General features: G+C 41.6%; 1 protein-coding gene, 2 long non-coding RNA genes and 1 other non-coding gene across 4 annotated transcripts; 3 read left to right on the forward strand and 1 right to left on the reverse strand.

The window, feature by feature from the left end:
* The first annotated feature begins 10,275 nt into the window (after nt 1–10,275).
* On the forward strand, nt 10,276–15,089 carry LOC139035020 (uncharacterized). The gene is made up of 3 exons (XR_011487540.1): nt 10,276–10,363; nt 13,638–13,717; nt 15,003–15,089. It is a non-coding gene; the product is annotated as an uncharacterized lncRNA (long non-coding RNA).
* Nucleotides 15,090–17,284: 2,195 nt separating this feature from the next.
* Nucleotides 17,285–34,708, forward strand: LOC139035097 (uncharacterized). Its single transcript, XR_011487603.1, has 2 exons — nt 17,285–17,661; nt 32,629–34,708. It is a non-coding gene; the product is annotated as an uncharacterized lncRNA (long non-coding RNA).
* TRNAQ-CUG (transfer RNA glutamine (anticodon CUG)) lies at nt 20,704–20,775 on the forward strand. Its single transcript has one exon. It is a non-coding gene; the product is annotated as a tRNA-Gln (tRNA).
* An 8,200-nt stretch (nt 34,709–42,908) lies between the features above and the next one.
* On the reverse strand, nt 42,909–59,228 carry PRKAB2 (protein kinase AMP-activated non-catalytic subunit beta 2). Its single transcript, XM_070467200.1, has 8 exons — nt 59,039–59,228; nt 58,590–58,772; nt 54,572–54,738; nt 53,650–53,743; nt 53,313–53,433; nt 50,142–50,275; nt 49,422–49,490; nt 42,909–47,503 (listed from the first exon to the last, which is right to left on the reverse strand). The coding sequence occupies exons 2-8, from the start codon at nt 58,743–58,745 to the stop codon at nt 47,426–47,428; spliced, it is 819 nt and encodes a 272-aa protein (XP_070323301.1). The 5' UTR covers nt 58,746–58,772; nt 59,039–59,228; the 3' UTR covers nt 42,909–47,425.
* Nucleotides 59,229–66,252: the final 7,024 nt, after the last annotated feature.

Here is a 66,252-nt window from a genome sequence, read left to right on the forward strand (position 1 = left end):
AGCCAGGCAGGGCCCTGGCATTTCCCACCCCATGAATGGCTGGAGATTCAGGGGAGCAACCAAGGTTCATTTTGGTTTGAGGTCTTGTAGATTCCATTCATCATTCTGCTAAAGCAGCCAGCATATGATGAGAAAAGCCTGAGTATTACAGTATTCTGCTAGAATGCAGGTGGGCTATTCCCCAGACTCTGTGGGGAAGATGAATGTTTAACTTTTTAGGCAGACTTGAAAGAGGATACTGTGGTGAGAATCTACAAGGTCAGGGAGATCTTGCCTGATGTCTTGGGAAAGCAAACCAAGTAGAGTCTGAGAGACACAACCTGAGACACCTGGAATATCCTTCTAAAATATTCTGTTGTCTCACTGGTGAGATTGTTGTCCCGGTGGTAGTACTGGACACTGCATTATTAATTTACATAGGGGGATCTGCTTAATGTTTCTGGCCCTGTCTGAATTTATCTGTAGAAAATTATGCTTTTCATGAGGAAGAGGAAGGCCAAGACATCATCTGTTCTAGGTAACTATGGAGAAACATGGGTCTGACATCAGTGGTGACATTTGGTCATCTCACATGCAGGGGAATTGGAAAGTGCTGAATATGCCTATTTCTTCTATTCAGACAACCACAAATTGTCCCTGTAACAAGGTTGTCTGTTTTCACTGTGTACTTGTATAGGCCCCTTTATGAATCCCTCTCAATTATAGTAACCTTCAGTCAGTTGATGCCTGGCTGCTAATGAGTCACAGGATTTTTTTGCACTTTCCTGCACTCTCCTTTTTATTAAACCCAGCATGAGATGCATATCTACCTCTGCCTGTTTGGCCTTACCACACTGACAGGTATTTCATAGCAAGGAAAGTAAGTGGAAACAAACAAATTCATGTCACATCTCAGTATTTGAAAAATTGGCCTTGGGACTTCCCTTGTGATCTTGTTGTTAGAATCTGCCTCCCAATGTAGAGGACACAGGTTTGATCCCTGGTCAGGGAACTAAGATCCTATATGCCATGGGACATCCAATCCTGTGGGCCACAACTACTGAGCCATTGTTCTACAGCCTTCATATCACAGCTACTGATGCCTGAGCACCCTAGAAGCCTTGCTCTGCAATAAGGGAAACCAGTGAATGGAGAAGCCTGGCACCACGACTAGAGAGTAGCCCCCGACTCATAGCAAGTAGAGAAAGCCCATGCACAGCAATGAAGAGTCCATGCACTGCACGAAGACCCAGAGAAGCCAAAAATAATAAATAAATATTTTTTAAAAGTTGGTCTTCAAAACACAGAATTTCTAGGAGTCCATTGTGCTGCCAGAGCCTGTGTTTGCTTGGCTGCTACATGTGATTTTCAGCAAAACTTATGCTGTAGTTGAAGCTGCCTTTATGATTTCTGAGGGTATGTGTAACATGACTGTGTCCTAGGGGGTGGTTCAGTCTCCTTCCTCCCGAGTTCATTTCTGCTCAGTGCTCAGAGCACCTCATGCTCACTCTCTCTCACTCTCTCTCCCTTTCCCTTTGCAAACACCTGGTCTGGTCCCAGATTGATGGAGGGATTGTTATATCTCTCTTTAGTGGGACTTCTCATTTGTTTTTTGTGACCAGTCCCTGAACCCTCACATGTATGGATGTGAGAATTGGACTATAAAGAAAGCTGAGCACAGAAGAATTGATGCTTTTGAACTGTGGTGTTGGAGAAGACTCTTGAGAGCCCCTTGGGCTGCAAGGAGATCCAACCAGTCCACCCTAAGGGAGATCCGTCTTGGGTGTTCATTGGTAGGACTGATGTTGAAGCTGAAACTCCAATACTTTGGCCACCTGATGCGAAGAGCTGACTCATTGGAAAAGACCCTGATGCTGGGAAAGATTGAGGGCAGGAGGAGAAGGGGACAACAGAGGATGAGATGGTTGGATGGCATCACCGACTTGATGTACATGGGTTTGGGTGAACTCTGGGAGTTGGTGATGGACAGGGAGGCCTGGCGTGCTGCGGTTCATGGAGTCGCAAAGAGTCAGACACAACTGAGTGACCGAACTGAACCTGAACCCCCCCATCAAAACCAGCTGTGACTCCAGGTTTATTAATCCCTTTTGTTTAACCATCAGCCCTCCCCACCCCACAAGTCTCAGTATGGAGCAGCTGGTGATAGAATAGAATGAAGTCCAGCAGAATTCACTGGAGGAATGTTATCTGGCTGTTTCTATTGGCCATCATCTGTCAGGCTCCTGTAGGCCTCTGAGAAGTGCCTCATAGTGTTAGGCAGGGAGCTAGAGATGAGATGAGAGCCAGGGATGGTGGCGGCAGAGACTCATGGCTGGGAAATGGCCTCAGTAAGTTGAGTCACTCAGTCGTGTCTCAGACTCTTTGAGACCCCATGGACTGCAGCACACCAGGCTTCCCTGTCCATCACCAACTCCAGGAGCTTGCTCAAACTCATGTCCATTGAGTCAGTGACGCCATCCAACCATCTCATCCTCTGTCGTCCCCTTCTCTTCCTATCTTCAATCTTTGCCAGCATCAGGGTCTTTTCCAATGAGTCAGTTCTTCGAATAGATGGCCAAAGTATTGGAGCTTCAGCATCAGTTCTTCCAAGGAATATTCAGGACTGATTTCCTTTACGATTGACTGGTTGGATCTCCTTGCAGTCCAAGGGGCTCTCAAGAGTCTTCTCTAGCACCACAGTTCAAAAGCATCAGTTCTTTGGAGCTCAGCATTGTTTATAGTCCAACTCTCACATCTGTACATGACTATTAGAAAAACCATAGAGGAACTTTTGACTAGACGGACCTTTGTTGGCAAAGTAATGTCTCTGCTTTTTAATATGCTGTCTAGGTTGGACATAGCTTTTCTTTCAAGGAGCAAGCATTTTCTATTTCATGGCTGCAGTCACCATCTACAGTGATTTTGGAGCCCAAGAAAATAAAGTCTGTCACTGTTTTCATTTGTTTCCCCATCTATTTGCCATGAAGTAATGGGACCAGATGCCATGGTCTTAGTTTTTTGAATGTTGAGTTTTAAGCCAGCTTTAAATGGCCTCAGCCCTCCCTAACAGGAAGGGGCTGAGGTACGGATTGTGGTCAGCACATCTTGAAGGGACCGGATGAGCTCTACCAAAGGGGAATTCCACCAAGTGGTGCAGGCACAGTTAAAATTAAGCCATCACCTCTAGCAGAAGATATTAAGAAGAGGTGGCAAGAATACACAGAAGAACTGTACAAAAAAGATCTTCACAACCCAGATAATCATGATGGTGTGATCACTCACCTAGAGCCAGACATCCTGGAATGTGAAGTCAAGTGGGCCTTAAGAAGCATCACTATGAACAAAGCTAGTGGAGGTGATGGAATTCCAGTTGAGCTATTTCAAATCCTAAAAGATGATGCTGTGAAAGTGCTGCACTCAATATGTCAGCAAATTTGGAAAACTCAACATTGGCCACAGGACTGGAAAAGGTCAGTTTTCATTCCAATCCCAAAGAAAGGCAATGCCAAAGAATGCTCAAACTGCCGCACAATTGCACTCATCTCACACGCTAGTAAAGTAATGGTCAAAATTCTCCCAATCAAGCTTCAGCAATACGTGAACCATGAACTTCCAGATGTTCAAGCTGGCTTTAAAAAAGGCAGAGGAACCAGAGATCAGATTGCCAACATCCGCTGGATCATCGAAAAAGCAAGAGTTCCAGAAAAACATCTATTTCTGCTTTAATGACTATGCCAAAGCCTTTGACTGTGTGGATCACAATAAATTGTGGAAAAGTTCTGAAAGAGATGGGAATACCAGACCACCTGACCTGCCTTTGAGAAATCTGTATGCTGGTCAGGAAGCAGCAGTTAGAACTGAACATGGAACAACAGACTGGTTCCAAATAGGAAAAGGAGTACGTCAAGGCTGTATATTGTCACCCTGCTTATTTAATTTATATGCAGAGTACATCACGGGAAACGCTGGGCTGGAAGAAGTACAAGATTGCTGGGAGAAAGATCAGTAACCCCAGATATGCAGATGACACCACCCTTATGGCAGAAAGTGAAGAAGAACTAAAGAGCCTCTTGATGAAAGTGAAAAGGAGAGTGAAAAACTCGGCTTAAAGCTCAACATTCAGAAAACTAAGATCATGGCATCCGGTCCCATCACTTCATGGCAAATAGATGGGAAAATGGTGTAAACAGTGACTGACTGTATTATTTTGGGCTCCAAAATCACTGCAGATGGTGACTGCAGCCATGAAATTAAAAGACGCTTACTGCTTGGAAGAAAAGTTATGACCAACCTGGACAGCATATTAAAAAGCAGAGACATTACTTTGTCAACAAAGTTTTGTCTAGTCAAGGCTATGGTTTTTCCAGTAGTCATGTGTGGATGTGAGAGTTGGACTATAAACAAAGCTGAGTGCCGAAGAATTGATGCTTTTGAACTGTGTTGTTGGAGAAGACTCTTGAGAGGCCCTTGGACTGCAAGGAGATCCAACCAGTCCATCCTAAAGGAGATCAGTCCTGGGTGTGCATTGGAAGGACTGATGTTGAAGCTGAAACTCCAATACTTTGGCCACCTGATGCGAAGAGCTGACTCATTGGAAAAGACCCTGATGCTGGGAAAGATTGAGGGCAGGAGGAGATGGGGACGACAGAGGATGAGATGGTTGGATGGCATCACCGACTTGATGTACATGGGTTTGGGTGAACTCTGGGAGTTGGTGATGGACAGGGAGGCCTGGCATGCTGCGATTCATGGGGTCGCAAAGAGTCGGACACAACTGAGGGACTGAACAGAACTGAATTGAACTGAATGGTTTAGTGGTTTTCCCTACTTTCTTCTATTTAAGTCTGAATGAACAGCTTAGGAGAATATAAGTGACTTGTCCACAATGAATTTGTTTTTTTATTTTTTTTAAATCATCTTGCTTTGTATGTTCTGTTGACATGTAGAATGTAAATTGAGTTTCTTTCCACTGAGGACAAAAGGAGACCTGCAGTTTCACAGGAAAAAAAAATTTTTTTAAATCTAATAGCTTCTAGTGGGATAGGTCTTAAAACTGACTGTTCCAGTTCTGTTTCTCCCAGGTCTTTATGACTTTCTCTCTGATCCTTTCTCATTATCTTTTATTCATTTCTATTCTGTTTGATCTTTCACTTTTTTTAGTTCATTGTCCCTTATAATTTCAGACAAATATGATCCCTTAGGTACCTTGTCATTTAGCCTCTTTTCCAGAGAATTTCATTTTCCTTCAGTTTTTTCTAATTCCTGGCACTTCTCATTTCTTCTTTCTTGTCTGCTTCTATCTTGTGTTGTGTGTTTCTTATTTGAAGTTTTGGGGCTTTTCCCCATGTGTGTGTTGGTGTGCTTCTACAGATGTTTTGTTCAGAAACAATTCAGATACAGATGCTATTTTACATTTATCCTATGTTTTGTGGGTGATTTTGAAGGGAATCTTTTCAAGAACTAAAATTTTGACTCTTTTATATTTTTTTGTCACCTTGGAATCAGTGTCTGCTACATGATTAGTTCTAGGTAGGAACAAACTAGTGCTTTGATTGGCTTAGTTGATTTCTTAGTTCTTGGTCTTTCTTGTTCAATTACTCTAGCAGAGGTAAGGTTGGGGAAAGGTATCATATGTCTCCTGATTCTGGGATTCTGTTTCCTTCAGTGGGAACTTTAAATTCTGCCCGTTGTACCGTTCTTTTTCTTCACCACAAGCATCCAAAGGATGCTCCCTTCTGCTAGGTCTCACACTTGATCCCAGTAATTGGGCCTCTTCAAGACTGCCACCCTCTGGTCCTCTGCACTGTCAAACCCATTCCTGTCAATTCCCTAATCACCAGAGCTATAGTCAGCCAGGTCTCAGACGTCTTAGGAGTTCACCCACATACTCTTTCTGTGAGTGATTTCACCCGAGTTCCCTCCCGAGGACTCCCTCCGTGCTGCCCTCTCCTCTGTGTGCAGAGTCTCTGCTGGTCCTGCTCCTGCTGTGTGGCTCCCAGACCCGGTTGAATACAAACCAATTGGAATCTATAGTGTTCTCTGGCCCCTGGTTGTTTGGGGCAGGGTTTTGAGCGGTGTCCTTGACTCTCTATGTTAGTCCCTAGCCCTCTGAATTTCATGTTGAGAGATTCAGCTACCATTATTCCAGGTAGACCTGTGCTCTCCTATCATTCTTTTTCAAATGCAGAATTTCAATAGTACATACAAGTAGACATTACAGAACAATTATCAACTTATGACTGAACTTGTTTTACTATAGTCCATCCACTCACCTGTTCCTATATCATTTAAAGCAAATCTCAGACATCATATTTCATCTGTGATTATGCCAGTGTGTGCTCAGTCATGTCCAATTGCTTGCGACCCCATGGACTATAGCCCACCAGGCTCCTCTGTCCATGGAATTTTCCAGGCAAGCATACTGGAGTGGGTTGTCATTTCCTTCTCTACATTGAGAGGCAGATTCTTTTTTTTTTTTTTTTTTTTAATTTTTATTCGAGTATAGTGTTCTTGCCTGGAGAATCCCAGGGACGGGGGAGCCTGGTGGGCTGCCGTCTATGGGGTCGCACAGAGTCGGACATGACTGAAGCGACTTAGCAGCAGCATAGTTGCTTAACAATGCTGTATTAGGGTCTGCCGTACAACAGTGAGAATCAGCCATTTGTATACATATATGAGAGGCAGATTCTTTACCGCTGTGCCACCTAGGAAGCCCCAATTACATCAGCATGTTTCTCTAAATGAGAACTATTTTTGAAAGTATTATTCTCATAGCAGTATATTTATTTGTAAGTTAATTAAACATCTTTAATATCATAAAATATTGTTCAAAGTTGTTCCAATTATTGTTTTTAAGTTAGTATCCTTTCATGGTATCCAAATAAAACCCACAAACTGTAATCAGAAGGATATGTGTTTAAGTCTTTACGTATATGTTTACCCTTGGTTTCTTCCTTCTTTCCTTCTTTTCTCTTTCTTGCTCTTACCCTCTCGCTCTAGCTCTCTCTTGGTCTCTTACTCTCCTTTTTTTTTTAAATATCATTTGTTGAAGAATCTGAGTTGTCTGTTCTGTAGCACTACGACGATCTAAATTGTATACTTGAGTGTAATTTAAGAAATTCTTGTCCTCTATGTTTCCTTTTTGGTGGTAAAATCTAGAGCCGTGCTATTAAAAAAAAAAAAAGAAAGAAAGAAAATGCAAGCCACATACATAATGTAAATTTTTCTAGTAGCCCCACTGAAAGCTAAAAAAGTATAAGCAGTATAAGCAAGTGCCTGCATGCTAAGTCATTTTAGCCATGTCTGACTCTTTGCCACACTATGGACTGTAGCCTTCCAGGCTCCTCTGTCCATGGGATTCTCCAGGCAAGAATATTGGAGCGGGTTGCCATGCCCTCCTCCAGCGGATCTTCCCAACCCAGGGATCAAACCCACATCTCCTGCAGCTCCTGCACTCCAGGAGGATTCTTTACTGCTCAGCCACTGGGGAAGCCCCTTTATAAGCACACAATAATACAAATATAATCTTCTATATTGCTAATTAATACTACACAGTAAAGGAAATGTAATTCTACCAGAGTTTTAAAGCTGTGTTAATAGAAAAATATTGTGCATGTCTTCAGTTTTTAACTTTACTTTCATATGAATTATAAATTAAATATAGTTAAAATCTAGTTCCTCAGTCCTACTTGTTGTTCAGTCGCTAAGTCTAGTCCACCTCTTTGTGACACCATGGACTGCAGCATGCCAGGCTTCCCTGTCCTTTAACATCAGTTTCATTTGCTGAAACTCATGTCCATTGAATCAGTGGTGCCATCCAACCACCTCATCCTCTGTTGTCCCCTTCTCCTCCTGCCTTCAATCTTTCCCAGCATCAGAGTATTGGCGCTTCAGCTTCAGCATCAGTCCTTCCAATGAATATTCAGGGTTGATTTCCTTTAGGACTGACTGATTTGATCTCCTTACTGTCCAAGGGACTCTCAAGAGTCTTCTCCAGGACCCCAGTTAGAAAGCATCAGCCTTTTTTATGACTAACTCTCATATCTATACATGACTACTGGAAAAACCATAGCTTTGTCTTTATGGACCTTTGTTGGCAAAGTGATGTCTCTGCTTTTTAATACACTGTCTAGTTTATCATAGCTTTCCTTCTAAGGAGAAACCTCTCTTTTAATTTCATGGCTGCGGTCATCATATACAGTGATTTTGGAGCCCAAGAAATTAAATCTGTTATTGCTTCCACGTTTCCCCCTTCTATTTGTCATAGAGATTGAGGAGATTCATGTTTAATATCTTGGCAAGACTGCTTCAGAAGTGGTGTGTGCTCTCTGATCAGGAGATACATCAAGTCCCGTGTGTTTCTTCAAATAATATTAGCAGTGCTTTGAGTTCAACCTGTATGCCCATTAACTGATTATGTGGAGCAAAATGGTGATATTCTATCATTATGTGTTATTTACTGGAACAACTGTATAAAAAGAAACTTCCCCTAAATACTGCTTACTTACTTAGTGGTACCCTCTGTAAAGAAAACTGCAACTTAATGAGCAATTTCCTAAGCATCCACTGTGGTCACCAATAAGCTTATTTCTTTTATCCCCCCTGTGCTAATATGAATTTGAAGTTTAAAGCACATTAAAGTAATTCCATTCATTGTAATATAGCCCTTACTGATACTTCAATTACCTTCTTTCAGTAGTGAAAGTGACTTTGAGTTGGCTCCTTCATCCTTTGGTAAGTTTCTAATTATCTTTGAGACCTTTCTTGATATCAATATAACAAGGTGCTTCTGTCTCATCTTGACTGTTTTCTGACTTGGAGTCAGTCATTTCTCTAAGAATCTCTGGTTTCTCTTGGTGCAAAACATTATTTCGAAATCAAATTGTTTAACCTAAAGATATCCATTAGAACTTTTATCTCTACATCTTTCCAGTGGGCTGAGGTAGCAAATATATATTCATACTTGTTTGTATTCATATATATTCATAATTTGAATTCAGAACTATAGGTTTTTTTAATTGAATATCTATCTTCCAGCTGAATCTCTTTCCACTAATACCAGTAGTTTTGTTTTTAATGACACTGGAAGTAATAGAAATGTGGTATCTCATAGTCTCCTTTACTTTTCTGTGCATTATAGACAAAATAATAAAGAAATACCAACAACGCCAATAGCAATATGATTGAGGAAAGCAGTTTTATTTTGTCACTGTCCTGGGGGTACATATAAATTATTGTGTTTTATAGTCTCTTGGTATAGTTCTTATCCATATGCTTGTTCCACAGAAGCCTTAAACAGATTAATTTTTACACTATGTTCTCCATGTCTAGAGGTGACACCTTAGAAATTCATTTTATAATGATAACAAAATGAATGTGGCTTCCAACTAACATGTCACCAAACAAGGTATATTCCTTATAGTCTAGCCTTGACTATAAGATCAGCAGGTGTCTCAAAGGCCTGGGTGGAGGTGGGTCAGGGACCCCTGGTCTCCCCAGATGCTGGATCCTTGAACTTTCTCCTCTTTCTGGCTGAACTTGAGAAGAAAGGACGAGACTTCCTGGAGTCAAGCTTCAAATCTTAGCCTAACAGTGGCTTTCCACGTCCAATGAAGACCTAGGAACGAGAAATTCTAAATAAAATCGAACTAAACTGGAATAACATCAATTAAAATTAGGAATAATAGGGCACCTGAAGAAAATACAGTTCTTCCCATTCAGGTCTGGAACCCTCGACCCGAAAGCTGCCATCCTGGCTGATCAGCGACATCGCAGCCCCCTGCAACCCCCGCCACCATTTACTCACAAGGACAGCAGTGCAGTTACAAGACGTGCGGTGCGAAGCCCCCTAGGCGTGCAGGACTCCATGGGCTCTGTCTCTGCCTTTTACCCGCGAGACCCAAGGGACCCGACCGGGGGGTGGCAATGGCTCGGTCGCTGCGCCCCCTGGAGGCAGGACCGGGACTCCCGACAGCCAGAGATGGGCAGAGCCGCCCGGGTCCAGCGGGGACGCCCGGGGTGATCTAACACCTGCCTGCCAAGTCTGCACACCACGCTGCTCGTGGACGCGAGGGCCGGAAAACAGGTCTTATTAGGGGAGTAAAAAGTCTCCTTCTAGTTAAATAGAAAGGTTCCACTGAAACTTGAACATGGATCGCTGGATTCACAGTCCAGAGTGCTCACCACTACACCATGGAATCACGACTGGGTGTGCTATCCCATAGCTGATCCAGGCCGTGCTCAGCCAGGAGGGCCCAGGACCCGCCTCCTGCCCCGCCTCTTGTCACCCGGATCCGAGCCGCTTCCTCCGCGACGCCAGGGGGCCCCGGCCCGCGGGCGTCTCTTCAGGTTTGGACGTCGTGGAAAGAGTTGAAATCCTTTTGGGGTGAGCGACAGGGAGGGGCTTTTAGACCTCCCCTAAATGCACCTGCTCTCTCTGCATTTCTAGTGTTTTCTGCCCTGAGGTAAAATTCCCGCAAGGAAAACAAAAAACAGTCCCTTTCCTCTTTGCAATTGTCCTCTTCCCGCTGCCCTGGGAACTCTGAACGTCCCCAGAAGAACCCTTGGGACTTCGTGGGATGTCCTCTCCCTGGGACCCCAGGGTAGAATGGGAGGGGAGGCGCTGCGCTTCGTTGTAGGGTGGAAACCGAAGCGACCACCATGCCACACTTCACACTATGCGCACCCATGCCCTTCAGACTCTGCTGAATTGTGTAACAGGAGTTTGTGTACTGGAGGCACAGTAAGGCCAAACAAAAGGAAATGCAGGATTCTGGAGCAGAGAAAGGCTTATTGCAGGGCCGGGCAAGGAGAAAGCGGACTCCTGTTCAAAAGGCTCAAAGTTCCTGATAAGTTTTGGGGAAGAGTTTTTATAGGCAGTATTTAGAGGGAGAGCTGCAGGGTATGTGATCTTCCTGGACTGGTGGTGAGGTAACAGGGTCCTGTTCCAGGAATCTCAGTCTTCCGGCTCTGACTAATCTGGGGTTCCGGGGCCTGTGCTCGGCCTGATTTACCGTCCTCCCACCATCCTTCCCACGTGGGTGAGGCCCTAGTTCCTGAAGAAATTAAGAGGTATGTATCAGGTAGTTATGTACGTTCCTTGAGTTGGAACCTGGACCCTGCCCCATGGCTGCATTATTGTTTCTTCCTTTCCAGTTGTGGAAAGAATTGGAGAAGTGAAAGCTCAGGAGGAAAGTTGAAGAGTCAGCAAACCTGTCAATCCAACAGTCCCAGTGCTTCCAGCTACCAAAGTGAAGCTTAGGGAGGTCTGCGGAAAGGTGTGTCTCAGTGTAGCTGTCACCTCTTGGAACCTGCTGCTAAGTATCTGTAGGGCTTTGAGATTTGTGGTGATCTGGTATCTGCTTGATACTGTGAATGACCTTCAGAGAATAACAGCTGCTTCACCTCCATGTCTAAATGTTGCCCATATTTCCCTTTTGGCCAACTTTAACTCAGAACATGTATTATTATTTCTTGACTGCTTTAGTCTCTGCATTCCCTCACTCTAATTAGTAACTGTTTGAATCTGCCCTTTGAAACCCAGTGAAGGTCTCGGAAGCTGAAACTTTTCCCTTACAAATATGAAATGAGGAACATGGAAAGGCTTTTGTAAATAGGAGAGCCCCACAGGGTCCTGTTTCATTTCAGTGCCCCCCTTTTCTTTGATACTCAGTCTTGAGAGGATCAGATGTTGGACAAGAAAAGGAATAATATTTTTGATAGATAATTTAAAAATAAACTCCCAGAGGAACTTGGCCTTCAGAATACTTGGTTTCAAGGTGTGGTTGGGTGTAATCCTGTTATAGGATTTGGGCTTGGTTGGGTGATTTGTGATTGGGGAAAGATTGGAAAAAACGCAGTTTGCTCCATATTGAATACTGTTAGTATGGGCAATTCTATGATTGGAGTAAGGAAGTAGCAGTCATTTCCTTATGAAAAGAAGAAGATGTTTGAGATTTTGTAGGTTGCCCAGTGACCTTCTTTTTTTCTGGGCATAATTATGAGGGTGCCTTCTTTTATTGATTTTATCAAGGTCTCAGAAAAACCTTAAGTTGATATTCTGTATCTGAGATTGTTTATTTCCAACAAGAGAAGAAATCAGTCAGACTGTAAGTGTCAGGTCATCTCAGGGCATCAGAGACTGGTATTTTTCTTTCTCATTGGAAATCTCTATAACGAGAAATCAGAGCACTCTGGTATCTCAAGTTGTAGGTTCAAACTTGACTGAGTTACGGTGTGACTTTGACTAAGTTTCTGGAATATTTTGTGGCTCAATTTGTCGCTTAAAAATGGGACAAATAGGAGTTCTTCCTACATGGGTTTCCCAAGGTTTTAAATAAGTTATGCAGGTAAAGCATTTAGTCCAGTGCCTCAGTTCAGTTCAGTTCAGTTCAGTCGCTCAATCGTGTCCAACTCTCTGCGACCCCATGAATCGCAGCACGCCAATGCCTAGCACGTAGTAAACACTCGATACATGGTAGCTTGTATCAGTCTTTCATTGTCAGCATTCTTATCATCTGTTTTGTTCTTTTAAACAACTACAGACCCAGAATATGAATGGATTATTATAAATAAGTGGTCTCCAATTAATAGACATGAAATTGGCTCTAGTGTTTATATAGGTAATACTTCAGAGGATATCTATATGTAATCCAGTCATATTTCAGTATACTCCTGGGATTGGTTTCAGGACCCCCCACTGATACTAAAATCTGCAGATGCTCAAGTTCACTATATAAAGTGGTATAACATTTGCATATAACCTATTCACATCCTCCTGTACACTTTAAATCATCTCAGGTTACTTAAACACCTAATACAATGTAAATTATATGTAAATATGCCCAACAGATTTAAGTTTTGCTTTTGGAACTTTCTGGGAAATTTTTTCTGAATATTTTAATCTGCAGTTGAATTTTTGGGTGCCTAACCCATGGATATGTTGCAGGAAAGGGGGCCTCTTCCAGGGCCCAAGAGTGGGCTCTTGTCTAACACTTAGAAATGAATTGTCTAAGGAGACACAGAAAGCAAGAGACTTTATTAGGAAGTGGCCCTTGGGCAGAGAGCAGCAGGGTAAGGGAACATGGGAGAATTGCTATGCCATGTGACTCTCAGTCTCGGATTTTATGGTGATGGGGTTAGTTTCCAGGTAATCTCCAGCCAATAACTCTTAGGGTCCTTACTGGTGGCATGCACATCACTCAACCAAGATGGATCCAGCTGGAAGGATTCTTGGAGGTTGGTAGGGCATATGGCCTGGAGTCTCCTTTCTCCTTTTGACCTTTCCCAAATTCTGGCTGGTGGTATTGTTACTGAAAGGTATGCGTGAGGGGTCCAGCTGCTCACCAATCAAAAGCCAATAAGCAGGCCAGGTTGGTGGAAAGGAAAGTTTGTTTTACTTCAGATGCCAGCAACTGGAGGGGAGGGTGGCAGACATCTGTCCAAAGGTCGCCCCCCCCCCCCCCCCACAAGTAGTGGGTGAGAGCTTTTAAAGATGGGGGTGGGGAGATGCGTGGGGGGAAGTAACATGCAGAAACAGCACAGTCATCTCTAACAGTCAACTTCAGTTGGTCATCAGTGGTGTGACCAGCATCATCTTGGTTGTTTTAGGTACAGTTAATCTTCAGTTCCATAGTACACTTGTTCCCCTTTCTTTGCAGTCGATTCTTGAAATTGTGGCAGCTTAAGTCCTGGATATAGTCTGGTCATCATGCAGTTAACTTCTCCACCTGGTGTTTTGGTATCTGTAAGACAGCTCACAGGATATGGCTCAGAATATTATCTATTGAGATATTATCTATTGGGCACTTGAGAAAGAGCTAACGGTCCTTGCCTGTGTTTAATGACTACATTATTATTACTTAACCTCCTTAGACTGTTTTCCTTTGTTTCAGCATTTCTCATTTCTCTGATTAAACTTATTATGTGACTAAATTTTTCCACAGGCAAAAGGCAGGCAGAGGACATGGTTGGTGGGCAAGGACCATATGGTCCTGCTCCATTTCAGTATCTTGTTATTAACAGTCCCACACTGCTTACCAGGACCTCCTGTTTAAGAGAACTCACGCAAGTGGCTATTATGGTGCTGGGGGAGGGTGGGTAGTTCCAGTCAATAGTTCCCCTAACAGATATAGAGGGCCAAGTATTTCTCCATCTTTGTCTGTGTAAGTATTTCTCTAGTATATATTCCTGTAACGGGAATTGCCCAGTTTAGAAGTATATTTGTAGGTGCATATCTAATTTGGCTAATGCCTGCCCTATTTCCTTGAAACAATGCTTTACCAAGTCATATTTCCATCATTTATAAGAATACTCTTTTTCTCCATACTATTGCCACACTGAACAGCTTCTGAACCCACCATTTATCTTTGCCAACAGCTAACCCCTTATTGAGAGATTTCTTTGAGTTCACACTCGTTGACTAAAGTGATGTCCTGGAAAAGCTTAAATCATATGATTTTTCTCTGTTCTCTTCTATTTTTTGACTACTCTGTTTTCTCGGGTAATCTCAGCCAGGTGCAGTGCAGATATATCACTTACTTGCATGGTGGGTGCTGCTGCCTGTTTGGTTCACTCGTTGTTGTGAATTTTGAGGGTAAGGAGCTGACTCACAGAAGAGATTTGAGGTTGGATTGACTTGACTTCCTTTGACAAAGAGCCCAGACTGTACCAAATTGGGAACTCAGTTACCCTGGTCTCCATGACCAGGCATGAGCAGAATAAAAATTGGAGAACAGAGACATTTAATTTTAATTTTCATTCTAAAAATAGATCTTCTATTTATTTCAGTCAAAATAAGGGAAAGATTGCATTCAGAGTACTTTGGGAGAACTTAGTAACAGTAGCTGTTCCTTTGCTCTCCTTGTTCACCCTGTGCTAATAAATGGTTCTTGATATTAAAACCTTGCCTGTTGGGCTCAGAACAAGAAGCTAAAAAAAAAATCTGCCATTGGAAATAGAAATAGATGATGAATTCTTGGATAATGTTATGTGGAATTAAGTACTGTACTCTCTGTATTCTTTAGAGGTTTGGTTCATAACATTAAAAAGACATTCCTCCAACATGCCTTTCCTGGTGTCCTTGACATTACAAGGGCTTGAAAACAGTCACATAAAGGTGAGCACAAGATTTTTACTGTGATTCTTTGATCATTTTGGGGTTCTCTGCTTACATAATTGTTCAGTATGTCCTCCCCACCTTAATAGGGTTGATATTGACCATGTCATTGTTCTGACCATCTCTAATGAGGGGCTGCCCCTTATGGTCTCATGCTCCTCTGGGACACTCTTTATTGACCCCATTTCTGTCAGTCATGATTTCTTTCAGCTCATCTGAAGAAAGGTGACTTAAGAGAAAGCCTAGAACTGTGGAGCCCCAGAACTGACCTCTGCCATCTCATTCTCCAAGAGGAGAATAAAATAACTGAGGTCCTTTTTTTCTTATGTTTCTATATTTACATATTCTAAGATTTTATTTATTTTTGGCTGCACTGGGTCTTTGTTCTGTGCCAGTCTTTCTCTAGTTGTAGCAATTGGGGGCTGCTCTCTAGTTGCAGTGCATAGGCTTCTCATTGTGGTGACTTCTCTTGATGTGGAGCATGGGCTCTAGGCATGGGAGCTTCAGTAGTTGTGGTACATGGGCTTAGTTGCTCAGAGGCATGTGGAATCTTCTCGGACCAGGGATCAAACTGTGTCCCCTGCACTGGCAGGTGGATTCTTAACCACTAGACCACCAGGGAAGTCCCCTTATGTCTCTTCAGAGCAGTGGCCTTCCTGTTCTTCCTCTCCACAGCTTGTGGCCATAGGCACTGCAGACCACTTAACCCACCTGTTCCCATTTGCTTTCCTGCTGGTCTTGGAGGGTCTCCTGGAGCGGTAGAGGTGCTGCAGCTCGCCCTAGGGACACAGAGAGTAGCGGCAGCCATATTTGGGAGCCACAGAAATCTTCATAAAGAAATGACCCATATGAGGGCTGAGATACCCCACCAATGAGAGCAGAGGAGAAAACCTAAAAGACAATGAAGGCACTGAAAGCTCAGACTGGAGAAGCAGGGTCCTCTTTGTGTCCCACCTCAGGTGGGTACCCTTCCTGGAAAAGGAGACAATTTCCCTTGAGAGGCCACCTTGACAAAAGTCTTGCTTTGCTTAATCTGAGTCATTCTTGTTGCCACTAGGGCTTTGGGGATTTCTATTCTATACTGTTTAGAGGTCAAACCTTTTCCTTACATGACAGTCTCCTTGGAAATTTTGTCTGACATGCAGTTTCTTGAACCTTATCTCCAGAGAATTTTAGGAAGCACCCCAGTGACTATGACATAGATATTCTTTACCTGTGTAGCCAGTGCTCAGTAACTGGAGCCTGTCTGCTGCATGATATTACATTTACTCATGCGAAGTTAATGCTGTCTTCTCTATTACATTACGTGTTCCCCTCTGTTGTATATAAGATCAGTCTGCTCAAAGAGGGTAATGAAATCACCATGTAAAGCAGACTTGGTACATGTGTGTTGGTGTTTGCATCTTGTACTGTTTTACTTATGGCTGTGCTTTTATTGCTTCTGCACAGACCTGGGACAGGATCTGACTGGGAATATGATAGGGACTAAAACACCAGTAAAAATTAGTTATTCCTGGTAACTTACTTATCCACTTGGTATTTACTGGATATTCCATCTGGCAGGATTTTTTTTTAATATGGCAGGCTCTTGAGGGGGATTGGGTGAATAAGGCAGGCAGAGCACCTGCTTTCAGGAAGATGATCTTTCAACACAGGAGCCAGACATTTTACAGAGACTCACATAAATATTATTTAATTATGGCTTTGATAAATTTTATTTGTATTCATGTGTTCCTTTGTCCCATTGTTGGCTAGGATTGAAAATTGACTGAGTATAAATAATAGGACTAAGGGACTGTAATAAAAGAATTGTCTCAGAAAAGGTCTTTCAGATAGTTTTGTTTAAACAGTGAGAATACTGATGTTTGATTCAATGTCCATTGAAATTCAGCTGTGCATTCCTAAAGAGTGTATCATGTGCTTTGGACAGAGAAGCTTGTGTCCACGACTTTGTTGTGGCTTTCTTGCCACCAAGGGGTTGGAGATTTGCATGGTTGGAGCTTGGGAAAATCCCCTAATCTATCTGAACCTCAGTTTCATCAGTAAAATAAGCTTGTTATTCAAATTCTCTGAATTCCATCCTGTTCCATTTTCTCAGAGTTGCATGAGGGGCTGAGATGCATGTTAAATGTGCCCTGGGAACTGCAGCCAAGATCTGACCTTGGTCCTTTCTGTGTTTCCTGCGGGAGCCTCAACTGAGCCCACACACTAAAATGAAAGAAAATCAGCAAGTTTGGAAGATGAGAATAACCAAATAAGGCCAAGGAAATGGTGATAACGAAAGGAAGTGACAAGTTGAGTTCAGGAAAATCAAGGGAAACAGAGGACTACATATAGCATCATCCAACTCTTCATGGAGCAGTCTGAGCTGAGCAGGAAGGACTGGGAGAGTAACTTAATCCACAGGGAACTTGTGCACCTGCCGAGGTGATCCACACGCTGGATCAGGGATGGTTTAGACTGCTGGGAGCACCAATTCCAGAAGGAGGAGGATGGGACCTTGAGGCTCTGCCCTAGACCTGCCCTGTCTAGACCTTGGAGCTGCCCTCACAGTAGAAGCCTTCCAAGTAAGTGTGGGCCAAGATGGATAAATGATATTTAGAGAAGAATTGGAGATATCCATCTTTACTTTAAATAGTTCTGCCGTATTTCCAGAAGGGGCCAAGGTAAGGAGGGGACATTTATATCTGAAGCAGAGATATTAATAATATTCTTTTGCATTTAGAGTTTGAAAGGCTTTACACACAATATCTCTTAAATATTTGTTGAGTGCCTTTTTTTTTTAATGCTGTGTTTCCCTGAAAAAATCAAAGCCATGAGAGAAAGAGTAGAGGTGGATATTTTCAACAAAATGTGCTTGCTTTCCTTAGGTAGGCTGTTGTAGCAGCCAAGAGGGCAGGAGGGTAGATCAAGGACATCTCTTCCTAATGACAGTGTGAACCATTGGGGAATCCTGAGAACAGTTGTTATCTTCCTCAGAGTCACATTGATGAGTGTTATATGGCAAGGATAGTGTAGGGCAGACTCCCCTCTAAAGAAGGGGATTTTTTACATAGTGGGAGAAAGAGCATCCCTGACAGTACAATTGGAATGTAGTTGAGATGGTTGGAGATGTTCAAACACTTGTATTCAAACTGTGACTGATAATTGCTGAGAACCTCCTCAGTACTTGACTCAGCACCAGGAGTCATGAACACAGAGATGAATAAAGTATTGTCTCAACTTCTTCCCTGATAGCTCAGTTGGTAAAGAATCTGCCCACAATGCAGGAGACCTGGGTTGGAAAGATCCCTTTGAGAAGGGAAAGGCTACCCACTCCAGTATTCTGGCCTGGAGAATTCCATGGGCTGTATAGTCCATGGGGTAGCGAAGTGTTGGACACAGATGAACAAATTTCACTTCACTTTAGTCCAGTAACCAGGAAGTCATGAAAAATGTAGTGGTGATAGGTTCATCGGAAGAAGTGACAAATGATGCCTACAGTAGTGGTGCTGGTTTTCCTTTTTTATTCCCCCCTAAGCTGTATGGTCTTTCCTGGCTCAGTAATGCTGGTTCTCAGCCAGATTTCAACCTCTGGTGGTGTATTACAAAAAATAAAGAGGGAAAGCCAGGTGACATATCAGAAACATTTGTTCTTCCTCAGCTGGGAGAGGTAGTCACTTGGCCACACAGGTCTTGCTGAGTTCAAAATCTCTGGCATTTCTGCAGTGAAGGAGTAACCTGATCCATTCTAGTCCCAGTGGAATGAGATCCAAAAGGAAGTATACCCAGTTGGTTGATTATGGCCTTAATCCTCATTAAATCTTGCTGGTCCTCAATTCACAGCCTGGCATTTGAAAGGAATGCAGCAGTCTTTTTTCCCAATGACTTAAAAGGGGAGCCGGAAGGTTTATCTTCCAGGAAAACACATCTCAGAAATGTCCTCCAAGAGTTTACCAAAATTCCTGAATATACTGAATTGTCCTGTTATTAACCATTAATTGTCAGGGGAGAGTGAGAATGCGGTTCCTTGCTAACACAAATTATGCAGTCATGTTTCCCACATTGTGGAAATCAGGTCAGCACTACAGAGTGCAGTGGCTAAGCCTCACACTGGGAATACCACCTGCCTGCTCATGGTATTTCTGCTGTCCTGTATTTACTAATACAAAATACTAATAATAGGGGAAATTGTGTGAGGGAGAATAGACCACAAGTGAGAGAACTCTGTACTAGCTGCTCAATTTATCTGTAAACCTAAAGCTGTTCCAAGAAGTAATGTGTATTAATGTTTTTAAAGGATGTAACACCTTCAAATCATAGTTTCCGTGGCATTCTGTAACTGCTAATTATTACTGAGTGTTGGGGGACATCAATCTGGAGTCTGACCAGTTGGTGATTTCCATGCCTGGGCCTTCAGCCTTTGCCAGCCTAGCAGTTCCTCTGGAATCTGGATGTGAAATCATGTAGATCAGGGTGGCCCCAGTGCTCCAGATGGTGCAGAGAGAGAACTAGAATGTGGTGAAGGCTGGAAGAAACCATCGCAGGACAGAACTCTGTGAAGATCCAGGAAGAATGAGATTCTGCAGCTGCCCCACCTGTGCGCACAGAGCAAAAAAGAGTATGGACACGATATGAGAGCTAGAGGATAATGTAGCTGCCTCCTGTGCTGAAAACACAAACAACAGAGTGCTGAGTCTTAACATGCTGACGTCTGGGCACTGACACCAGCAAGTGGCCCTCCACACCCCAAGGGAGGGCGCACGGCCCTGGCCGCCTGATCCTCGCCACCTGGGGAGCCCCTGCCCAGGTGACAGGTGACAATACAGCCTCTTGGGCTGGAGTTGGACATGTGCCCTTCTTTCTTGGGCATTCCCTTCGGCGGGATGGGAGGGTGTGAAAGGCTTTCCAAAGTGGCCGGTTTTCAAATCTTTAAAACTGGCCCTTGAACCATATAAAAGCCTGGAGAGTGAAAACGTCTAGAGAGCAGCCCACGGGCCGCGCTGAACTTCCCTCTGAGGACAGGGAGGAAACAGCCCAGAAGAAACTGCCCACACCCAACCACACCCCGCGGGGCGCCAGCAGCGTGGGGGCCGCGGTCGCTCTGGTTCTGATCGCATTCCCAACACAGAGAACGCTCTGCCCACCCCCTCCAATGAAGCCGGCAGAGCCCCGCGATTAAACCCTCAGACCTGAGGTCCCAGAGGGGACATCCCACGAAGTCCTAAGGGCTCTTCTGGGGATGTTCAGAGCTCCCAGGGCCGCAGGAAGAGGACAACTGCAAACAGGAAAGGGACTTTTTTCCCTGGGGGAACTCTACCTCAGGGCAGAAAACGCGAAATGCCGGTAGAACAGGTGCATTTGGGGGAAGCCTAGTAACCTTTTCCTAATAACTTTCCTAGTAACAGCAAAAAGTTACTCATCCACCCCAAATGGATTTCAACTCTTTCCACAATGTCCAAACCTGAAGAGACACCCGCGGGCCGGCGAGTCAGGCGCCCCTTGGCGTCGCGGAGAAAGCGACTCAGGGCCGGGTGACTAGAGGGACAGGCGGGAAGGCGGGTCCTGGGCCCGCGGTGCTGCGTGCCACCTGGCTCCGCAGTGGAAGAGTGAGCCACCAGATTGGCTGTGGTTCCATGGTGTAATGGTGAGCACTCTGGACTCTGAATCCAGCGATCCGAGTTCGAGTCTCAGTGGGACCTTCCTCTTTAGAAAACAAAACTCTTTTACTTGTGACCCCTACCCTGGTAGGGAAGAGTCCTAACCACTGGACGGCCAGAGAATTCCCTGAGGTAGGGCAGCTTGCTGGGATACAGAAAGAAGGGATATCTTCATGAGGCAGAGGGAAAAATTCCAGCATGAGATAGAGAATCCACCAGGAGAGCCCCCCCAGAGACTGAGCCAGCCTGCCTTTGAGTGTTCGGGTGTCTCCTGCAGAGGTCTGGCTCTGGATGCAGCAGACCTGGGTGTGGCATAAGCCCTCTTCCAGGAGGTCACCATTAACCCCACCATAGAGCCGCCAGAACTTACACACGACTAGGGAAACACGCTCCTGGAGGACACAGACAAAACCTTGGGACCCAGAAGAAAGGAGCAGTGACCCCACAAGAGATTGACCCAGACTTGCCTGTGAGTGTCGAGGAGTCTCCGGCGGAGGCGTGGGTTGGTGATGGCCTGATGCAGGGTCAGGGGCACTGAGTGTGGCAGTGCGTGCATGGGACCTTTTGAAGGAGGTTGCCATTATCTTCATTACCTCCACCATAGTTTGGTCTCAGGTCAAACAACAGAGGGGGAACACAGCCCTGCCCACCAACAGAAAATTGGATTAAAGACTTACTGAGCATGGACCCGCCCATCAAAATAAGACCCAGTTTCCCCCACAGTCAGTCTCTCCCATCAGGAAACTTCCATAAGCCTTTTATCCTTATCCTTCAGAGGGCAGACAGAATGAAACCACAATCACAGCAAACTAATCAAACATCACATGGACCACAGCATTGTATAAAAATGAAACTATGAGCCATGCCGTGTAGGGCCACCCAAGACAGACAGGTCATGGTGGAGAGTTCTGACAAAATGTGCTCCACTGGAGAAGGGAATAGCAAACCACTTCAGCACTCCTGCCTTGAGAACACCATGAACAGTATGAAAAGGCAAAAGAATATGACACTGAAAGATGAACCCCAGGTCGGTAGGTGCCCAATATGCTACTGGAGAAAAGTGCAGAATAAACCCCAGAAAGAATGAAGAGATGGAGCCAAAGCAAAAACAGTGCCTAGTTGTGGATGTGACTGGTGATGGAAGTAAAGTCCGATGCTGTAAAGAACAATATTGCATAGGAACCTGGAATGTTAGGTCCATGAATCAAGGTAATTTGGAAGTGGTCAAACAGTAGATGGCAAAAGCGAACATAAACATTTTAGGAATCAGTGAACTAAAATGGACAGGAATGAGTGTATTTAACGCAGCTGACCATTATATCTACTACTGTGGGCAAGAATCCCTTAGAAGAAATGGAGTAGCTGTCATAGTCAACAAAAGAGTCTGAAATGCAGTACTTGGGTGCAATCTCAAAAACGACAGAATGATCTCTGTTTGTTTCCAAGGCAAACCATTCAATATCACAGTAATCCAAGTCTATGACCCAACCAGTAATGCTGAAGAAGCCAAAATTGAACGGTTTTATGAAGACCTACAAGACCTTCTAGAATACCCAAAAAACGATGTCCTTTTCATTATAGGGGACTGGGATTCAAAAGTAGGAAGTCAAGAAATACCTTAAATAACAGGCAAATTTGGCCTTGGAATACAAAATGAAGCAGGGCAAAGGCTAACAGAGTTTTCCCAAGAGAATGCACTGGTCATAGCAAACACCCTCTTCCAACAACTCAAGAGAAGGCTCTACACATGGACATCACCAGATGGTCAATATCGAAATAAGATTGATTATATTCTTTATGGCCAAAGATGGAGAAGCTCTATACAGTCAGCAAAAACAAGACCAGGAGCTGACTGTGGCTCAATCAAAAACTCCTTATTGCCAAATTCAGACTTAAATTGAAGTAGGGAAAACCACTAGATCATTCAGGTATGACCTAATCAAACCCCTTATGATTATACAGTGGAAGTGACAATAGATTCAAGGGATTAGATCTGACAGAGTGCCAGATGAACTATGGATGGAGGTTCATGACATTGTACAGGAGTCAGTGGTCACGACCATCCTCAAGAAAAAGAAATGCAAAAAGGCAAAATGGCTGTATAAGGAGGGCTTACAAATAGTTGAGAAAAGAAGAAAAACTAAAGGCAAGGGAGAAAAGGAAAGACATACTCATAACTTGCAGAGTTCCACAGAATAGCAAGGAGCCTTCCTCAGTGATCAGTGCAAAGAAATAGAGGAAAACAATAGAATGGGAAAGACTAGAGATCTCTTCAAGAAAATTAGAGACAGCAAGGGAACATTTCATGCAACTTCAATTCAGTTCAGCCACTCTGTCATATCCGACTCTTCACAACCCCAGAGCACACCAGACCTCCCTGTCCATCACCAACTCCCAGAGTTTATTCAAACTCATGTCCATTGAGTCGGTGATGCCATCCAACCATCTCATTGTCTGTCATCCCCTTCTCCTTCCTCCTTCAATCTTTCTCAGCATCAGGGTCTTTTCCAGTGAGTCAGTTCTTCTCATCAGGTGGCTAAAGTATTGGAGTTTCAGCTTCAACATCAGTTCTTCCAATGATTATTCAGGGCTGATTTCCTTTACGGTGGACTGGTTTGATCTCCTTGCAGTCCAAGGGACTCTCAAGAGTCTTCTCCAACACCACAGTTCAAGAAAGCACTCAGCTTTCTTTATCATCCATGTCTCACATCCATACATGACTACTGGAAAAATCATAGCCTTGACTAGACAGACCTTTGTTGGCAAAGTAATGTCTCTGCTTTTTAATATGCTTTCTAGGATGGTCATAACTTTCCTCCCAAGGAGTGAGCGTCTTTTAATTTATGGCTGCAGTCACCATCTGCAGTGATTTTGGGGCCCCCAAAAATAAAGTCTGTCACTGTTTCCACTGTTACCCTATCTATTTGCCATGAAGTAATGGGACCAGATGCCATGATCTCAGTTTTTTTAATGTTGAGCTTCAAACCAACTTTTTCACTCTCCTCTTTCACTTTCATCAAGAGGCTCTTTAGTTTTTCTTCGCTTTCTGCCATAAGGGTGGTGTCATCTGCATAACTAAGGTTATTGATATTTCTCCCGGCAATCTTGATTTCTGCTTGTACTTCTTCCAGCCTAGCATTTCTCATGATGTACTCTGCATATAAATTAAATAAGCAGGGTGACTATATACAGCCTTGACGTATTCCATTCTCTATTTGGAACCAGTCTGTTGTTTCATATCCAGTTCTACCTGTTGCTTCCTGACCTGCATACAGATTTCTCAAAAGGCAGGTCAGGTGGTCTGGCATTCCCATCTCTAAGAATTTTCCACAGTTTGTAGTGATCCACACAGTCAAAGGCTCTGACATAGTTAATAAAGCAGAAATAGATGTTTTTCTGGAACTCTCTTGCTTTTTTGACAATCTAATGGATGTTGGCAATTTGATCTCTGTTTCCTCTGCCTTTTCTAAAACCAGCTTGAACATCTGGAATTTCACAATTTATGTACTTCATGCAAAGATGGGCACAATAAAGGAGAGAAATGGTATGGACCTAACAGAAGCAGTAGATACTAAGAAGAGGTTGCAAGAATACACAGAACAACTGTACAAAAAAGATCTTCATGACCCAGATAACCACAATGGTGTGATCACTCATCTAGAGCCAGGCATCCTGGAGCACAAAGTCAAGTGGGCCTTAGGAAGCATCACTACAAACAAAGCTAGTGGAGGTGATGGAATTCCAGTTGAGCTATTTCAAATCCTAAAAGATGATGCTGTGAAAGTGCTGTACTCAGTATGCCAGCAAATTTGGAAAACTCAGTAATGGCCACAGGACTGGAAAAGGTCAGTTTTCATTCCAATCCCAAAAAAGGCAATACCAAAGAATATTCAAACTACCACATAATTGCACTTATCTCACACACTGGCAAAGTAATGCTCAGAATTCTCCAAGCAAGGCTTCAACAGTATGTGAATTGAGAACTTCCAGATGTTCAAGCTGGATTTAGAAAAGGCAGAGGAACCAGAGATCAAATTGCCAATATCCATTGGATCATCATGCAACATGCAAAAAACTAAGATCATGGTATCCGCTCCCATCACTTCATGGCAAATAGATGGTGAAACAATGGAAACAGTGGCAGACTTTATTTTCTTGGGCCCCAAAATCACTGCAGATGGTAGCCATGAAATTTAAAAACGCTTACTCCTTGGAAGAAAAGCTATATCCAACCAACACAGCATATTACAAAGCAGAGACATTACTTTGCTAACAAAGGTCCATCTAGTCAAAGCTATGGTTTTTCCAGTAGTCATGTATGGATGTTCAAGCTGGACTTAGAAAAGGCAGAGGAACCAGAGATCCAATTGCCAACATCCATTGGATCGTCAGAAAAGCAAGAGAGTTCCAGAGAAACACCTATTTCTGCTTTATTGACTATGCCAAAGCCTTTGACTGTGTGGATTACAACAGACTGTGGAAAATTCTTAAAGAGATGGGAATACCAGACCACCTTACCTGCCTCCTGGGAAATCTATATGCAGGACAAGAAGCAACAGTTAGAACTGGACATGGAACAACAGACTGGTTCCAAATTGGGAAAGGATTATGTCAAAGCTGAGTGCCAAAGAATTGATGCTTTTGAACTGTGGTGTTTGGAGAAGACTCTTGAGAGGCCCTTGGACTGTAAGGAGATCAAACCAGTCAATCCTAAAGGAAATCAGTCCTGAATATTCATTGGAAGGACTGATGCTGAAGCTGAAACTCCAATGCTTTGGCCACCTAATGGGAAGATACTACCCTTGATCTTAGCTAAAAGGCCGAGAACACTTTGGTCACTTGATGGGAAGAGCTGACTCATTGGAAAAGACCCTGATACTGGGACAGATTGAGAGCAGGAGGAGAAGGGGACAACAGAGGATGAGATGGTTGGATGGCATCACCGACTCAATGGACATGGATTTGGGTAGACTCCAGGAGTTGGTGATGGACAAGGAGGCCTGGCGTGCTGCGGTTCATGATGTTGCAAAGAGTCGGACATGACTGAGCAACTGAACTGAACTGAATGGGAAGAACTGACTCCTTGGAAAAGACCCTGATGTTGGGAAAGACTGAAGGCAGGAGAAGAAGGGGACAAGAGAGGATGAGATGTTTGTATGACATCACTGACTCAATGGACATGAGTTTGAGCAAGCTCGGGGAGTTGGTGATCAACAGGAAAGCCTGTTGTGCTGCAGTCCATAGAGTCACAAAGGATCAGACGGGACTGAGCGACTGAACTGAACTGAACTGGACTGATGAGGTAGGGATGTGATGGAGATGCAGGATGCCTACTGTACTGGCAGCTGGAAATGGTTGACAGATATAGATAGGAGAATAGGGCCTATTTAGAACTTGACATTTCATGTAAAAAAGAAATATTAAATAAAGATTAAATGTTCCTCAAGTAGAGGAGGAAGCACCTGAATGAAGAGTTAGGTAAAAATGTGTAGATTGCTGAGGAGAAACCTGCTGATCACCTCCATGAAATTTTCCTTTACACAGTCTACTGAATAGACCTCAAATCCCTGGATGTGCACATTACCGGCCTTGGAATCTCCAGCCTGTAGTCTCTTACTTGTGGTCTCAGGTGTCCTGAACCTCCTCAGGTCCTGCAAGAGAAGAGAAGGGAAAGTGGGGAGGAGAGGGTACCTGCCAGTCAACTTTAAGGAAGCCAACAGGATGCCTAAATTAGCAACCACATACATTACAAAGGATTTACCTTATCTACAGTATCCCCACAAAAAGCAAAAGGAAATGTAGCAAAAACAACAAAAAAAAACCATGGAGTAACTTTCAGACTTTCTGAGCAGAAGACATTCTTGAGTAGATCAATGTTCTTGGTGGTAGAAGACAATTTAACTCGGTGAGAGGGTCCTTGGAAAATCTCAAAGTAAATTCTTCTGTGAATAGAAGGAAAAGGTCATGACCTTCTTTGTCAATGGTGTCTTATTGGAGCAAGTTGAAGTGGGAGCCTAACAGGTCCCGGACTCGGCCCTACCCGGCCCTCAAAGCTTCGGGCTGCTGCAGTAAAAGACACTGGGCGAGGCCTAAAGGTAAAAGCCCCACTGACACTCGAACTCGGTTCGCTGGATTCAAAGTCCAGAGTGCTCACCATTACCCCATAGCCGCCTCGCTCCCCCGAAGCTGAGCCTGGCAACACGCAGCCACGCGGGCCCAGGACCCGCCTCCCTCCCGGGGCTCTCTTCATCCCGTCCCAAGCCGCTTCCTCCGCGACGACCGGGGGCGCCCGCGGCCGTCTCTTCAGGTTTGGGCGTCGTTGAATGAGACGAAATCCATTCTGGGTGAGTGACAGGGAAGGGCTTTTAGGCCTCCTCCAAATGCACCAGCTCTGCCGGCATTTCTAGAGTTTTCTGCCCCGAGGTAAAATTCCAGTGGGGGGGGGGAAAAAAAAGTTCCTTTCCCCTTTGAAGTTGTCCTCTTCTCGCTGCCCTGGGAGCTCTGGACTCCCCCAGAACAGTTCTTGGGACTCCGTGGGATAGCCCCATCCTCCTCCTCCACCCCCCATCCTGTTTTCTACTGCCCCCGTCTCTCCTCTCCGCGTTCCGTGCTGTCTTCCCCCTCCTTCATCCCGCTTCCTTCATCTGCTTCGTTGACTACCACTCGTCCTCAGTTTTCTTGCTCCCGCCCCGGTACAAAGCACAGGCTGTCAAAACATGGAACATGGGGAAGAGCGGCTAGTCTGACAGGAAGGTGAGGAACATCTTCCTCATGGGAGAAGCCCGATTGCTTCTGGGATCAGGATCCTTTGGGGGTCTGTGCTGGAGAGAGTGGCTGAGCGTCCTTAGCCAGTGCTCGAGGCCTGGGCAGCGCGGGTCTTTAGCCTGCCTGGGACCATCCTGGAACTAGAGTGGCTTCAAAATTAAGAACCTTGTGTTCGGCGCAGCTGCTGACTGATTTGTCAAATTCCACGAAAGTGAACAGCCAGCACTCTTGTCATTCATTTAGGGCTTAGATTGAGAAAAATCAGGGGCTCCTCGTTTCTCCCTCTCGTGGCTATGTCTGGTATAGCGCACACTGATGGAGTGCTGTAGATGCCGGAAAATGCAAAGAACTGGGTGCTTCTCAGGACCTTGAAATTGAAAGTCCAACAAACTACCGACTAAAACAGATAGATGCATGGAGGGAAAAAACGTATGCTCCTCCCTTTTGACTACAAGCGGGGGTTGAAAAAGCAACTTTCTAGTTTTAGAATTCAGGCAGAAGAAGGATTAATAGATCATAGAACTTCCAACCTTCCGCAGCCAACCTCATTTTAAAATTTCCAAAGGCTCAGGGACTCTGTCGAAGATCTCCTGCCACCATCTTTGCACAACCCAACATCTGAGCATCTAGATACTCATAAGTCTTGAGTAGAGGCTGGGATCTTACACTTTGTGTGGGAAGGGAGAGAAGAGAAAAAAGGTTTTGCCCCTTCAGTTCAGTTGCTCAGTCCTGTCCTACTCTTTGCGACCCCATGGACTGCAGCCCGCCAGGCTTCCCTGTCTATCACCGACTCCCAGAGCTTGCTCAAACTCATGTCCATGGAGTCGGTGATGCCATGCAACCATCTCATCCTCTGTCGTCCCCTTTTCCTCCCTCCTTCAATCTTTCCCAGCATCAAGGTATTTTCCAATGGGTCAGTTCTTCGCATCAGGTATTCGCAAACTATTGGAGCCCCTTAGACCGAAATATATTAGTCAGATTCAACAGGGAAGTATAAATAAGCCAGAGCTATGGTTTATGTCCTGTTAACAGTGGTTGCTCTTAGGAAAGTTAGTGTGGAGAAGAAGAACTGACTTTTTTCCTTATACATTCTATTATCATGTAACTTACAAAGAGAATATATACACGTGTTGCTATTGTCTAAAAAAGAAAGGAAAATTTAAAAATGAAAGAAAGATGCTTCAGATGCCAGTGCAGAGGCAATTTAATTGGGGAGGAAAGGAGAGCCTCTTTGGGGAGAGAACTCGGAGAAGGTGCCAGAATTCTGAAAGGATCCCTGGGGATGAAGCTGGAGCTTCACTAGGACCAACTGGGGCAGAGGAAGGTTTGGTTAGTGGGCTGAGCAGCAATCTCCTACAGGTGGGTTCTTCTGGAAATCTATCCTCATCCTCATACTATCCTTTAAATGGCTCTCAAAACTACCTTCCCCCTACTCACACTATCTGTGCTTGTGAAATGAGTGTGATCATAAAGGTTGATAATTTCATGATGATTGGTCCCCACTTCCCATATTTAAGAATGACCAATTAATGCATACACACCTGGAGTACTTTGAAGCCATAAATGTGAGGAATATATCTATGAATCAGTACAGAGTTATTTCCAGAATGTGTTTTTATGAGGGAAAAAAGGCAAGGTACAAAAGAGCAGGTACACAGTGTTACTGATCCCAGTCCTTGGACTCTTCAGTCAATAGAAATTGATAAGAGGTCAGATGAGAATTTCAGGCAAAGGTTTACGGGTGCTGGTGCTACAGTACAAGGGAGTGAAAATGAGAAACAGTTTCCCTGGCTTGCTCCCAGAGGGAAGCTGCTTGGGTTGTTAAAAGGATTAACAATGTGAGTGGTCCATGAGTTGGTCTGGGGATCTAGCTTAGAGGTGGTCTTTCCACCCCTTTGGTGGTGTTGTGTGCAGGGGACAAGTGTAGTACCCTACTTTTGCTCCGAAATGGCCGTTGGTTTGTGGTCTTTTTGTATCTTATTGTTCATAATTGCTCCAACTGTGAAGGTGTGCAGTTGTGTTTAGTATGTTATAGTTTCTTTGTATTCTGTTGCTCTAGGAGATGTGTGTCCAGGTGAAAGCACTCCAGTAAAGGGTCCCAGGTCCCAACCTATCAAAACAGGATGCTATTTTTTGTGTAAGGAAAAGGGGAAACAGATGGCTTCCCAGGTAGCTCGACTGGTGAAGAATCCACTTGCAATGCAGAAGACTCCAATTCAATTTCTGGGTCAGGAAGTTCCCCTGGAGAAGGGATAGGCTACCCACTCCAGTGTTCTTGGGCTTTCTTGGTGGCTGAGATGGTAAAGAATCCGCCTGCAATGTGGAAGACCTCGGTTTGATCCCTGGGTTGGGAAGATCCTCTGGAGGAGGGCATGGCAACCCACTCCAGTATTCTTTGTGCTCACTTCAGCAGCGCATGTTTTTATCTAGGAAATGTTTTCATCTAGAGTTACATGGAAATGGAGTCTGAGATATGGAGATGGGTGAGGCTTTTTTCTAAGTGTAATCTTGATACAGTTTTCATTTTTTAACCATGTCACTGTTTTACGTATTCTGAAAGAGGATAAAAAAGCTAATCTTAAAACTAAAAAATAAAAGCAGAATAAGCGAATTTAATTATATATTAAATAATAATATAGCCACATAGAATATACTTAATTCAAGTAAAATTTGAAAGCATGCTTGCCTATAAACTCATAGCAGGGTATATCCTAAGGACATCGTGAACTTTACTTGATACATTTAAGGCTGGTCATCATTGTGGTTGTTCAGTTGCTAAGTTATGTCTGGCTCTTTGGGACCCCATGAAGTGAAGCACAACAAGCTTTCCTGTCCTTCATCATCTCCTGGAGATTGCTGCAGCTCATGTCCATTGAGTCAGTAATGCCAACCAACCATCTCATCCTCTGTCACCCCCTTCTCCTGCCCTCAATCTTTCCCAGCATCAGGGTCTTTTCCAATGAGTCGGCTCTTTGCATCATGTGTCCAAAGTATTGGAGTTTCAGCTTCAGCATCAGTCCTTCCAATGAATATTCAGGACTGATTTCCTTTAGGATTGACTGGTTTGATCTCCTTACAGTCCAAGGGCCTCTCAAGAGTCTTCTCCAACACCACAGTTTAAAAGCATCAATTCTTCAGTGCTCAGCTTTCTTTATAGTCCAACTCTCACATCCACACATGACTACTGGAAAAACCATAGCTTTGACTAGACGGACCTTTGTTGGCAAAGTAATAGCTCTGCTTTATAATATGCTGTTTAGGTTTGTCATAGCTTTTCTTCCAAGGAGTAAGCATTTTTAAATTTCATGGCTGCAGTCATCATCTGCAGTGATTTTGGAGCCCCCAAAAATAAAGTCTGCCACTGTTTCCATTGTTTCCCCATCTATTTCCCATGAAGTGATGGGACCAGATGCCATAATCTTAGTTTTTTGAATGTTGAGTTTTAAGCCAACTTTTTCACTCTCCTCTTTCACTTTTGTCAAGAGACTCTTCTTTAATTCTTCACTTGCTGCCTTAAGGGTGATGTCATCTGTGTATCTGAGGTTATTGATATTTCTCCCAGCAATCTTGATTCCAGCTTGTGCTTCATCCAGCCTGGCATTTCGAATGATGTTTATATTTCTGCATATAAGTTAAATAAGTAGGAGAACAATATACAACCTTGACATACTCCTTTCCCAATTTGGAACCAGTCTGTTCCATGTCCAGTTCTAACTGTTGCTTCTTGACCTGCATACAGATTTCTCAGGAGGCAGGTAAGGTAGTCTGGTATTCCCATCTCTTTAAGAATTTTCCACAGTCCGTTGTGATCCACACTGTCAAAGGCTTTAGTGTAGTCAATGAAGCAGAAGTAGATGTTTTTTTGGAATTCTCTTGCTTTTTCTATGATCCAACAGATATTGGCAATTTGATCTCTGGTTCCTCTGCCTTTTCTAAATCCACTTATACACCTGGAAGTTCTCAATTCATGTACTGTTGAAGCCTAGCTTGAAGGATTTTGAGCACCTTGCTAGCATGTGAAAGGAATGCAATTGTGCGGCAGTTTGATCATTCTTTAGTATCGCCCTTCTTTGGGATTGGAATGAAAACTGAAATTTCTAGTCCTGTAGCCACTGCTGAGTTTTCCAAATTTGCAAATTGAGTGCAGCACTTTCACACATTGTCTTTTAGGATTTGAAATAGCTCAGCTGGGATTCTATCACCTCCACTAACTTTGTTCTTAATAGTGCTTCCTAAGGCCCACTTCACACTCTGGGATGTCTGGCTCTAGGAGAGTGACCACACCATCATGGTTATCTGGGTCATTAAGACCTTTTTTGTATAGTACTTCTGTGTATTCTTGCCACCTCTTCTTAATATCTTCTCCTCTGTTAGGTCCATACCATTTCTGTCCTTTATTGTGCCCATCTTTGCATGAAATGTTCCATTGATATCTCTAATTTTCTTGAAGAGTTCTCTAGTCTTTCCCACTCTATTGTTTTCCTCTATTTATTTGCATTATTGACTTAAGAAGGCTTTCTTATCTCTCCTTGCTATTCTTTGGAACTCTGCATACAGATGGGTATATCTTTCCTTTTCTCCTTTGCCTTTTGCTTCTCTTTTCTCAGCTGTTTGTAAGTCCTCCTTAGACAACCATTTTGCCTTATTGCATCTACTTTGCCCAAAACTCTGTCTCCGAGATTTGATTCGGTACTGATGTACAGAGAAGCTGAGCTTTCAGCTGCTGCTGCTAAGTCACTTCAGTCGTGTCCAGCTCTGTGTGACCCCATAGACAGCAGCCCACCAGGCTCCCCCATCCCTGGGATTCTCCAGGCAAGAATACTGGAGTGGGTTGCCATTTCCTTCTCCAATGCATGAAAGTGAAAAGTGAAAGTGAAGTCGCCCAACTAATAAAAATAATTGGGAAAAAAAAAAGAAAGTGAAGTCGCTCAGTCGTGTCCGACTCTTAGCGACACCATGGATTACAGACTACCAGGCTCCTCCATCCATGGGATTTTCCAGGCAAGAGTACTGGAGTGGGGTGCCATTGCCTTCTCTGGAGCTTTCAGCTTCAGAGCCAATTATGACTCCATGTTGGATGTGTTTCTTTTACTTTAACTTTTGCTTCCCATTGCTTTTGTTCACTTAAAGGATACTGTTTATCCATAATGGACTGCCTCACAGAATGCCACCTCAGCTGCTTGAATATTAAGCCAGCGTGCCTTTGATCAGGACCCTTTTCCACCTTTGGGTGGCTACCGGATGGAAGAAATTAACACATCCCCTCCCTGAGTCTTGCCATTCTAGAAGGTATTTGAAAGATTAGTAGCATTTTTACTTTATTTTCTCACCTCTCCCAACTCTGTGCTCTATAAAAGAGCCTGGCATCCAGACCCCAATAAGATGGTTGTTTTGAGACAATCTGCCATCTTCTCAGTCTGCCAGCTTTCCAAGTGAAGTTGTATTTCTTGCCTGAACACCATGTCTCTTGGATTTATTGCTCTGTCATGCAGTGAACAGAGTGAGCTTGGATTCAGTAACACACATCCATACACACACACACACACACACACACACACACATATCTAAAATCATCTAAAAGATCCATATGTAATGTTATATTCTCTATTTTGTAAAATGGGATAATGAGGCTCAAAAAGATTGCCTACTTAAAGTGGTGGATCTGGTATTCAAATCCAATAAAATCTTTTTAAAATCCATGGTTTTATTTCTTAAATCTAGGCCCAGTAAAGGATTTTGTGAGGAATACACTTGGGCTTCCCAGGTTGTGCTAGTCATAAAGAACCAGCCTGCCAATGCAGGAGACATAAAAGACCCGGGTTTGATCCCTGGGTCAGTAAGATCCCCTGCAGGAGGAAATGGCAGTCCACTCCAGTACTTATGCCTGGAGAATCCTGTGGACAGAGGAGCCTGGTGGGCTACAGTCCATAGGTTTGCAACAAGTTGAACACAACTGAAGCAACTTAGCATACACACTTGGAACGAAGGAATATATTGGTTTTTTATAATGTAATATAAAAATTATCTGTTTATAATGTCTTTTATTCATCCATTCAACAAGTATTTATTGACTATTCTATGTGGCAAGGACCTGTATAGTAAGGAGGCAAAAACAAGGCAGATCTTACTCTCACAAAGATTATCTTCTAATAGTCAAACATTATATAAATAATTACTAAATATATTGCAATTGTGATGAGTGTTAATTATTATTTATGTGTTCCTTTGTCTAATTTCATCAGCTAGGGGTTGAAAGGTGACTGAGCATGAAAAATACACCCATGAAATCCATGAGGATATGTTTTTCCTGGACAGGAATCTTCTGATTTTTTTCATCTTAAACGTGAGAAGTTCAGTTCAGTTCAGTTCAGTCGCTCAGTCGTGTCTGACTCTTTGCGACCCCATGGACTGCAGCACGCCAGGCCTCCCTGTCCATCACCAACTCCCAGAGTTTACCCAAACTTATGTCCATTGAGTCAGTGATGCCATCTCATCCTCTGTCATGAAGATCATGGTTTATTCCACTCTGATATTCCAATATGAGGCTGTGTGGCTAGAGTGCAAAGAGCACTGGCTTGGAAGTCTTAAGGCTCCCAGATTTATAAAGATAGCAATGCCGCCAACAAACTGTGGGAGCTCTAGCATGTTTCTTAATCTTTGTAAGCCTAGTTTCTTCATCTATAAAATTAGGTTGTTATCCTTAATTTTTCCAGTTTTCCAAGTTTCCTGCAGAGGAACACCCCTGCCATGGTGCCCTGGAGACTTTGTATTCACATAGGCCACGCAGGCTTAAATTGCAGCTGATCTGAGCTTTGGCAGAATGCCTTTTTATCCTCTGGAACATGAGAGGACAGGAGGCTTGAAGATCCCACTGGCTTGAAGATCCTGAAGTTGCCTTGAAGATCCCATTTGCCTTTGTGTTTCCCTTCATAGTCTCTCATGAGATAGGTTATCAATGCCTACCAAGTTTTGATGAGAAATGATGCTTTCTGCCTTCTTTTCTCAGGGCATAGCTGAGACGATAAAACAATTTAGTTCCAGTCTAGAACTGGCTCCTCAGCAGTTGATATCCTACAACTCACATGGCAGTCACAGTCCCCTTTTGTTTTGGTGGTGACTTTTTGTGTGCAGGACAATGGCCCAGGGAGCTGGTACATTTGACTACTCTTTTTTCACTGTTTATGTAAGTAATAAACTGCATGTAAAAGTGGCTCATTGTATTTTTGCCAGCTGAGTCAGTCAGGCCTTGGTCTTATCTTGTGTGCTTGACAGTTTCTTTCTGCTCTAGTGTTCTCTTTGAACCGTGATGAACTTTGTGTGTGTTAAATAGCCACTAGGCACTTCAGCCAAAGCCAGGGCATAGTCCTCAGTTTGCTGAATAAGCATTATACTTAGCCTATGCCCTGAGGATATATGACTGAGTAACTAGTTGGAAGAAAGTACTTGCAGGGCTAGAGAGAATTATAAAAGCATATGTTATAGTAGCATGAGCTGATGGCAGTCTCTTGGCAGCCATAGAGGATGAGAATAAGGACAGTCTTCAGTAGGTTAGGAAAGCTTGAGGGGAAAACAAAAATTGCCTACAATATTATCCAGCTCCTTAAGCGGCAGCCCACGTTGAGCAGTGAGGTCTAAGAGAGTACTTATCCCATGGTGAATTGTGCACCTGGCCAAGGACGTCCACAGGATGGACCCAAGGCTTATTTACACTGCTCGGAAGCATCACCTCCAAGGGGAGGAATGTATAATCACAAGACTCTGTTGCACACTCCAAAATTCAACCTCGGGGCTGTCCTTGTAGATGCCTACCAAATAACTTTTGGATTAGCAGGAATGAAAAATGCTTGAATAAGTACAACAAATTTTACCTTAATGGTTCTTCTTCCTAGGATCAGGAGGGGCTACGGAAAAAAGGATCATTGTGTGTAAAGAAATAGTAATAATTATTTTCTTCTGTACTTTCAGTTTACAAAGGATTTTATACACATTATTTCATGAATATTTATTGAGTAATTAATTTTCCTGACACCATGCTAGGCACTGGAGTCACAGAGTCAGTCAACTTCTCCTTGAGAACCTCAAATTTGTAAGACATAAATGCTCAAAACAGGTACTTTTATCAGAAGGTGGCAACTGTCCTAAACTTTGGATATTCTAACAGCCTAGAGGAGGGGCATATAGTACAAGGCAAAAACATGTCTTGCCAATGGGAAGGTGAAACAGTGAGAGTTTTCGAGAATAATCCCATACTCATCAGAGCTCACAGAAGAATGTCACTGGGAATGGATGGTATAAGGCAGAGTCTTCCTAAGAAGGGTCTTTCCTACGTCTTTGGAGAGTGTGGAGAATCTCTCAGAAGATTCTTGGGATAAGAAGGTAGGGAGCTAAAAGCCATCTAATTTGGAAAAGAAGTAAATTATCTCTGTTCACATATGATACGATCTCATCTAAGAAACTGTAAAGATTCCACACACACAAGTTAGAAATAATAAATGAATTCAGCAAAATAGCAGGATATAAAATCAACACACAAAAATCAGTTGTGATTCTGTATCCTAAAAATGAACAGCTGGAAAAGGAAACTAATAAAACAATCCTATTTGCCTTAAAAAGAATAACATACTTGGGAATCAATGAAGGAGATGAAAGACTTATACAATGAAACTATAAAACACTGATGAAAGAAAGAAGACAAAAGTAAATGGAAAAATGGCCAATGTTCATAAATTGGAAGACAATATTGCTAAGATGCCCATACTGCCCCAAATGGTCTACAGATCCAATGCATTCCATATCAAAATTCTAACTTTTTTTTTTCAAAAATAGAAAAGTCCACCTTAAAATTCTTAAATGGAATTTCAAGGACTCCTGAATATCCAAAACAATTTTGAAAATTAAGAACAAAGTTGGAAAGTACATTTCCTGATTTTAAAACCTACTGCAAAGCGACAGTAACCAAAACAATGTGGTACTAGCATAATGACAGACATAGACCAGTGGAGTAGTATAGAACCGAGAAATAAACTCTTACTTATATGGTCAAATGATTTTCAATAAGAGATCCCAAGGCCATTCAGTGAATGAAAGGACAGCCTTTTCAACAAAAAGTTCTGAGGGAAATGGATATCTACCTGCACTAGAACAAAGTTGAACTCTTATTTAACACCATACACATTTGTTGTTGTTCAGTTGTTCAGTCATGTCTGACTCCTTGCAACCCTATGGACTGCAGCATGCCAGGCTTCCCTGTCCTTCACTGTCTCCTAGAGCTTGCTCAAACTCTTGTCCTGAGTCAGTGATACCATCCAACCATCTCATCTTCTGTCATCCTCTCCTCCACCTGCACCAGGGTCTTTTCTAATGAGTCTGCTCTTCCCATCAAAGTATTGATGGCTTCCCATCAATCAAAGTATTTGATGGCTTCCCATCAAAGCCAAAGTATTGTGGCTTCAGCTTCAGCATCAGTCCTTCCAATGAATATTCAGTGTTGATTTCCTTTAGGATTGACTGGTTTGATCTCCTTGCAGTCCAAGGGCCTCTCAAGAGTCTTCTCCAACACCACAAATCAAAAGCATCAATTCTTTGGTGCTCAGCCTTCTTTATGGTCCCACTCTCACACCCATATGTGACTACTGGAAAATTGATCAAAGACCTAAATGTAACAACTAAAACCATAAAACTCTTAGAACAAAACATAGGGGAAAGCTTCATGACATTGAATTTGGGAATGATTTCTTGAATATAACATCAAAGGCACAGGCAACAAAAGAAACAGATAAGTTGGACTTTATCAAAATGAAAAATTTTTGTACGTCAAAGGGCTTCTATCATCAGAGTAAAAAAGAACCCACAGAAAAGGAGAAAATATTTGCAAAGCATGTATCTGACATGGGATTGATATTCAGAAAACATAAAAAAAACTCTTTCAACAACAAAAAGGAAACAATTTAGAAATGAGCAAAGGACTTGAACATTTCTTCAAAGAAGATACACAAATGACCAATAAGCATATGAAAAGATGTTGATGTGAATGATTATTAGTGCAGTGCAAATTAAAATCTCAGTTTTCACTTCACACTCATTAGGATGGCTGTTATTAGTATAAAAATTAGAAAACCTCCAAACAAGGAAACAAAACAATTTCTAATACCAAGGTTGAGAGTGTTTCCAGGAAAATCATGTACTCTATAATATCCCCTCTGTCTTCCTGAGCATGTATATGAAGTTACTTTCTTACCTTCAAATTAAAAATCTTTATATTCTCAAGGACAGGATTTCTTTCTTACCTAGTCTGGCAATCACTGAAGTTTAATGTAATTACTATTATAGCCGGGTATATGTCTACCGCTTTATTACTTGGTTTTTACATTTACCATATTTTTTTAATGGCCTGAAGCCATGATTTGCACACAAGTTGCTGTAACACAATCAAGGTTTAAAAAGGAACCACCAAACCAAATGTTTTATGTTCCACTTTACCCCCTTCTTTGCTTTCTTTTTGATTAGACAAATATTTTATGTTATTACATTTTCTCCTATTAACTTGCTTTATCATTCTTTGAGATTTTACCTTAGAAATATCAACATGCAACATTTATGATTTAGTATATTTTAATACAAATGATTACTTTCACAATACTTCTAGGATTCTTGGAAAACTATAACTCCCTTTACCAAATTTTACTTTTGCTTTACTCTTGAAAAACTATTGTAAATTCCTGAAGTCATTAAATATTTTTGCCCACACATTACCATTTTTATTATTCTTTATTCCATTCTGAATTGCCGTGTTTCTAACTAGGATTATTTTCATTCTTTCATAAAAAGTACTTTTAGTGTATTTGTAATATCCTTTGCTAATGTTGTGTTTCCTCAGCTTTTGTTTTCTGAAAACATATGTATTTCACCATTTTTCACTTCTTAACATTTTTTTTTATTTACTGGGGTATAATTGACATATAATAACTAAACACATTTAAAGTGCACACTTGATCTTTCCATACATATACACACATATGTTTGTATATATATATGTATGGTGGCCTGTCGTTCAATTGCTTTTGACTGTTTGTAACCCTATAGACTGTACCTTGACAGACTTCTCTGTCCATGGGGTTCTTCCAACAAGAGTACTGGAGTGGGTTGCCATTTCCTCCTCCAGTGGATCTTCCTGACCCAGGGTTATATACCTGTGATATATATATATATACCTGTGAAGCCTCACTAGTGAACATAACCAGCATCCCCCATTGTTTCCTCCTGCTCTTTTATAATCTCTTCCTCTCTCCTATCCCTGCTGCTGCTGCTGCTGCTGCTAAGTTGCATCAGTTGTGTCCGACTCTGTGCGACCCCATAGACGGCAGCCCACCAGGCTCCTCCGTCCCTGGGATTCTCCAGGCAAGAATACTGGAGTGGGTTGCCATTTCCTTCTCCAATGCATGAAAGTGAAAAGTGAAAGTGAAGTCGCTCAGTCGTGTCCGACTTTTCGGGATCCCATGGACTGTAGCCCACCAGGCTCCTCCATCCATGGGATTCTCCAGGCAAGAGTAGTGGAGTGGGGTGCCATTGCCTTCTCTGTCTCCTATCCCTACCATTGATAACTCCATCCTTAGATAATCATTGATCTGATTTCTGGATAATTTGGTGTATACTCTTTTCTGTTGGCTTCTCTTGCTCAGCTTAGTGTTTTTGAGATTTAACCACATTATTCTGTTGTGACATTTTATTTTATGTGTCAACATGACTTGTCCAAACAGGATGCTCAAATAAGTAGCAAAACATTATTTCTATGTGTCTATGAGAGTGTTTCTGGAAGAGATTAGCCTTTGATCTATTAAACTCTATCTCTGTGCAGCTTTCTCCTCTGTGGTATTCTACCCTGTGCATTCTGTGGTGTTGGTCTTTGCAGACTTACCAAACTGGAAATTCTCAAAGTATCCAGCCTCAGCAATTCTTAAAGTATTCAGCCTAAATTCATTTCCTGTATTTCAGGGATTAAAGTCCTTTGTTGCTTGGCTTTTAATGTCTAAAAGTCATTATTTAATATATGTTGTCCGAGTCTTTGGTTGTTTTCAATGGGAGGATAAATCTAGTCCCTGTTATTCTATTTTGACCAGAAACAAAAGTCTGGTAATTTTTGATTGGATGTCAAAATTGTGACTATTTACGTGCTGGATATTTTTGTATTCCTATAGGTGTTTTTTTAAAAAAGATTTATTTGTGTGTCTCCGGGTCTTCATTGCTGCACACAGGCTTTCTCTAGTTGTAGTGAGAGGGGCTACTCTTCGTTGTGGTGCACAGGCTTCTCATTGCAGCGGCTTCTCTTGTTGCAGAGCACAGGCTCTCGGTGTGTGGGCTTCAGTAGTTGTGGCACATGGGCTGAGTAGTTGTGGCTCAGAGGCTTAGTTGTTCCATGGCATGTGGAATCTTCCTGGATCCCTGTGTCCCCTACATTGGAATTAGATGCCTAACCACCAGAACACCAGGGAAGCCCTCCTATAGGTATTCTTGAGTTTTGTTTTGGAATGCAGTTATTTGGAAACCACTTGGCCTTTCAAGAATTTTTAGAATAGTTCTTTTGTGTCCTACCCCACATTAATCCAATACTTGACAAATGTCTTGGGACCATGTGCTTCCAACAAGTTCCTTTTCTCTAGCTGGTTTTATTATCACAGAACCAGGAGTTTGGGGAGATTTTGCTCTGCTTTTTATGAGCTCTTATGGTAGCTCTTAAGCCTCCTATGCAGCCCAGACTTCAGAAAGTGTCCTTTAGAGAAAAATAGCTGTGCATTGATGCCCTTCAAGTTTTCAACTCATCCCTCCATCACCACATACCACCAACAGCTTTATTGGTTTCACTTTATCCCCATCAGATACCTTCTGTCTGGGAAAAGCTCAGTCCTCAGTGCATGCCCAGCATCAGCAAACAGCTACAGGGAGTAAGGTGCCTAGTGATCTCAGTTTGCCTTGGACGGTTCTACTTTCCCTCTTGGATGTTAGTTCATTCAGTCCTGGTTGCAGCCACAGTTCCATGTTAATCTAAAAACAAGATGCCACTCTCAGAATCCATTCTGTGTTCAGACTGGCTGTTGATCAGGTATCCCTGGATTCCTTTACTCTCCCCAGATTGCCTAACTCTAGGTCACTCTCCCAGACTACCTCCAGTTGCCAGCTCTGCCAACTGGGAGAGAAAGAGAAATACCATCTTCATGTTTCCATTGTGGATACAACAAAAGACTCCAAACATTCAAAATATCCCCAGTCTGTTCCCTGACCCCCCAGAAATAGTTTCTGAGATCCTGTTGAATGTAACACCCATTCCACTACCCAATCCCAACACCTAACATGTAATCGTGACCCAGAACTTGTAATCGATGACAAATATCCCTGAAAACAAGAACTAAGTTAGGTCTGTAGTCAGAGTTTTGAGGATCAGTCAGCTGGGAGTTAAGATTTTTACCCCCAAGATCCAAGTATACCAGTCTTCAGTAATCTTTGTGGCTCTTTCAGGTATTCAGAATTCTCACCTGATGTTCTCATCGCAAGCTATCACTAGCAGGAGGGCTTTGGAAGTTGTAGTCAAGGGAAATTAATTCTAGAGTAGCTGAGAATTTGGTGAAAACCCGTTTTTGTTTTAAAATATCTTATTGCATGTGGACCTTCTGACAGAGAACCTTGCCCTCCTCCCTAGAAGGTCAATGAAGAGAATACTCTCAAGACAGAGTCTTCTTCAGAGTACAACTGAGTGCCTGAAGAATTCTAACAGAGAAGTTCATCTCCAGTGTAAGTGCCCTGGAGCCAGGGGATGGATTAGAGAAAGGGAGGTAGTACTCGAGATCTCCATATGCGCTGCTGACCAAGTAGGGCCACGGAGAGGCTCACAAGGTCTCCAAACCACCTGTGTCATGGGGAATTATTGATGCAGGGGAGGAGAAGAGTTTGGAAGGGATACAACCAAAAACTCCAGATCAACTGGGCCAGAAGGAAATGCTTTAGAAAACACATGTCAATGAAAGTTTGAGCCTTGATAGAATTCTGGTGCCATTTTGTTGTTCAGTGACCAAGGTCCATGTTTAGGAGACTATTCTGCTAGAGGCTGAGTCCCCGTTACACCCATCACTCTCTGCCTCTAGTCTGCATGCAGTCTCCTGACTTATTGTTGAGGTTTGGGGATAACTGTTTTGGTCCATTTCTACTCTCAGGGTTCTTCATTACCTGTCCTTGTACATCTCTGCTTCTCCAACCCTCTGTTCTCACCCTCTAGTCACTCCCACCAGGTCATGCCCCTCTTTCTTTTGAGGAAATTTAACTCAGGTGACTTCAGAGCAGCAAATACAGAGTAGCCTGATTGTGTTCTTTGAAGAAAAGTCCAGATGCTAGCTACATAAAAACACCATGAAATAAAGGGATGGAAAATAAAAGGGATATTATAACCATGGCCCTGGGCAAAGCCATCTGAGGCAAGTGATTGCTGTCAGAATGAAGTATATAACCTGCTTTCACATATAAGTGCATATCTGACAGAGAAAGAATAAGTAGGGAAGTTCCGGGATAATGGTCACCTCTGAATATATGTTAGAATCATCTGGAGAGCTTAACAAATATGGATACATGGACCCCATGGAAGAGATTTTCATTTAATTGGAGTTTGGGGGCTTCCTGGGGGCTTCCCTTGTGGCTCAGACAGTAAAGAATCCGCCTGCAGTGCAGGGGACCTGGGTTTGATCCCTGGGTTGGGAAGATCCCCTGGATAAGGGACTGGCTACCCACTCCAGTATTCTTGGCTGGAGAATTTCATCAATAGATGAACCTGGCGGTCTATGTACATGGGGTCACAAAGAGTCGGACACGACTGAGTGACTAACATTTTCACTTTTTTCCGGTGCCTCAGTGATAAAGAACCTGCCTGCCAATGCAGGAGACAAGTTTGGTCCCTGAGTCCCCCTGGAGAATGAAATGGCAACCCACTCCATTTTTCTTGCCTAGGAAATCCCATGAACAGAGGAGCCTAGTGGGCTGCAGTCCATGGGGCCACAAGAGTCAGACCCAACATAGCAACTAAACAATAAACAAAGTAGGAGACTGGCATCAGTATTTTTATAGAATCTGTACAGGTAATATTAATGTGTGGCCAGGGGTGAAAACCATTAGGCTAATCCAGGACAGTATGACAGCTAAGTGTGCAGTTTACAGAAAGTGCTAAAAATCAAATCAGCGTTTGCATTCCTCTAGTTAATGTTGGCAGAGCCTGGGTCAAAAAGAAGAGGAATGATATCATGTGTCCCATATACCTGTTACATTTCTCTTTATTTAAAAATATCCATGTGGCAATTTACATTCTTTAGGTCCTGAGGCTACCTGGACAGATACATCTTGATGGTAAAATCAGTAATTGATGAAGAACTCAAATATTATTGCTGTATAATACTTTTATTCAACAGTTTTATGGGGGAAAAAACTCACATTTCAGTATGTATTACATCACATAATTTTCAGACATGTCAGAATCCAGTGACAAATTACATTTGGAGAAAAGCTTTAAAATCCATTCTTGAAAGCCACTCCTTTGTAAAATTTTGAAAAGCAGCTTTGTCCCTCAGCACTAAAGATTACAAAAAGCACCATTTAAAGGAGGACTGACATATTTAATTCCCTTCAAATTATAGTCTTATTCCCCCTTTATAACAGAGCTGTATTCATTCAAAGTGCTTTGGTGAAGTAACAACCAACATTCTAAAATTTACCAAAATTTAAGCAAGTTTCACATATGAGGCCCAGTGTGGAGATTAGGGCTAATCAACATTAGTGAGCTTTGGCTGCTCTAAAACCACAACCTGGGTAGGTGTTCTGTAGATGGGAACAGAAAAGAAGTTAGATGATCAGTACATAATACTTAGGGTAGGTACTCCTCAGTCATTTAACCTGACTACAAAATCCACAGAGTATTCAGTATTTCACACCAGTCATACTGCAAAAGCACTGTGCTACATAAAATTCAACTCATGTTGGAACTAATACAAAATTTAACTTTTAAATAATTTATTCAATTCAAAGCACAACTGAGTAAAGCAAATCAAGACAAAGCCCAAATTTGAATCCTGGAGGGATTTCATTGCCAAGAACCGTATTTTGTAAGTAACAGACTCTTAGAGCCTTTTCCTCTGCTTCTTTTTTTTTATAATTTTTAAAGATTTGGCCTTTTTACTCTGAAAGTTCCAGTTCATTGCAGAAATGACAGCCCTTCAACCTCCAATTGTGATCGATGCTTAAGAAAAGACAAATGCCTAGATCCAGAGTTTTAAAAGACCCTAAATCCTATCCCTCCCAGGTCCTCCATCCCATGGGTAACTAGAGTCAACAGTTCCTAGTAAAAGACAGCAAGGACTCAGCTTTAAGAATGAGTCAGAATAATGCAGGAACCAATGGTGTATCTGCTCTTAAATCTATGCCCCAAATCACTAGAACGTGAAGATTTAGAGATCTCTGAGAATAGAACACATTGCAAACATACACAAACATAGACTATTGCATATAACTTTCAGTTGAGGTCAAAAATTTAAAAGCCCTATTTCCCCAATTAAAAGCAGGGGAGTCTGTCGTTAATATGTCTCCTTCATTTATACCCAGATTAATATAAGCCCAGTCTAGAGGTAAAACTTCTTTCTCAACTTAACTTCATTTTAGCAGCATACACGGAGTACCAACACTTTTCAAAAATTTTTTATCTCAGATCTATTAGGCACAAGAGACTAGAAATAATCAGTGTGAAGTGACTGGGCCTGGGTTTATAGGATCCTGTCAGAAACTTCTCTTGAATTCTTTTATAGGGTTTCTCTACCATATATAAGCATTGTTTCCTTTTAAAGCCAACACTCTTGAGGCCAGATACCCTTCAGGGGTTTTGCCTAGTGATTAAATCCCATTCAACTCTAATCTTAAAGCAAGCTAATAATCCTGACACAGATGCTCTTCCTTCCATGACACATCTTCCTTAACAACAAGATGACTAGTGTTTGCTTTAGGTAACGTTTGACTTTAGACCCTTGTAAAGTTTGCCTGACACATGAAGTTAAAGCACAATATAGAAGAAAGTGTAGAAAACAGAAACAAGAGACAAAGGGAAGATTTTTTTTAAATGGTAAATTCTATACAGTGAGATCCAAAGACACCAGGATGTGTCTGATTTAATTTTTAAAAGGATATTTCTAGTTCTGGGTTACTTAAGCCTTAATTTTCCTAGTATCACTCCTCGGCTCAGTTACTCTGCTTCCCACAACTCCTATACCATGATACAGCTCTTTAATAGTCAGCCCCCTCAAAGAGTTACATTCTTACTTTTTGACTCTGTGAAACTCTTATAGGCAAAAGCTAACCAACCAACCAACCAACCACAAAAAAACCCCAATTTTTTACTCTTTATTCATTTTCAAACTCTGTCAAATTCTTCTGCAGAAAATAAACTATCCTTTTAACCAATATAAAAGAATGAGTGAGCTGTACTTTAGGGTACTTTCCTCCTCCCCTTTCAGCCTTCTGGAACAGTTTCTTGGAGGCAGACTGAGGACAGCATGATAGGAATTATCAAGGCCATGGGTTGTTATCAGCAGCACAGAGAAGGGACAGGGCTGCGTAAGTCTGTCCAGTCCCTCGTATCTGTCCCTTTCCAAAACTGCTGGTAGGCTCCCATCTCATATCTGGCTGAAAGATTCATTACCTCAGAATCTGGAAAACTGACACCTTCTGGACATTTCCAGATTAGAAGGATTGGAAGGTCACCAACACCAAAACCTGCTGTTGCTAAAGACAGACCCATTCATTTCATAGAAGCCTCTGGCCTGAGAAAAATGGGAGGAATCTCTTTTCCTACCCCATGCTAATGATATATCTGTGCAGAATAGAAATTTTAATACATGAACACATGGATGATTACATGATAATACCGTTGAGAAGACATAAAAGTACAACAAAATCTTCCATGTAGCAAGCAAGATTTTAAATCCTAAGTGATTCACTTGTTTACTGGGTATTAGAAAAATACAAAATTCTAATATAACTGAAGACAGTATAGATCCTGACAGTTGGTTCTAACAGAATTTTAGAATGGCACACCATTCTAAAAGTGACTAGAACCATAAAACGTTCTCCACAAAAGCATTTTGCTGTAGAGTGGCCTCGAGTGGCTAAAGCAGTATTTACTCTCAGCAATTAACCACCAAAGCACTTAGCAATATGCATTCTCAGCAAGACAGCAATCCCATACCATACTGCTCACACAGATGATCTAAGAGTTCTACATACCCAAAGACAACTATGTCATCAAGTTTACATGGGAAAGAGAGGAGGTAGCTAATTGACATGTGGGTACCCTTTCAGTGGGACTGGGCTCATCTCAAGGAGCCTCTCAAGCATCAAATCTGGCCTCCTTCAGTACTGAATGTTTGGCTTGCATTTATTTGTAATGTTAAGAGCCACAGAAACTTAGGGAAAAATATCTTATCTCTGAATCTCAAGAGTGGATTGAATAGAAATGTTTTACTCCACAAATGAAAATCACTGACTCCTCTTCATCATCAAACACTTTTTGGGAAAAGATACAGAAGAACAAGACGACTGTTAGCATTTAGCACATGAAAGCAATACTTTTCATTGCTGAGACTACCAAGGGTAATTTCTTGCTTCTTGGCGTAATGAATCGTTAAATTGAAGGAAACTTTTAGGTGCACAAAATGAGCCTGAATGGGCCTGTATCTAGAACAATGTCTACTGTAATGATGTACACAGAGTCAGCCTCATTAATGTATGATTGTAGAGGGCTAGACTAGAGAAGAAAATACAGTGAGCTATTTATCAAAAGCTTGAAGTTCTCCAAAAGCAGTCTCTTTAGATCAATGAAAGGGCATTTTTTGGAGAAAAGAAAAATATAGGCACATAAAAATCTTCCAAGGACAAAAGACATGAAAGTTTTCACTAGTTTTACTCTCACCTTCAAAGCTGTCTGCTCTGTGAAAGAAAACATGGAAGCAGGGCCAAACCAGGTGGGAAAAAGCATGGGAATGTGCCGATACGGCCTTAACCGTGGCACCAAACCAGAACAAGAAAGGAAACCTTCCGCATTCTGCCTTTCATATCATACTAAGCCAGTTTCTTCAGTAGAAGTTAAAGTAAGTGGTAACAAAGTGTCATGGGCCTGTGCTGGCTTAAAAAGGAGACATCCTGGCAGCCCTAGTCTGTGAGGTGGGTCAGGTCTCACAAAGCCTTTGAAAGGGGTCACTTACCCACCAAGTTCTGTGCTAGGGAAGGGTCAGGTATAGGATTTGAAGGAGGCTAACAAAGCAAGAATGTGAAATGAAAAGGAAAAGGGTTCTTATGGGGCATCTGGTGTCATTTTAAAAAGCACAGATTGTGCCACATTCTCTGGAAATACAGAGAACCCATGCAAGAAAAGCTGCTCCTGCAAGGAGGCAGCTCTAAGTAGGGCAGCAGCCTGGCACAAGTCCATTCCTTGGAGAGCCAAGGTAGTAGCAGTGATAGAATCCCCACCCAACAAGGATCCTGAGAGTGTGTTCTTCATTCATGTTAGGAAAAAAGATTCCTGTAATGGCTCTTCCTGAAGCTCTCCCAAACAGGTCTTGGTGAGTTCCCATAGGCAGGGAGAATACATCTAGCTAGGAGGCTTCCATTAACTTTCCCTTCATATGTGTATATATATATATGTGTATATATATATATTATGTTAAAATAAATTCCATAAACTCATAAAGCTCTCATCTGCAATCAAATGCAAAAGCAGAGCATCCTACTCAGAGGCACTGAAACACACATATTAGCCTCAAAGCAAATCAGCCTTCCAGTCCCAGCTAAGACTGGTCCAGTCCAGAAAGGCAAGGGAGATGCTTCTCCTGAATCCTGGGAGGCAGGAAGGGATCCCTCAGATGGGCTTGTACAGAAGAGTAGTGACATACTTCTTCTTGTAGCGATGGGTTGCACTAAGGACCATCACACTGTCCTGCAAAGGAAATAAACACATGCAGTTAATTCACTAGCTGAAGATGGAGGCAGCTGTTCCCAGCCATTTATCCCTCACAGTTGCTCACTTTAAACAGAGTTACTTCGATATTATCAAGAAAAGGTGGTTTGGGAGTCAAATCAATTTGTTTTGATCCTGACACCCCCTGTTACACTCTGTGACCTTGAGTAATTACTTTGTTGTTGTTGTTCAGTTGCTAAGCTGTATCCAACTCCTGTCTCCAAGTCTTTTTTCTTCATTACAAAGGATAATACCCACCATTAAGATGGCTCCAATGATTACATGAAAATATCCGACACAGAATCTGACAGAAAATAGGTGCTAAAGAAATATTAGTGTTCTACCTCATTTCCTTTTCCACCTCAAATTCAAATATTTGGCTTAAAACTATCATGGAAAAAAAGAAATATTGTGACAATTCATTTCCAGAAGGAAGTCGTAAAAGCAATGAGAAGAAAAGGCAGTGATCCTTTTGAAAAACCATTTCCAAGCCCCAAAACAGGTCTAATTTCCATTGAGTATCTGGGGTTGGACTTAAAAAACATCCTCACTGATCAAGAGAGGACTCAGCAATCATCTTCTATCCTTGAACAAAGTAGACCCTAAAATCCTCCTTGGAAAGACACTCCATCCAATGAAGCAATTCCAAACAGCTTAAACAATCTTGAGAGAACCAGGGATAGGTATCATCCACAATGAATACTTACCAGATTGACATTCTGTGACCACAGTAAACAGATCACAGCCTAAACATGACAGAAGCAAAGCAGGTAAAAAATTTAACTCCAGAAAGAGTTTGGTAGAAATGAGGAGCAGGTGACAAAAAGACCTACTTCGAAAAACCAGCACCATAATCTCTAGGAAAGAACATGGAATGAGGATAGGAGAACAGGACCTCAGTCCTCTCTCTGGTCCTAACTGGCAATGTGACCTTCTCTGAGCCTTAGTTTCTTTATCTCTAAAACAGGAGTTAAAAATAATACTTAATCTCACAAGCTTATTAGGAAAATTAAATTCAATAATATATGTTTATAAGTACCTCATAATCTGTTACAGACAGCTGTATCAGTGATTTCCCTAATCTGGCTGCATATCTAAGAAACATAAGCAACTTAAAAAAATTAGTGAGGCCCATCCTAGATGCACTTACTCAGAATCCCTGGGGATAGAGCTTCTGAATCTGTATTTTCACAAACTTCCCCCAAGTAATTCTGTTGATGCTCAGCTTAGTTTGGTAACTACAGAACTATGTAAGATATCCCAAGAGCCAGACCACAAAGACATTACAGGACTGAACAGATATTTTCAATCCAGAATCTAAAGCAGCAGAGAAGTCAAGAAGCATTCCAAGAAACCAAGAAGCATTCTAAGAGCTGGGGAGTGGCGGGGTGGGGGTGGGGGTGGGGTTGGAGGTGCACAGGGCAAGTCTGGTCACATTTCTCCTTTAAGTAGTGTATAGGAAAGATGCAAGCACTGGGGTATATAGGACTCAGGCACCTGAGAGCAGGTCATGTGCACCTTTAAAAACCGGAGGCCTTAATATCAGATTTAAACATTCTTTGAACTGGAAAGTAAACTTGCTTTTTCTGCAAATGAAATCCTAGTACTTACTATGAACTCACACTTAATTAAGTAGGTGGTGCAAAGGTTATAGCTACCCAGAAAGAAACCAAGAAACAAAAAGTCCATTTAATCACAGGGCAATTCAGCTAGCCAGAACTCAGATATCAAGACTAAGATTTAGAATAACAAACTCACCCTTTGGTTAAAAAAAAGAAAGTTCTTCTCCTATAATTGGACCATTACTGCCAGCTTCAGCAAACCACTAGAGAACGTGTGTTCAACTCTTGCCCTCCTGTTTCTGGGAGCTATGTGAAGAAGCAGGCCCACCACTTACCTTAATGGACAATGCATAGAGATGGTTCAGCATGACATGATTGGGCTCGGGGAGCAAGGCTGGGTCACACTGTTTAAAAAAAAAAAAAAAAGACTAAATGGGGTTAAATGTACAATCTTAAACCAAACATTCTTCCTCAAAGATCTTTGGAACTGTTGAGAAACTCAAAACTAGAAGGTATTATTTCTTTTAAATAATTCACTTATTCTAGTATACATCAATAATATATTCTAATCACAGAAAAATCACAAAAATTCTGAGTCCCAGGCAGAAACTCTAAGCTTTAGTACCTATTTCATCCTCTTTTTAATAGACCTTACCCATAACACATATGGAAGGTTTGTGTTAAGAGGCAAAAATAATCTTAGTGGGAATCAAGTGAATTGACTAGAAATATAAATTATATGCAAAATATGCTTCTTTTGGATATCACCAAATGATAAATACTTATGATGGAATACAAGTCTTAGAAACTGTTTCCAGTAATCCACAGCTCTGAGCTGATACATTAGGACCAGAAGAAAACTACGAATTTTGATATCAGTACTTGGAAAAGTCACAACTCAGCCCTGGAAAAAGGAACCTGTAGTGCTACTGATACATACATGATTCATATTCAACAGACCTTTGTAATGATCCCAACCTCTAAGATTACTACACTTTGGCTCAAATGATTCTAGTAACCCTCAGATGCCCCGGCAATATTTTTAGAATACTCACAGATATGTTAGTGTCCTTGTTAAGAATAACTTGGAGAAGGTGAGGAGGCAGGATGGGTGGGGATTTAAATCTCTCCTCTGATCGAAACACATACATTTCTTGACCATAAGGCCCTGGAGGTGAGCTGGAAAGGTCTGGAAGATATTTATTCAAATATAAAGGAAAGTTGGACAGCTAGTAAAGATGCATGAAAAAACTGTCAATACATGGCAGGTAATATTAAATATGGTAGAAGTCAAGAATCATAAACTTGTGACTTGCTGGGTCTACAACTATAAGGCAAAGAAAAACTCTGGGTCATCCTGAACATAAAACATGAAGTTCTTCAACACGGCAACACGACTGGAGGACAGGGGAAGAGATAAGGATGTAGGTTCAGGGGAGAGCTACTCTGTTTATCAACTGTATGACTTGGGACAAATCTCTCTACTATAATCAGTTTCTTCATTCATAAAATGAAAACAACAATTTCTGCCCTATTTCACAGTGTTTTTATAGGAATCAAATGAGACAACAGATGTGACAATGCCTTAAAAACTATTAAACAATATGAAAATATTAGATTTTTCTTTTTCCCACTCAAGCAATAATAAAAGTTATAAACTCTAGGACTACTGATACTACAATGAGTGTAACAACGAGGAAAAATGACTAACAATGTAGTAGTCATTAGGGAAATACAAGTTAAAACTATGATAAGATACCACATCACACTCTGATAAGATACCACATCACACTCATTAATTCAGCTATAATAAAAACAGACAGACAATAATAATTATTGGCGATGATGTGGAGAAACAAGAACCTCTGCTGCTCCCATTGCTGGCTGGAATGTAAAATGGTGAAGCCACTTTGGAAAACAGTAGTTCCTCCAGAAGATAAGCACAAAGTTAGCATATGATCCGCAATTATATTCCTGGGCCACTTACCCAAGAGAAATGAAAACAGATGTCCACAAAAGAACTTGAACATAAATGTTTATAACATCATCACTTGTAACATACAAAAAGTGGAACATTCCAAGTGTCCATCAGCTAAATGACTGGATCAACAAAATGGTATACCCATACAATGGAATTTAATTCAGTTGTAAGGAATGAAGTACTTATACATATTAAAACATGGATGAGCCCTAAAACATTATGCTAAGTTAAAGAAGCCAGTCACAAAAGATCACAAAGTGTATAATCCCATTTATATGAAATGTCCAAAAGAGAAAAATCCATAGAGACACAAAATAATTTAGGGATGCCAGAGGTGGAGAGAAGCAAGGAATGGGAAGTAACTGCTAATGGGAATGGAGTTTCTTTTGGGGGTGATTAAAATGGTCTGAAATTAGATAGTGATAATGGTTGCACAACTCTGTGAATACACTAAAAATTATCTAATTGTACACCTTAAAAGAGTGAATTTTATGGCATGTGAAATTAAATCTTTAAAAAATGGGAAAAGTATATGCAGATAAGAATAGAAATACACAAAAATGAGAAGAACTATAATTTTTTGCTTAATATTTTTTACAGTTCCTAGTAAGAAGGATTTTTAAACCAGTTCAACATAAGAACTCAGAATTCAATTATATGTGGGGCAAAAGAAGAGTAGCAAAAATACTGTTATATTAAACAGTATCTTAAAAACATATACAACTTGACACTTTTCAAAGTACTCTGTTATTTTGTCATGTGAACTACAAAAATACTCTTGGTAAGTACACAGAACAGTGTTTTTTCCCTTTTCATTAAAAAAAAAAAAATAGTAAAGTCATTTAGCTAAAGTCACATACATGGCAAGATGGTCACAGAGTGCAGATTAAACTCAAGATTCCTAATAAAATGTATTCTAAACCTTACCTCAGAGGATCAGGAAATTGGGTGAAAGAAGGAAAGGAGGAATATCAACAGTATGCTAGTCTTCTCTCGCTATAATTATGATTATATGTCTATTATTCACTGGTTGCTTTGTTAGACTCATATAATGCAAAAATTTAGTCATAGTCGCCTTGATATTTAATTTGGTATTTAATTTGGTATTTTTTAATCTCTGCCCCACCAGTTAAGAACAATGTCCAGCCTTACTTTCTGACCTTATGTAATGAAAACAATATCTGTAATTTTTCTAAGCAATTATTATACTATTGATTATTCTCTTAGAAATTATTCTACATAAGCTACCCTTCTGTCCTGAGATTCTAATATGTCTCACTTCAGGCACTGTGTCTCCTCAGCTGAGAGTTTAAGCCTTTTACTGATAAGAAACTTTGAAAACTAAAGATGTTGAAGGATTCTCCCATAATGGGAAAGCTAGTTAGTAGCAGAGGCAGGTTTTGAACTCACAAGGGAGAAGTTTGCTTACTGGGAACACAGTTCTTTAGACATTCACAGTCTTTACCGTAAAGTAACCAAACAGTAAAGTAACCAAAGTAACCAAACAGTAAAGTGGACGGCAAATCACTTTTCTGGTGTTATAGCCAATATAAGTAGAGATGAAGGCCTGGAAAAAATACTGGGAGAAACAAAAGGATATAGGTCTTTTCCTCTATTGCGGATTTTTTTTTTTAACCCAAAACTTTAAAAATTTCAGTTAACATATACACAAAAGAAATTTGAGGTTTTTATAACTCTTTTCCCCAAAGATTGCCATATATGTAGGGCCTATTAAATATACAACTGCCAACTAAGCTATCAACCTGGCAGGATTAAGTTGAGGCAGCTAAACAAGGCAAGGGAAACATAAGTAGCCCCTGCTAGTTGATATTGTCAAAGGTCAATGAAAAAACTGAAATATTATTAGAAATAGCTTCTTAAACTATAGATCACAGCACATTAGTCATTTATAAAAAGAAGAATAAAGTAGAAAATAAAGTGCTTCACATGTAATAAAGGCAAACATTATAGTGCAAGACACGTTACTGGTTTGTGTGATGTGTGTGTTGGGTTACAATGTAAATTTAATGTAGATCAAATATATTTACTTTCACTTACTGTGAAGTAAAATACATACACAGATTTCATTCTCAGAGAATATGACCTAAATGTTTATAGGAGAAACATATACATAGAATTTGGAAGATTCCTAAGTCGAAAATGAAAGAAACAAAAACCACTCTTGGGAAGAAACATGCATTATAAGAAAGGAAAGATCAAGAAAGAGCAAATACTACAAAATTACCTCGACAAGATGTCTCTGAGCTTTCCATTGAATCTAGCTTTAAAGCATCAAACACCTCAAAATCGGATTTCTTGACATGGATCAAATTGTTAATTGTGCCAAGCTGACTGGTAACCACAGGCTGAAACAGTGAATGGGGAAAAAAAAAAATTCATGAATCCCCATTTCAAATACATCTCGTCTATTCAACTCTCCTCTTTTTAGAAGGGATTATACTTGGCACCACCATATTTTATCAACAGGGAAATCCAACAGCAATGATATTTGACACCCAGCGGAATGATAGCTAAAAGGAGACTGTTAAGCCAGTGGTTACCCTCGGAGGTCAAGGTCTTACCTCTGATGGATCATGAACCCACTGTCCATCCACAAAAAACTTGTACTGGTGCTCTCCCTCAGGGAGGTCCAGGATGGCAACAAAGTCATTATGGCTACAGAAGAAAACAGAAAGTTAAACAGACTAAATTCTTATTACAAGACAGAAGATAACTGTAAAAGCCATGAGGCAATCACAGTATCATACCAGTGATCTCCCACATTCCTAAGTGACTGCACCCCCTGGAGTAAAAAAATAATTTATAAACCCACTCTCCTTTTCTATATCCCCTTGAGCATGTATTTGCTAGCCTTCCTAATAACTTTAATTTGTAACTAATATCTGGAAAAGAACAATAAAGATATTAATCCCCCAGAATGTTTCACCTTAGTACAACTATTTTGCTTCAGCAGAACATATCCCTCAGGAGTGTAAAAAAGATAGCAAGTAGGTTCAGAATAAGAAGTGCCTCAAGGTACTCTTTCCACATTTTGGTGAGCATTTTCTAGAAAATTACCTACATACAAAGGGCCATAGTCAGTTACATAATTCACTGTTGCTCTGCAAGCAACAAATAACATTACTACCTAGAACTTTACAGTGTGTTTTGTTTAGTGCAGAAGTCAGGGCAACTGGACTCAGGCAGTTACGGGAGACTTCCCACAAGCATAGAAAGACTTCTATTAACACAATCCGAAAGAACATACCTACAAAACTGTTACAAGTCCCTCTGAGGCAATGACATTCTAAGTGGTACAACATCTCTGACTCACTATAAGGTTAAAAAAAAATGTCACAGATATAGTTACTGGTCACAAAAAATGTTCTAGAGAGAGTCCCTAGCAGGTGGAGAGGAGTAGTCTAGCCAAGTCTCTCTCCTGAGAAAGGAAATTGGGTCTCTACTACTGGACCCAGTAGACTCAACCAAGACACTTGTCTTCACCTCTTAATCAGTGGAATCTTGGTGCTCCAATTGTTGAAGGACCCAGAGATGAAGACCTCCTTGCCTCCTTCAGACCAGCGGATAACAGTGGGCCGGGCCTGCTGTGTGGGCTTTACGGAGTCCTCCAAATCCTGCTGCCATGATACAAACTCTTTGTCCCCAGGGAGCTGTAAGAAGGATTAGGTCATCCCTGAATTGTGACCCTGGAATTTTGAAAAGGTCACTCTCCTCCTTAGGGCAGAGAGGGGTGCTACATTTCTGATAAGGATTAATAAGTCTTGAAATGAGCAACTACATCAAATTTTGAACAAAACTATAGAAAAGAAACTCATCTAGGACCCAAATGGTCAAATGGCTTATGCTCAAAGTCTGCCCAAATCATAGCCTAATTTCTGAGTCTGCATGAATCACTCATCCTTTCAGAGCCTTAGGATTTCCCTTAAAATACAAACAAAAAACCTTACTTCCTGTTACCAGATTAACTCATAGGCAGACAATCACGACATGCTTCTCTCTTAAGAGAAAAAATATGAAAATAAAGCATGATTCTACAAAAAATAATTAAGTTAGTCATCTATTTTTTTTCTTTTGCTGTGTCATGCAGCATGCAGGATCTTAGTTCCCCAACCAAGGATTCGAACCCTCACCCCTGCAGCAGAAGCACAGAATTTTAATCACTGGACCACCAAGGAAGTCCTAAGCTATGTAATTTTCATATGTATATATAAGCATCTCAATTATCAGTTGTAATAGAAATTAGAGATACTAAAATTCTTAAATAATTCATAATCTCCTCTTTAGTTAATAGGTTATAAAAAGACATTAAATATATAAATATCAGATCACTGGTTTCCTAAATTTTGAGAAAGTTATGAAATCTTACTTATTCATCTATGCCAGGCTTATACTAGTAATTTTCAGGAGTAGGGACGAAAATTGTGGAGCTACAAGAAGCATCAGATCAAAAACACAGTTTCCTTTAAAAAAGTGGTTCCAATATCAAATGAGGTATGTAGGGTTGCAGAAGAAAACTGACTCCTTAGTCAAGTTTCTTTTCATTACTGTCCTTTAGAACAGAAACTGGCAAACTATGGCCAGTTAGCCAGATGCTTTTATAAATAAAGTTTTATTGGAAAATAGCTACATTCATTCACTTATTTTCTATAACTGCTTTCATGCTGCAATGGCAGAACTGAATATCAGTGACAGAGACTGTATGGTCTGCCATAGTCTAAAATATTTACTATCTGGCCCTTTACAGAAAAAGTTTGTTGACCCACCCTTTAGAGTGGCTTAAATGACTTTGGTAAATAAGTCTTTATGGTATCAAGTAAAAATATTACTAATACCAAATAAAATAATGTGGGGTTAAAAAAAAAAGACTAGTTTATTCACTTGCACTTTACTTTCAAAATGGCTGGGGCAGTCTACCTTTCATACTGTCTCTGAATATTCCTCAAAACTACAGTATGAGACATTACCGGCAACATAATCCTTAGTAAACAAAGAGAACTGAAGGAACTTTCACATTATATAAGGAAGTGACTTAAGAGAAAAACTTGATCTCCATTTTCTCAAAGCAATGAGCTCGTCTGACAGTCTGGATTAGAATTATAGAAATTTTTATATTCCTAACAATTACATATGCCTCAGATTCTGATTCAGATATAGAACCTGGGAATCTATTTTTAAGAAGCCTCCCAGACAATAATACTAAAATTTAATGTTGAAAATAAAGAAAGAAATCTCATCATTAGAGATACATCCTAAAATACTTACAGATAGAGTAATATTTGATATGATGGTCTGAGATTTGCTTAAAAATAATTGGTGGGGGTAGAGTGGATTGGGGTATAGATGATATGAATTCATTCATGATTTGATCATTGTTTAAACTGGATGACAGTTATATAGGATTCATTACACTATTCTCCTGACTTTGAAACATGGACAGATGTTTCAGATTTTCCATGAAATGTTTAAATAAATCCCAGCTAAGTCTAATGTGCAAATAGGACTGAAAATCATTGAACTAGTCCACTGAAGAAGGGTGGCATTTGAAGCAATACAGGCCCATCTGCCACTGTTTCTATCATTTACTTGTATGCTTTATTATTTTAGAATTTGAAAGCTACAAACTATTAATATGCCTAGCTTTGGAAGAAAGCCCTTCCACGTATGTTATGACATTTCTGTGGTAGGCATCAGTGCAGCTGACAAGCAGAAAGATTGTTTACTCCAAGTTAAATACTCAGCAAAATCATCAGGAAAAGAGGCAAAACAATTAGAATTACAATTGAAAACTGTTTAAGTGAAACACTGAGGAAAGAAATAGAATAAACTGAGCAATTGTAAAATCTTAGATTTGGAAATGACCTTGGGAATTATTTGAACCAATCTTATTTCACAAATGGCAAGACTGAGGTAAGGGAAAGAAAGATCCAAAATAGGCTCCATTTCAGATAGAGCAACCTGGCTTTTATTCAGGACACCGATTACTGCAGTCACAGTTTGACAAGTACACAGTACTTAAATCCTGAGTCATCAGTGTAGGAAATGGATAAAAATACAATCACCTTGAGAAAGCTTTGAAGAAGTAAATTCAGATGGCTGGGGAGACAGCCCAAGCGTTGAGGAAGAAGTCCTGAAGTGGAAGAAGGAAGAAAGGAACAGAGAAGAAACCCCAAGAAATCACCTTCACTTCTCTTTGTGATTATGTTTTCAATTGGGATCCAAGAAAATAAAACAGAATCCACATTTCATGTGTTATCAACCCAGCGAAATTACTCTCTATTTACCCTGGTGGCTCAGATGGTAAAGAATCTGCCTGCAATTCAGGAGACCCAGGTTCAATCCCTGGATCGGCAAAATCCCCTGGAAAGGGAATGGCAACCCACTTCAGTATTCTTGCCTGGAGAATCCCATGGACAGAGGAGCCTGTTCATGGGGTTGCAAAGGGTCGGAGATGAATGAATGACTAACACACACACACATTTACAAGAGTAAATAGAATAAAACCTCAGATGTGTGGCACGGGATGAGTGATAACATCAAACACACCCAATCTCCTCAATCCCTCCATTTTTCTACTTCATCCCAGTCAGACTACCAGGTAGAATTAATGTATTTAATGCAGACAGCTCTAAAAGTGATTAGAAACATTCGGATGTAATTTCATTGCGGTCAGCTCCATCTATCCTTTCTGCAGGGTGAACACAAGTTGCCACTTTCCCGAAAGTCCTAGACTGAGAGCCAGGTCTTCAGGGAAACTGTGGGTTGTCCGTTTTCAGCTTGGTAATATTATGAAGTACTATCGGGAAGTGAAGAAATCCTAAAATTATCTGCTCTCCCACTTAAGAAGTAGCTGGACGTGAAAAAAAGCACCTCAGCCACAACAACTATAAACTATGAGATGAAAACAGCAGTCAACCAAATAATGTCTTTTATTGATCCCCAAGACTAGGAAAAAGTATTCATATAAGCAAGGGGTTGCTGCTCACAGTCATGCCAAACAGGAAGAGGATCTGAAGTGCTGATCTCTTAGAAGGGCAAAAATGAGACTAATACAAAGAAGTAGAAGTGTTCAGGGAAAAGTAAGTCACCTGCCTACCTTAGGGCAGACGTGAGAAACTGCCGCCTATGGTCACAACTCAGGTAACCTACAGTCTGGTTTTTCACAACCTACAAATCAATCAATACTCTAGAAAAGGGCACCCGTGCGGGTCAGGAGAACCAAGGGGGTGGGGGTGGGGAGGTTTCTTGGCCTCATCCTAAAAATGTGGCAAACAGAGGAGTCCAGTAACAAGAACTCCGCCTCTATCCTATTTTGAGGCAGTACCGCAAAAAGAATTACCACTCAGTATCTCCGTCCCCAGGGGAAAAAAAAAAAAACCAACACCTTTAATTCTAAAAACCTTAATTCGGGTCAGTGTGGTAAGAAAAAAGCAAGAGGGAGGAGGAGCCCTGACACCCAGCCTGCTGCAGGACAGCCACCAACTGGGGCCGCGGGGACGCTCACCTTGGAGTCCGGCAGGCTGAAGACGCTGGGGTCGTCCGTGCTCCCCACCATGATCTTATGTTCCTTACCCGGAGCATGGCCGCCGGCGCCCTCGGCGCGCGCAGCCTTGGCGCCGTGGCGCTCCCCGGCCACTCGATCGCTGGTGGTGTTTCCCATGGCGGTGCAGCTCGAGTCGGGGGCCACCTGCCGTAGGGAACAGCATGGGGCAAGGGACACCCCGGCAGTCTTGTCAGGGGAGCCCCCGGCCCCGCCCCTGCGCCTGGGGACCAGGCGAGGGAATCCCCGCCCCAGGGAAGCCGCGACTGGGGAACCTCTTCCTCCCTGGCCTCCAAGAACACCCGGAACCCCCAAACCCTCTAGAGGCCGGCTGCTCAAGAAACCCCCTTTCGGGAACTCCCTCCCCCGCACCCTCCGCGCTCACGGTCCAGGGGAGCCCCCACCCCAATCACCTCCCACGACGCTCTCCCTCCTCCCGGGACCAATGGTGCGATGGCTGTTCTGCGGGAAAAGCCACCAATAAAGTTATCGAAATTGAAGCCTCGCCCCGGGCTAGCGAGCCGGGTTTCCTCCTAAAATGGCTACAAGACCAGTGGCGCGGGGCCCGCCCCGCGCGCGTTCCCTGCGGCCGCGCCGCGACGGCGCCCGGGCCAGCCGGCCTCTCTAGCCGCCGCCGGCTCGGTGGTGGGCCGCCGCGCGCAGCCTCCATCGCCGGGCGGGGGCGCCCGTGCCGCAGGCAGCGGAGTGCGGAGCCAGGACAGCGTCCCTGGCAAGCCTGCGCCGGAATCTTAGGTTCAGATCAGTTCAGTCGCTCAGTCGTGTCCGACTCTTTGCGATCCCATGGACTGCAGCACGCCAGGCCTCCCTGTCCATCACCAACTTCCCGGAGTTTACTCAAATTCATGTCCACTGAGTTGGTGATGCCATCCAACCATCTCATCCTCTGTCGTCCCCTCTCGCCTTCAATCTTTCCCAGCATCAGGGTCTTTTCAAATGAATCAGCTCTTCCCTTCCCATCAGGTGGTCAAAGTATCGGAGTTTCAGTTTCAACATCAGTCCTTCCAGTGAACACCCAGGACTGATCTCCTTTAGGATGAACTGGTTGGATCTCCTTGCAGTCCAAGGGACTCTCAAGAGTCTTCTCCAACACCACAGTTCAAAAGCATCAATTCTTCAGTGCTCACCTCTCTTTATAGTCCAACACACATGACACATGACCACTGGAAAAACTATAGCCTCGACTAGACGGACCTTTGTTGGCAAAGTAGTGTCTCTGCTTTTTAATATGCTATCTAGGTTGGTCAGAACTTTTCTTCCAAGGAGTAAGCGTCTTTTTAATTCATGGCTGCAGTCACCATCTGCAGTGATTTTGAAGCCCCCAAAATAAAGTCTGCCACTGTTTCCACTGTTTCTCCATCTATTTGCCATGAAGTGATGGGACCGGATGCCATGATCTTTGTTTTCTGAATGTTGAGCTTTAAGCCAACTTTTTCACTCTCCTCTTTCACTTTCATCATGAGCTTGGTTGAGCCCAAATACCTGCCATGGGGAAGGGATGGTTCCCAAAAGATACTTGGGGTCCCTTCCTGGGCTCTGCTGCTCCATACCCAGTGGAGCGGCGTTGGCTTCTTCTCAGCCTCCTCAACTGGCCTCAGGTTTGCCAAATGTTTTCATTTTGTAGCATCTTTTCGACAAGCTTCCCAGAGAGGTGAGTTCCTGTAAGGAATAAGAAAACGGACTTGCTATTGAAAGCTAAGGAAATAATGGTAATTGCTGGGGGTTAAAACTAAGTGTTATGTGGAGTACTTAGCAGTCAGAGTGGGGCCCCAGGGAAGAGGGAATATTTACACAAATCTTGACAGATTGTCAAAATTAGAAGGAGAAAGCTATTCTAGGCTAAGAAACAGTATTTGCAGTGAGCAACCTTGGAAGAAATAAAATACAAGGAAGAAAGCAACAGAAACATCAGAAGGAACACTTAAGGCAAAAAAGGGCAATGACCCCTCAGGTTGGGATAAATTCAGCTTTCTACTGAGAATTAATGGGATATCTGTGGTGTTTACTAATTCTCACTCTGTATTATGATTATATGCATGTCTAGTGACCTACTAGAAACCCTTGTTGCTCAGTGTGTGTTACAGTGACCAGCAGCATTGCCATCATCTGGGAGCTTGTTAGAAATGCTGAATCAGAGGCCCATGCTTAGCCCTGTCCAGCTCTTTGTGACTCCATGGATTATAGCCCGCCAGGCTCCTCTGTCCATGGGATTTTCCAGGCAAGAATACTGGAGTGGGTGGCCATTTTCTTCTCCAGGGGATATTTGATCAAACTCGGCAGTGAAAGAGATTAAACTCTTGATACACACATCATGGACAATCTTCAAATGCATTATGGGAAGTGAAAGAAGCCAGTGTCTATTTACATGACACTCTGGAAAAAGCAAGACTTAGGGTCAGAAAACAGATCAGTGCTTTCTAGGAGCTGAAGGTGGGAAGAGGGGTTTACAAACATGAATGAGAAACTTTGAGTTATATAATAAGTTTACATTATAGAATACTACTGTATCTGGAATGTAATGTATCTGTCAAAATTTAGAGAACTATATTAAAAAGGGTGATTTATTATATGAACATTATGCCCCAATAAAAGTAAAAACAATTTAATTCTATTTAAAATCAGCTTTAGGAAGAGGAAAGATATAAATTTATACATAAAAGAGACTACTCAACCATTGTGAAAACTATTATTAGAAACATCAATATTAATGTTTTCCAACTTTATTGAGGTATAACTACATTATATATACTTAAAGTATGCAGTGCAGTGATTTGATCTATGTATGCACTGTGAAATGATTCCCACAATAAAGGTAATTCATACCTATCACTTCACATTTTTGTGTGAAAATGCTTAAGATTTACTCTCTTAACAAATTTCAAGTATACAGCACAGTATTATTAACTTAGTCATCATGCTGTTCTTACTCATCTTATAACTGGAAGCTTATACCTTTGGACCAACATCTTCCCATTTCCTCTACCTCCCCACCCCTGACAACCGTCATTCTACCCTCTGTTTCTCTGAGTTTGACTTTTTTTTGTTAGATTCCAGGTATAAGTGATTCAGTGCAGTATTTGTGTTTCTCTGACTGATTTATTTCACTTTTTATAATGCCTCCAAGGTCTGTCCGTGATGTTGGACATGGCAGGATTTTCTTCTTTCTCATAGCTAAGTAGTATTCCATTGTGTGTATGTATGCTACATCTTCTTTATCCATTCATCTTTAGACAGACACTTAAGTTGTTTCCATGCCTTGGCTATTGTGACTAATACTGCAGTGAACATGGGAGTGCAAATATATTTTCAAGATCCTGACTTCATTTCCTTTGGACATGTACATGTAAGTAGGATTACTGGATCATATCGTAGTTCTGTTTTTAAATTTTTGAGGAATCGCCATACTGTTTTCCATAGCGGCTGTACCAATTTACATTCCTACCAACAGCATACAAGAATTCCCTTTCATCTGTGTCCTTGCCAACACAAAGTTCTTATCTTTTTGATAGTAGCCATTCTAACAGATGAAGTGATGATATCTCATTGTCGTTTTGATTTACATTTCCCTGATGATTAGCAGTATTGAGTGTCTTTTCATGTATCTGTTGGCCTTTTGTATACTTTCTTTGGAGAAATGCCTACTCAGGTCTGTGACATCATGATTTATAATAGGAAACATGTATTTGGTCTTTGTCTCTATTTCTGGCACAGAGCTCTCAAAATCCTTGGCATTTTCTAAGTGATGAGAACATTAAAGGTGTCTCTTGTTAGGTTAATGAAATGACTTTTGGGCTGAACCTAAGGATGGGGCTGGTTGCCAGGAAAACCAAACATTATTTAGAGGGTTGAACTTTCAGTCCCATACCCCTGACCTCCGGGGAAGGGTGAGGAGCTGGAGGTTGAAACAGTGGCCAATGGCCAGTGATTTAGTCAGTCATGATTATGTACTGAGGCTTTCATAAAAACCCCAAAGGGACAGGGATTTGGAGAGCTTCCAGATTGGTGAATACATGGAGATTCACAGAGAGTGGCTTGCTTAGAGAGGGCCTGGAAACTGAGTCCTTTGACCATACCTTGCCTTATGCATCTCTTCCTTCTGGTTCCTGAGTAATATACTTTTATAATAAACCAATAATCTAGATAGTAAATGGGTTTCCAGAATTCTGTGAGGTACTCTAGCAAATCAATAAAACCTGAGGAGGAGGTCTGGGAAACTGATCTATAGCCCATCTCTCAGAAGCTCAGATGACAAGCTGGACTTGTGGTTGGTGTCTAAAGTGCATGTTTTTATAGTGGGAGTAGGACAGTCTTGTAGGACCAAGCCCTTAACCTGTGAGATCTGACACCATCTTCAGATAGATAAGATAGGTGTTCCATTTCATTCTTTTGCATGTGGGTATTCAGTTTTCCCAATCTCTTACTAAAGAGACTCTCATCATTTTTCATTCTTGATGCCTTTGTCAAAGATTTGTTGACTGTATCTATGTGTGTTTTTTTCTGGGCTATCTATTCTCTTCCTTTAGTCTATGTGTCTTTTTTTTATACCAGTGCCATACTGTTTTGACTATTAGTATTTAAAATCAGAAAGTGTAATACCTCCAGTTTTGTTCCTCTTTCTCAAGATTTCTTTGGCTATTGAGTCTTTGTGGCTTATTATTTTTATTTTATTTATTTTGGCCACACTGCACAGTTTGTCGGATCTTAGTTCCCCAACCAGAGACTGAACCCAGGCCCATGGCAGTGAGAGCACTGAGTCTAACCACTGGACCACCAGGGAATTCGTTCCTTTTTTATTTTATTTGTAATAATTTTATACAGGCTGAGAAGCAGTAGTGAAGTTTATATCTTCTGTCTACCAGAAGGAAGAAGGACAAAATTCAAGGGTCCAGAATTTTCCCCACATATTATCATAATTCTTTCAGGCTTCAAAGGATTTCCATATGAATTGTGTCATGTGATCCTTGAAACCACTTGTAAGGGTAGGTAGAACATCTAGATGATCATTGTAAAAAAGAGGTTCAGGTTAAATACTTGGTCAGTTATTTCCTGAAATGATACGTATAGTCTGTTAATTTTAACAAACCTTTATGAGGGGCCTAGTACTTGCTGGTCTTAGCTAAAGGCCCTTGCTCTGGACTTGCTCACAATCTTGAAATCTCCATAGAAACCACTATGACCCCAAATAGATATGATTCCTAATCTGACACTTATAAACCCATAAATGTCTATAATGACACATATGGCTTAAATGTTCACTGAAAATGTCCTCCAAAATTATAGACTTATATTATTGGAAGAATTAGTATCTTAATTAACATCTTAACTAAAATTCATTGATTTAGCACCTGGCATATACACAACATCACCATGTAACTATTGATTTGATGCAAGTAGATTGCTAACTGTATGTTGTTTGACTAGGGGAAGTATCTTTATCTTTCTAGTTGTAAATTTTCTCCTATATAAAGTAAAAGGATTAGGCATGGGATCACTAAATCCTAGATTAGAGGTGAAGACATTAGTGATAGCTTATGGTGGTTGGAAAGGGAAATGGCAACCCACTCCAGTATTCTTGCCTGGAAAATCCCATGGACGGAGGAGCCTGGTAGCCTACAGTCCATGGAGTCGCAAAGAGTTGGACACAACTGAGTGACTTCACTTTCACTTATGGTGGTTGGTGATGGGTTCATGACCTCTGAAGGAGAAGATTTCACTCTAGGACCAAAGACGCAGTCTCAGTCACTCAGAGCTTTGTGCAGCAGAGATTTTGTTCAAGTGAAAGGATAGGGAAAGCTTCCAGCATAAGGAACTGGAAGTGGGGTAGAAGAGTACCCACTTTGCTAGTATGAGCTGAGCATGACATACTTTTCAGTTGGCTGCTGAGAATAGATAAAAAGAATACTTCAAGGTTGTAAATGTTTTACTGGACCCTTCTCCCACAACATACATCTTGAGACAACATTGGGAAAGATTAGCCAGGAGGAACAGGTTCCAGGCAACATGTCTCTGGGCTTCAGTAGTGCCAGTCTTGAGAAAGAACAAAATCCCAGTTAAGATATATTGTTATAATTACAGTCATTAACTCAGAGCCTCAGAAAAGCATTCACATGAGTAAGATATATCATTGTAATATTTATATAGGGCTTAAGGGAAACAAGTCCTATGTGAATAGGCCAAAGGATATCTGAAAGAATGCTTGCCTACTCCTCAAGGGGCCTTGGACTCCCTATCAATCTGCATAAGCTTTAACTCTCTCATTAGTATGAAGTCATGTTTAGCTTAGTGTAGAAATAGATGGATAAGTATAGAAATAATTGTGTATTCATGAGTTAGAATACACATATTTCCAAGCTCTGTCCTCTGAAGGGCCTGGAAGCAATGACACCCCAGTAGCAATGAGCACACTTAGCACCAAGTTTTTGATTTCTAATACCATTCTCTAGTGAGAGTAACCAGGACTCCTGACAGAAATGGCTGTTCCTAAAACTGGGACAGGGAATGTACAAGATGAGTTTGGAGCATCTTGTAGTGCCAGAAAGTAAAAAAGTGCTTTAAAAAAACTAATGAGGGTATGTCAGAGGCACCAGTGAAACAGCTCCAAATGGCTAAAGCTGGAATAATTGGAGCAATGGAATAAATAATGTAGTATTGTATTATAACCCATGTTATGAAATAAATATCCATGAATCCATACTGATATAAATAATTGAATAAACAAATACATGGGGGAGGATTCTTCCCAAACAGAAGAATTCTAAAAAATTTATGTAGATACTCTGCCCTCAAGGAGATGGATCATAACTCTTTGACCCGTAAGTATGGGCAGATCATAGTAACTTCCTTCCAAAGAAGACAATTTGGAAAAAAGAATAACTTTACAGTGGAGAAACTTAACAAACACAAGCTCAACAGGTTAACATCATTAGTGGTAATAGTACCCTTGGTATGATATGATGAGAATAGCACTTCACCTCTGTAGTTTTTCTCCTGACAATGCAAAACCCTAGCCTCATCATGAGGGGAAAATATCAGACAATCACAAATTAAGGAATAGTCTACAAAATACTTAACTAGTACTCCTCAAAACTGTCAAGATCATCAAAAACAAGGAAAGTGTAAGAGACTGTCACAGTCTAAAGCAGCCTAATAATAAAGGGCATGTGATATTCTCAGTGGGATCCTGCAATAGAAAAACAACATTAGGTATAAAGTAAATAAATCAGAAATAAAGTATGGAACTTAGGTCTTTCAAATTGTCAAGGTCTTGAAAGACAACAAAACATTGAAGAATTGACAAAGATTAGAGGAGATTAAGGATATATAACTACTAAATGTAATATAGGATCCTGTAACTAAAATGGGAAATTGGTGGGAAAAGTGATGACAGTTGAATAAGTGGTTTAGTTAACAATTTTTTATGAATGTTAATTTCCTTGTTCCTTTGTTGGTATGTAAAGTCTTGCCTTTAGGGAATTTGGGCAAAAGTTATGTAAGAAATCTTTGTTTTAGTTTTTCAACTTTTATTAAAGAATGAAATCTGTTCCCCCCCCCCCGCAAAAAAAACCATAAAAAATTACTAAAGCAATCCAAATAGTAAAACACAGACATC

Source organism: Odocoileus virginianus, chromosome 5 (genome assembly GCF_023699985.2).
Source record: "Odocoileus virginianus isolate 20LAN1187 ecotype Illinois chromosome 5, Ovbor_1.2, whole genome shotgun sequence".
NCBI lineage: Eukaryota > Metazoa > Chordata > Mammalia > Artiodactyla > Cervidae > Odocoileus > Odocoileus virginianus.

What these genes read in the sequence shown, in the direction of transcription:
- PRKAB2 (XM_070467200.1), bottom strand. Translation starts at nt 58,745, where the DNA reads ATGGGAAACACCACCAGCGATCGAGTGGCCGGGGAGCGCCACGGCGCC. An exon ending in AAGATTCCACTGATTAAGAG is followed by an intron (nt 53,744 to 54,571) that starts GTGAAGACAAGT and finishes TTTCTTCTGTAG; the next exon opens with CCATAATGACTTTGTTGCCA. An exon ending in ACAAGGACACTAACATATCT is followed by an intron (nt 49,491 to 50,141) that starts GTGAGTATTCTA and finishes TTTTTTAAACAG; the next exon opens with TGTGACCCAGCCTTGCTCCC.